The sequence below is a fragment of the Odontesthes bonariensis genome, chromosome 21, assembly GCF_027942865.1.
Source record: "Odontesthes bonariensis isolate fOdoBon6 chromosome 21, fOdoBon6.hap1, whole genome shotgun sequence".
Classification (NCBI taxonomy): domain Eukaryota; kingdom Metazoa; phylum Chordata; class Actinopteri; order Atheriniformes; family Atherinopsidae; genus Odontesthes; species Odontesthes bonariensis.
The window spans coordinates 19422642-19494730 of NC_134526.1; the positions used below are offsets into that span (position 1 = coordinate 19422642).

Sequence of the window (72089 nt, forward strand, 5' to 3'; positions counted from 1 at the left end):
AACGAATGAGCATTGTTTGTGGTCTACCTCAAGGTTCTATACTGGCCCCATTACTGTTCAACTTCTACATTAATGCCATATTTAAGGTCTCTAACGTACTAAAAATGGTATTATTTGCGGACGATACAAATTTATTTCACTGTGATGAGAATTACAGTAAGCTAATAGAAGAGGTAAATCATGAATTAACTAAAGTACAAACATGGCTGAATATGAATAAATTATCACTCAACTTAAACAAAACAAAAGTTATCACATTTGGAAATTATAGAGAAAAAGATAAATCAGCAATTAACATAAATGGTACTGAAATAGAGAAAGTAGCCGAAATCAAATTCTTAGGAATCACAATTGATAATAAACTGAGCTGGAAATCACATATCAGACATATACAGAAAATGGCAGCAAAAAATATTTCAATAGTGAACAAAGCTAAATATGTTCTAGATCCTAAGGCTTTGCATATATTGTACTCCTGCCTGGTATCGCCATACTTAACCTATGGAATTGAAGTCTGGGGAAATAACTATAAAAGTTCGCTTCAGTCACTAGTAACAATACAAAAGCGAGCAGTAAGAATCATTAATAAAGTGGGTTACCTTGAACACACAAATCCATTGTTTCTGCAGTCCAAAATATTAAAACTACAAGATTTAATTGATTTCTATACAGCACAGCTATTGTTCAAAGCAAGTAAGGAATCATTACCGACAAATATACAAAGAATATTTTTAAAAAGGGAAGGTAACTACAATTTGAGGGGCTGTGGCAAATTCAAAGTACCAGCAGTGAGGACCACGAGGAAAACCATGTGTGTATCTGTATGTGGCGTCCGTCTATGGAACGGTCTATGTGCCAATATTAAACAATGCCCATCCATTCACCTTTACCATCATTATCATTGCTGGTATTTTTTAAGGAAGAAGAAAGGGGGTAGAGAAATGTATGTATATATGTATGTATGCATATATATATATATATATATATATATATATATATATATATATATATATATATATATATGTACATGTGTATGTTTGTGTGTATGTATGTGTATGTATTTTTTTCCTTTTCTTTTTTGCAACTGTACTATGTACACACATTTGATGGAGAACAAATGATGTAAATGGCGGCAGCCTTATTATTTATTAAGAACTGAATGGGGGTGTGAATCTATAAGCTTGTCTTCATCCCACTCCTTTCCAAGCTTATTTGAATTTGCACAAATATTTAGCCGCTTGTTCTGTATATTATTTTTGCTTGGAATAAACTAAACGAAACAAAAACCTGTATAAATATGACAGGAGGAAAGAATCCGTTAGGTAAAATGTCCACAAATTGGTGTCAAACTATAATAACTATTAATGTTACATTTAAACCTCTAAATATCCCGTGGCGACATCTGGTGATTGTGTGGTGATAACAAGTTTTTTGACAGACTTCCAAATAATGTGAATGGTGTGTGTAAATGTTACCTTACTGTTACCTGTTTCGATTTATCCTATTTCAGCTGCAGACCTAGTTCTTAGGTTGAAAACTGTCTTACCTGAATTTTGGAGAGCTAAACAAGAAATGCTTGTTCCAGATACGACTTATATAGACGCTATAGGGGTTCCTAGAGGAGTCCCAGATGAATACAAACTGGTTGATCAGGTGGCAGCAGGATTTTGAGTCATCTCTGTTGGTGGTGTACGATAAATAAAAATGAAGACAGAATCAATTACATCCATTACAACGTGCAGAGGTTAGGTAATATGACACAACATGGGTTTCAAGCAATTGCTGAACAATTGGCTGCATCTTCCCTTATGGCTTTCAGAAGATCATATGGCTCTGGACATGTTGCTGGCTGAACAGGGAGGTTTGTGTGTGATATTTGACAAGCAATGTTGCACATTTATTCCCAATAATACGACAAAGGATGGCAGCATCACATTGGGGCCTACGGATTTTGAACTGAAAGAGCACTCTGGAGTCGACACTACAATGTGGGACTCATGGATAGATGCATTTGGGAAGTATAGAACATCAATTTTATCTGTGTTGATATCTATTGCTGTTTTTGCAGCAATTCTGACCTTGTGTGGATGTTGTTGTATTCCCTGTCTTAATAACCACTGTTATTTTACCCTCGGAGCAGCAGCTGACTCAAATGTGCCTTCTCCTTGATTACCAGACTGATGATGATGAAGAACGAGGAGTGAAAGCATTCCTTCTCCTTGATTTGTATTCTGATCCACATAACTATGAGCAATCACTTTTCTCTCTGTTTGTAAGCAGGTATGCGCTCATATACATGCTCCTGTAGCTGAAAATCTCGCAAGAAGAGGTTGCGTTGTTGAAATGACAATTTGAGTGTAATATGTGATAAAAAAGGAGGGAGATGTTGAGTTGTAAATGCATGTTGTGTTAGTTATCCCATATATACTCTGTCTTTTGTATTGAGTAAGAGTTGTAAGCAAAGTTGTGCTTTGCTCAGTCGTGTTAAAGGGGAACTCCGGGGCATTTGAAGCGCAATCCCATTGCTAGAGGTTGTCAAATACTGATAGTAGGACACAGACAGGTGCAAATCGGCGCTCCCTGTGTGGAGATCGCGCCGTTCGCGCAGCCTGTCATGCGAGGCTAATACGTGGTGGCTAGGGGCAAGCGCTAACCCTTCCACGTAAAACAACAACTTTCACACTGCAGAAACGTCACACCACTTTATAAACCATCCGACAATAAAGTCACAAGCCTTACCATCAAAACCATATGCATGGTTCTCATATTACACAATATTACTGGGCATGTATTGTTGTAATGTTTTAAATACTTGAACGCAGTTTTTCTAGAGAAGATAATTGTTTTGTATATGTGATTATCGTCCATTGACTCTTTTGGGCTTTCACATGCGCGAGCGTACAACTAACCGGTGAGTTACATGCTGTTTATAAAGTTGTTTTGTAACGTCCCCATGCCAGTAATGTGAGAACCATGCATATGGTTTTGATGGTAAGGCTTGTGACTTTATTGTCGGATGGTTTATAGAGTGGTGTGACGTTTCTGCAGTGTGCAAGTTGTTGTTTTACGTGGAAGGGTTAGCGCTTGCCCCTAGCCACCACGTATTAGCCTCGCATGACAGGCTGCGCGAACAGCGCGATCTCCACACAGGGAGCGCAGATTTGCACCCGTCTGTGTCCTACTATCAGTATTTGACAACCTCTAGCAATGGGATTGCGCTTCAAATGCCCCGGAGTTCCCCTTTAAGGTGGTAAATTCCATTGTTAGGAATGCGGCCTGAAACTGGAACCCCCTTTCCTCTCTTTTGAGAGCTGTTGTACACACCCACTTCTGAATAAAATAGAGGAGGCCTGAGGAGATGGTCAGAGTGATCAGGAAGAAGTTGTTAAAAGCTGTCTCCTCATCAGCTCTCCTCATGAGTTAAAAATCCTAAATGTCTCTCTCTCTCTTCTTTATAAATTTGTAGGTATTTCAACCTGACACTTATTTATAATTTTGTTGCACACCATCACCTGTGAGACCGTAGTCAGGTGGGTTTCTTTTTAATTAAATCCAGTGGATTCCATTTTGCCCAGGTGGACTCCAGTCAAGCTGCTGAAGCATCTGAAGCATCTTAAGCATCGCTGACCGGAGCTCAGATGCTGGTGTCCAAGCAAAGGGTTTGAACACGTGAAAGGGATGTTTCAGTCTTTGATTTTTGATAAATCAATAAAACACCCTGGAAAACCTGCTTTTCCGTAGCCCTTGTACAGAGCCTAAAGGAGAGCGATGATTTTTTATCGACACGGTTATAGTCTCCTTTGTCAGCATGGTAACCTCTTTGCTAATTATAAAAACAGTCAACTCAACTCCCACCTCCGCCTTTAAGTATTGATTGGCAAGCAACTCAAAGTGTGAGCTCTTGTGTGAATGAGCAAGAAAATCAAGTCACTCTGTGTCTAAGTATTGTCATTTTTCAGCAGAGCTGATGTTTATCGGATTTGATTTTTGACTGCCAAAGTTGCGCGTGACAACATTCGAATAAGTCATATATGGCTATAAGTTGAATTCTGAAAAAAAAAACATTGAAAACACTTAAGAGTAAATAGACAGAAGCAGACTAACAGACTTCGTTTGATGTAATTTGCCAATGATTGTCTCTGCTTAAGAAGCCAAACCAACCACACAAGGCACAAGCATAGTGGGAGGCCACCAGCCCAGGGTGGCATAAAACAGATTAATACAAAAATTCCAAGTTTAAAATGTTGTGTTTTTGCGATAACTTTCCTGAGACTCGTAAACTTATTTCATAAGGTGTCAGAAAACCTGTTTAGACGAGTTCAGGTTTTCAAACCAAGAAATCACGTTCATAGCTCGTAAGTCTGCTACGGCCACCATAAACCAAAGGCATCTAAAGTTTGCGACTCTATTATTCAGAGTTGGCCGTATTGTTATGCTTGTCAAGAAATACCAGAAACAACTCACAGACACGTTGAAATAAAACCAGTAAGTATGCACACAAAGGGAAACCGATACAGTGGAAACCATTCATAAGGTCCAACAATAGGACCGGTTGGATGGCATTTCAACATGTAGAGAGAGAGACACTAAGTTTTGGAGACGTGTTATTTTTTAATGCGGGGGGGGGGGGGGGGGTGGGGGGGTGTCACTGCAGTTATTCCAGTATGGCACCATTCTGCCTTTAAGCAACAAACCACCTATTTGGTTTTCACACCATCCTCTTAAATATTGATATTCATAAATGATACAAAGAGCTATGTATCAGGGTTTTGGTGAAGTTGACCTTTTGTCGAAGTATACAGCAGAGTTGACTGAATTAATGTTTTTACTTTTCTGCTTACTAACACTGAAGAAATTAACACAGGAAGTTTTCTATGAATGACAGGAAGTGGATCAGGCCGCTATAATCACTCCTTCTGACGGTAAAGACCTTACTTTTGACAGTTAAGAGGTCAGGGGTCAGTCACTACAGCAATGTGTGTGTGTGTTTGGCTTCCTGTCAGTGGCTATATTTGAAAAAAAAAACAATTAAAGCAAATATCTTAGCTCTCATTGTGAGGCCAATGACAAATTATGGTATTTAGTGAGTCCAGCGTCTAAAACATTAAGTGATTTTGAAGTTGATTCCATGCAAAGGGATCAACTTAATTAAATGGCCTTTTTTCCAATTCAGTGTGCGCTCTGGGAACGGACGGTAGGAATAAATCCTGAGCATCATAACTTCTTGGGCTTTTTTGAAAAATTGTAGGTCTGTAAAGAAGGAAGCAGCAGACCGAGATGTCTGAAGTCATGTGATGGGTTCTGCATCAGTGCTTTTTTTTTGTTAATAAAAAAAAATCAAATTGACTTGATGGTAGGCCATATAGACTCATAGACAACATTGGTAAACTTTTTATACTCTTGGTAATCAACTACTGTAGAGGGCGTGTTCTTGGTTTAGGAACAAAACAACTTTCTAGCTCCTGTTGTACTTGTTATAGCCACTAGATGGCACTGACACGATGAAATGTATCAATGAAATAAAATAGTGAAATGGGTTTCAGCAAGCTGTTTGTCTTTTTTTTTAATTATTATGTTTTTTATATTATTTATTATTTTTTTGACACTAAAGTATTAATTCAGAATACATGCTGCATAGCTTTTGTACATATTCCTATGAATTTGGTGCACTAGATAAAACTTTAGAATACTTAAAACTTGTCATTTAACTCTTTGTGTGTGAAACGTGAAATGAATAGAGACTTAATTCTGGTCAGGGTGATTACCTTAGCTCTTATAGGCAACCACACAGAGTGTCAGTGAAAGCTTTGAGGAGCACATGAAGAAAATCATGCAGAAAAGACAGAATAATAAGATACTGATTTATCAATGATGAAAGTGTCTGACTCTGTTCATTGGAAGCAGCAGAATGGCCTTCACTGCCTGTCTTTATAACTGTGAGACTGAGTTTTAAAGATGGCATAAATCTGTATCTCCCTATTTGAGCTGAGAGAGCATGAATGCTCCTTTCAGCGCTGTGCTGCTTCCCTTTCCGTTAAAACATTCCACGCTCGGACGGTACAACCACCCTGCTATTGTTTCTTTCAGGTACCGGGATGTTTTAGTTGCAGTTTGTCCCTGATCTGTATGTCCATACAGATGGGTCAAGCTAGGACCTAAAGGGAGGGTGCTTGGCATAAGAGGACACGAGGGTATGGGGGTGTCAGACAGAGGGGCACTCTCAGGCAGCCTGCTGGGCATGGTGCCCCGCTTCCCTTTGCCGGCCCCTTGGCACTTGGACTGGCAGCAGCATGCTGTGAGTCCATCCCAGCAACAGCATCACAGATTTGGGCCGGCTTCCACGGGGTCCCCAGCCAATCGGGGCACACACTCTGACAGATCACTCCAGAGGTAGCCAATAGTAAGCCTTGATGTGTTGAGTGTCATCCCTCCCAGATGTGAATTCCAATGAACCCACAAGGTACACAAAGGCAGACACATGCATACAGCTCTCACTCAAAGAGAAAGTGCACACAGGCGAACTGTACAGTGACTATGTGTGGATGTGTACGGAAAGGAGAAGAGTTACAAAAACATTCTTTGTGCTTTTGTGTGAATCCACCTCTGTCCGACACCTCTGCCATAGCTTGCAAAGTCCAGCTCAGATCTGTCAGCATCTTTTAACTACTGCATGGCTCCTGTTTCACAGTGGTGGCACTACTGCTGCATGTGAAGCTTTGTCTCCCTCTTGTGGATAATCTGTGCAACACATGTGTGTTGGTATCGTTACAGTGTATTGAAATGCATTTCTAAACATTGCTTTGTGTAAACGTGTGTCGTGATAAGTGTGCTTGTGGTTCATGATACATGTAATTGGGAACTTTTCTCTCGATATTCTTCCAAATGTAAGAATGAGTAAAACTGATATTAATGGATACATTCATTTATTAGGAGATTTTAGTCTTATTTATTCATATGCTTTATTCTTTTTTTTTTTTTTTTTTTTTTGCAAGACACATCAAATACATAGATGAAAAATAATTGAACTGAAAAGATTTGGACCGCTGGGATAGGCTCCAGTCCCCCCGCGACCCGACCGACGGATTCAGCGGTGTAGAAAATGGATGGATGGATGGATGAAAAGATTTGGATATAACGCAAACCAATTTACACAAAATTCAAGAATAGAAGAGCAAATACACACCCTAAAGACCAATATCACTTAATTACACTTCAAAATAAGTAATCAAAAATCCTAAAAAGTCCATATAAATTAGGAACGTCATCATTTGGTCTGAAAGGGAAAAGATAAGGGAGTGTGTCAGTATCTGGTGATTGTTGAGTAAAAAGCATTTGACTTTAGATAGATAGATAGATAGATAGATAGATAGATAGATAGATAGATAGATAGATAGATAGATAGATAGATAGATAGATAGATAGATAGATAGATAGATAGATAAGTACTTTATTCATCTCAATTTGGGAAATTATTGTGTTGCAACAGCGTACAGAATAAAAGATATGTAAACAATTAAAGGAAAAACAAGCGAATAGAATAGAATAAAAATATAGAATAAACATCAGCTATAAGCTATAGACCCTGAATGATCTATTATATTTCAGAATAAATGAATTACTGAAAAGTACGCAAATTACGGTCACACAATGCAACAGCTAAATGACAAATGCTGAGTCTTACCTTGATAACTGTGACGAGGACAGAAAAGACGGAAGAGATTAAGAAAAGAATGAGGAACATCAAGGCCATATACCAAGTTTGCACAACCGTGTCTTGGCTCACATCGTCGTGCATGATGCCATCGCAGAAATTATAGTGCTCCAGCGTGTCTGTGATAGAAGTAAAAATACATTAGTTGATTCTAGTGTTGACACACTGGGAGAGGCCCGGAATTTAAAAAAATAAACGTTATCAAAGTGAACCTGAGTGAGACATTTAGTCTTTAATGTGCAAGAAAAATGTTGATCGGCAGCACCTGGTTTAGATATATTCAGGGTCAGGATGGTGCGTTCATGTGTCACTTTGCAGGTGAGAACCACCCCGGGAATCGTGTCATCTTGGGACAAACGAAGGCTGCTATAAATGCTGAACTTTCCATCAGGGCCTCTGTGGGGCTCGCTAGTGTTGCAGTTCCACAGTTCCACTGTTTTATCACGAAACCAAGTGATGTTAATGGATACAGGACTGAAGCCAGAGACGAGGCACACAAGTTCATCAGAGCCCTGGAGCAAGGTGGCTGAAGGTTCACTATATGTCACAGAGGCTGGGGAAACAGTCGGAGAAGCATTAAGTTGTTTAGGGGGAGGCTACTGAGCAAAAGTTGTGAATATGAATTCTGAAACTGATTGTGATCTTACCAAACACATCAGTTATGCTGGCTTCAAATTGCATGTCGGATGATTCGTGTTTGGCAACACAAGCATAAGTCGACTTTTTGTCTTCAGTTTTGGAAACATTTAGTCTGCTTCTCATTGAATAAGAGCTTTTCCCTGGGTACTCCCATGTAGGACTATTAATGTAACATGAAGGTTGGAATTTCTGACCATTTTCTTCCCAATGCACAATGATGCCGGATGGGAAAAACCCAGACACTAAACAAGTAAGCACGAGGTTGTCAGACACAGACAGCTCCACAGCAGTTGGTTGCACTATCCTCATGGTTGGTGGATTCAGGACTTGAAAAGACACACAAACAGACAAACAGTAAATAGGACTTCCTATATCAGCATTTTCAATTTTTTCAAAACCATTGTGGAGAATATTATTTCTGTGTTACTGAATGTCTCAAAAACGTTCTGTTTTAAACTACTCTAGAGATATGTGAGGGGCTGGAAACAAATGCTTAGATTTCTAACAATACCTTTGCTTTTGCTGATTTCCTCCTTGTAACCCTGGTTGGCACATTGATGCTTTACCTCACAAGCAACTTTTTTATATGCGTGCCAATCCTCAGCTGACACATTAACGAAGCTGTGCAAAGTCTCTGTCCCATTGGGGTGACCCACAGGTTGCTCTGTACGTACATTGTGGGATGAATACTTATTGCCATCTACTTTCCAAGTGACGGAGAAATCCCTAAGACGAGGGGCAACCAGAAGACAGGTGATTGTCACCCGTCCCTTGTTCTGAAGCTCCTCCGGTGGTGGTCCCAGAACGTAGACACCAGCTATCCGAGATGAAGCTGGGGTAACTGAAAAAAAAAGAGCATGAAGTTAAACAAAAAGAAAAGGCAAAGAATACTTACATTTCTGATAAATGAAGGAATTATCTCACTGTGTTTATCATACATTACATTGAATGTGATAAATGGTTGTGTTTTAATTTTACCTGAGCACAGACTGATGCTCTTACGGAATTCTTTCTTCAGGGAGCTGTCGGACACTTCACAAGTATAGATTTTGCCTCTTTTCCACTCTAAGCTATGAACATGCAGTTGACTGGTTACTGCCACATGTCCATTTGTATCCATGCTGGTATGGTTAGTTGTTGAAGATAATTCCTTTGACTTAATAAACCATTTAATTTGAGGGTTGAAGCCCAATCCAGTGCACAAGAGTTTCTGTTGCCCTGACTCCTCACTTGGGGCCAAAAGAAGTTCCACTGAGGGGTCAACTAAATATAATGTTAAGAAAAACGTGTTAATGACAATCAGTGTAATTATTAGTCAATTTATCAATGAATCCATCTAATATGAAAAAAAAGGACGTTTTTAAGGTACAGGAGGACCATTCTCACCAAAAATATTGCTCATGGTATTAGACTCAAACGGCGTGCTGGAGAAGCCTTGGTACACTTTGCAGGTGAAACTCGTGTCGCTGGTAAAGTACTTTTCAGGCACAGAGAAGCTTCGACTGACTGAATGAGGGCCCGAGTCTTCAGGAAGATCAACGTACTGTTTTTCAGAAATATCCACTCCTTTAGCCTGAAGTGTGACATAAAGGTCCTGTGAGGAGAGCTGTGTGATGAGACACTCGAGCACAGAGCTGTGTCCCTTCAGCAGTTCTGGAAGAGATCTCCTGATCTCCACCTGTGGAGCTGTAGGTGGAGGTCCTGGATGATCAAAGTAGAAAAGAAAAAATAGCTGCATAATATAAGCTGCATTTTCCTTCATTTTGGCTATTTTTTACACACAAAATATCCTCTTACCTGAAACATCTATTGTCTTTTCATTAGAGAAGCAGCTATGTTCAGCTGCACATTTTAGAAGCTTCAGGTTTTTCCAGGAACTTGGCGAAACCAGCAGATTACTGAATATATTCGTTTTGTTTCTGACTTGGCTCACATCTGAACTTAATGGAGATTTCCCATCCATCTGCCAGGACAGCTTGACATCAAGCACACTGCGAATGGAGCATGTTGCCCTCACATTAGACGTCGCCATTGTTACTGTCTTTAAACTGGGAATCTCCACGTGAATGGAAGGAGTGTTCTTTCCATAGACTGCAGGACAAATGTGTTAGTTCACACATTTTAATCTCATCCAAAGGATTCAATTCATGATAAAATATTTTTTTCATTTCACCATGTGGTAGATATTGCTGGTGATTTATGTCATGTGAAACAGTGTTTGTAAATACTTACTTTGACAAATACTTATTTTTTTTTCAAATTTGCTGTCTTGGTGAATGGACTTGCATGTAAAATGTGAACCTTTTGTCCACTCTCTCATATCTGGCACTATCTCAGTGGTAAGACTGTAGGTTTTCTTTTCTCCCTCCACACTCTGCAGAAACCTTTCGATCGGCTTAATGTCTGTCAGACGCTGGCGGTTCTGTTGCCACTCCACAGTCAAAGTTTTTGGAAAGAAGCCGCTCAGAGTGCAGATGAGTCTGACTTGCGAGACTCCAAATTCATCTTCCCAGACAGGGTACAAGGTGATGTTTGGAGAGATAACCATTAGATCTGTGACAGAAAAGATATAACACATCTTTACATGCTCCATTCTAAGTAATAGAATAGATTATTTGAAAAACACAAGATTTTTACTTAATTCATACATACCTTCCGATTTAGCTATGTGAACATCTGCTAAGTCTCAATTCTAAGTGTAGCATATTTGTATTTGGGCTAGATGGCAGATTTGTACTTTTACATCATTTAGTGTTGTAGAGTCATGCAAAAAGGGGGTTGAAAGTCTGTTTGCACAGATGTTGAGCTTGACAGAGCAGCGCGATCAGGGCAAGCAGTGAGCGGAAGCTTTTCATAACACCCAAGTCCCCAAAAAGTACCAAAATACAGAAGTGAAACAGCCCAAAGAGCAACAGAGCATCACAGACGACAGGTGTGAGGTGCGGTTATGACAGTAAGAGAAACAGAGAACACATTTAAATATCAAATGTTCCTTTACATAAGTTAACACAGACTTCTTCTCATGACTTTGCCAAAGGTTTGAGTTTACAAGTCCAACAATAACAGAAAATAGACTGAAAGAGTTACCAACTGTGAAATGTCACAATTTACATACTGAGTGGAGCATGGGCTGTTGATTCCAGGTGCTGGTTTAATGATGAGCATAACATCATGAAACACAAGATAAAAAGTGTTAAATTAAATGAACAATATTTTTATCATGGAAAAGGTTAAACTACCAGCAACATGAATGGTTTATAAAAAAAAATGCAAGACAGAAAGAAGTTGGAGGGAGCACACCAATGAGTATCTTCATTCAAGCATTTATTTCAGAAAAAAGTATAAAAGTTTTGGTATGAAAGAAAAATAGATCTTGTGATTACTTACATGACACAATGATTGCATAAGAAAATTTGTGAAAACACTTTTGAATGTTTTTCCTTTTTTTTATTTACAGAAAGTTCTTTCCATATTCTTCTGGTTTCATTTGATCTGAAAAGAGATAGAAAATATAAATATTTATAAAAGGATCAGTTCATTTGCATGGAAAATGATCAAACTCCCACTTAACTATGCAGCTGTGTCGTTGTTGTGAATTTATGATCAGAGAACGCGTATTTCAGATAAATCATTATTCCATCTCAAATTAGGATTATTTTGATGAACATTACCTTCAATACATTCATCACCAGAGGCTGCAATGAAATTATTATTGCTGATTTGCATTGTAGTTCAACATATTTATATATCTTATAGAGTTATTTAGTTTAATGTGCTTTCAGAAACATGTGGACACACAGCAGAATTAAGTTTCAATCTACCTACAATGATGCACATTTTTGAAAATAAAATTGACTTTGTGTCAGGCCAGAGTTGATTCACCACAGATCTAATAAAACTTGTGGACATTTTAATTTAGGAACTTTTCCCTGTACAAGCTTCACTGATGGCTGACATTGTGCAGCTTGCATGGCTTTGTGCAATTATTAATACGTCACAAGACAAATATTGGGTTGATGACGATTATTGTGCGTTATTTTTGTTGTAACCTGACTGTGCTCTGTACATTTACTTAGGTCTGCACACTAATGAGATATTCATTATAAACTCGAGTACTTCCATTTCATCAATACATTTCAGACGGAAACGTACTCTTTGCTCGGCTACGATTGTTTACAAACTCTAGCTGCAAGTACCATTTTAGATGCAAAATTTAACAACGTGAAAAATAGATATAAAACGCCTTTAAATTACAAAATGTCTTAAAAGCTAGTTGCTGGCAACATTCTTTTCTTCTGATGCTATAAAAAAAAAGCAGTTAGTTGTCAGGGTCGAATGTCAGAAGTCTAGAGACTATCAACAGCTCAATCAACTACTGATTCTTCCCTCTAAACTTCTTGCATAGTCTCATTTCAGTGATATGTGTGTACAGCACTTTGGCCAACTGTGTTGTTTTCAAGCGCTATATAAATAAAGTTGGATTGGATTGATCCAATAATTTCAACAAAAATCTGATTAGAGAAAAGGTACAAAATTCCCTTTATGTGACACAATACATATTAGAATCAAACCAAATGCTATAATTATATGTATATATATATTTAAATATATATATAATTATTTTTTTCCTGTGGGCTTTTTCATGCAAGATGTTTGTTGGTAACTTTGAGAACACTGCTGCTGAGGTATAGCTGAATACTTTCTCCACAATTGGTTTTGCACGAATATACTGTCATTGCAGTCATCTTATAATTAGTTTCCTGCTGAACCCGAATGGTCAAGTCAAAACCAAAATCCGTGCACAACGCTTTCATTTAGGCATGTCATTACCTTGAAAGTGGTGCTTCCGATAGTGAACAGCAGAGTGATGATGAATAGAAGGATGAAGGTGAGAGCTGTCTTGGCCATGTTATCTTCCTCTGCATCCATGGCCTCGCTCCAGCGGAAGCTTGGGTCAACCAGGATGTCTGGACGTAGTGCAGAGTAATTGATCAGTAAAATCTTTGGACAGTCTACATTCAGCTTTGAGCAACGCTTTGTGACACATTGACCAACAACTGCACAAATTTCTCAAAGTAAGTCAATGTATTCTAAAACTTCACCGGTCAGAGTGGGTTTTATCTGTATCAACTGTGAGTGTCCCATAAGGTTTAATAGTTTAGCATGTTTTTACGCAATTACATTCTGATTACAGTCATCAATCTTGTAATGATCCTGACTTGCTTTTTTTAGAGACCCCATTATGTGCCTTGCATGACTTCGCTAGTGAGTCAGTATTTTAACTGTTTTTGAGACCACAGACCAATAGTTCAACTGTTATTTGTCTTATTGGGATTGCAAGACCCAGTAGAGCAAACATGCAGAGACAGGTTGCAGAAGCTTTGTTAGCACTGTTTTCTGTGTATCAATATTCTACAATTTTGTAAAACTTATTCATGCGGGTATCTGCAGCCACTAGATATCTAATACATGTAACGAAAGGAAAGCACTGACTCAACACTCCACACAAGATAAACATACAGTGAAACAGATGGATTAAATGAAGACATAAAGTGCAAGCGACACACACATCAACACAGTTGTCAAGTGTTTTTTTTTAGTTTTTTTTTTTTATTTTGAATCTGCATTAATAACACACAAACACAATGTCATATCACAAGCAGCAAACGTCAAACAACAGAAGACACAACAAAAACACAGAGTGACATCTACTAGGCCTTGCACGTTTCAGGGACGTTCAAGTTAAGGTTGACCAGGTTGGTACTTTCAGATGTTCTGTGTCCAATGGATCTGACAATGACTTTGTTTGAGTTTGTAATAGATTCGTGGGAAACAGCACAGCTATACACCACGTCACGCTTTTGCCACTGCTCGAGGCTGAGGGTTAACTGGCTGTAAACTGAGAAGAATCCATGATTATTTTCTATGGGGTTTGTGGTATTGATCAGGAATTCAGAGTCTGGTTCCATATCGTCAACAGACCAAGACACGAAAACGTCCTGCGGGTAGAAGTCTTTCACATAGCAAGTCAGGATCACCACATCTTTTCTAATATGTTCTAGTGGAGGCAGCATAAACACTGAAGGACGCTCAGGTGTTCCTGCAAGCACAAAAAAACAACAACAAGAGTCCAGAATTAAATCTATACTGCAAAAGATACTCTGACAAAAAACAATGAGTTTGTTGTCATAACACAAAGGATTAAACAAATGCAATTTGGGAAATGGGCAGCAGTATACTTACCAGACATGCGTTCATAAGATGTCTTCAGTGGCTCTAACATACTACTATGATGAACACTGCAGAAGCGCTTAATTCCACTGGTCCATTCACCATAGCTGATATCAAGTTCGGCTTTCAATATACTTGATGATTCAGACTTATTGACGTAAACAAGTTCTTTTCCTTTCTCATCCTCCCATACAATCTTGTCCAATTTACCACGTTTTACTTTGACTTCACATGTTAAGACTCCTTTTCCTTTCAAAAACATGTCCTCACTTTTTGGGTCTATGATCTTTACATCCACATCTGCTGTGGGACACCCTTCACCACCTGAATGAAGAATTGAACAGAACTTGTTTACAAGTCATATTGCAAATCAATGTGAAGTGAAATCAAACAAAAAAGTAATCGTTTTACTCACCAGAGGAACTTTCTTTGTTGGTCACATGTTCTTCTACTTTAGTTTCTGCGTTGTTTTCCCCTTTCCCCTTGAACTCGCATGTGAATTTTGCATTAGAAGGTATTTCAGCGGTCTTCACTGTGAGCAAACTTGCTGCACTGTACAATGTTGTTCCATTGGGGAATTTTCTGTCTCCAGACGGTGTAATGATCTCATCTATTATGTTGTTGATTTTGTTGCCATCTTTCAGCCATGTGAACTCAAATTTATTTGGTGAAAAATCTTTGGCAAAGCAGGAGAAGGATGTCTCCTCTTTTCCCTCAACAGAGGACGAACACACTTTAAGCTCTGGCAACTGATAATACACGTCTGAAAAACAAACACATACACAAATATATGTTTGCAGAAGCAAGAAATATACACACATATATATGCAGAAGCCCAGGTAAACAATGTGCCACTGTTATCATTTGATGAATATTTTCTTTTTCAGACAATGGTACAGTATAACAAAGTTTGTATATGTACTGTAACTTGAACACATAGGTGCACATAATTATGCAACTAATCTTGTTTCTAAAGTGGGCACAAGAAATCAAAGAAAAATATAAAATTTTCACTTTCACTTAAATGAACAGCAGAGCTCTGAGGCTCACTTCTGCATATACATTGACTGGCAAGCAAACACAGACTTAATCTGAATGTTAATTATGTTAATTATCAACAGATAGTGAAAATAGAGACAGGCAGGGGAGAGGGAGTACTGGGATTATGCAGATAGATGGAAAGAAGCACAACACACTACTATAGTCTCTGACAGCTGCAGGGGACGTTCAGTATACTAGTGAGGATGGAAATAGACAGTCAGATGCTTAATATTCCAGATACTCTAACATTTTCATTTCAGTTTATCCTGCCAGTTCTAAATGTAGAAAGTAAGCACATGCAATTGATGGCTGTATACATTTTTGTGTTAGAATTTACAAGTACTGTATTTAGCCCAGTATCACCTTTATATGCTGTAGACTATTGATTTATCAAATTAACACTGAATCCGTTGACAGAGCCGACCGATTCTCACAACGTATTATGCCCAAATTCACTGTCAATAATCCGTTACAAAACTGATCCAAAATTTCTTTTATAAATGATGCATTTTCTTTAAAAGCCTTCAACTTGTTTTTTCATTCTGAATTTTGAGAAACATGCAAACCACTTACAATCTAAATAAGACACTAAAAAGTAATGATTGGTTACATAGCATAAGTCTTACTTGGCTTTTGGATAGGAGCCTGTCCAGTCCCTGCAGCATGAGTCGCGACACATTCGAAACGCTGTTTTGCATCCCAGTCCTGTCTCTTGACTCGGATTTGACTGATTCCCATATATTCGCTGCCCTTTTGTATTGGAGGGTACTGAATGAAGTCAGTCAAAGCGGTGCTGCCTTGTTTCCATGAGAAAGTCAGCGAGGAGGGAGTAAAACCGGTGGCAAGGCACCCAAGGGTGACCGTCGCTCCACTGCCAGAACCACATTGCATCAGAGGAAATACACTAGGCTTTGTCGAAGCCGCTGGGGAAGCAAAAAAGAAATGTTTGAGCAAAACAAGCAAATAGAAATGAAATAACTACCAACAATTTTTTGTGAACATTGAAACATTCTCTTAATATTCTCATCTTAAAGGTTCTATTTAAAGAGAAGTCGGTTCAATGATATTCAATAATGATTCAATGATACCAAAATAATTTTTTTTTAAAAAGTGTTAATGCTGACATTTTAAAGCATTAAGTGTTGACTTTTTTCAGTTTTCCCATCTTTAGTCATTTTATTGTATTAAGATTAATATTACCCAATGCTAAAATTTGTTTGCTTTTTTTAAATAATAAAGAAAATTGGCAATTTATTTTCAACGCACAATTTCGACTAAGACTTGTTATTTTCACGGGTGAGGAAAGGTATTAAGTGATAAATATCTGTCAAACAGTTAATGGCACATTCTTACAAAAACCTTTTATTTTTCTCTGAAATTTAGTGGTTTTTCGTTAGTAGATTGTGCTTACCTGATGAGACGGTGACCATTGTACCTTTACCCCAGTAGTCAAAAGCAGCATAGTAACACAGTGCTCAATCTACTTCATTCTCAGTTTAAAAAGAAGCTAATCCATGAATGTTGAAAACCAAATTCTTCTAAACGTTTTATGCATTTAACTAATTTCAAAGTTTTATGAAAACCACTCAAACCGGCCAACATCCACACTCACCATTAAAATGAATTTTTGGAATACGGCATTTGCGAACAGTGTTACGGTGAGTCTTTACATAGTGATACTTAATAGTTCAAATCCTACCTGAAGACACTGTTACTACGGTCTTTTCCCCCCAGATGCTGAAAAACCCAGTTATCCACATATTTAACAAAAATTAATTAACATCACATTCCGTCATATCATTTCACAAAGTTTGACTTTAAAACTTTTTAGACTAAATATAAAATTAAAACCTGTTTGCAGAGTTACGTTACAACTAGATTTCACAACAAGGTTTAAAGAATTCCATATATATTTAATTCATATGGATACAATTTTTTTACTGTTATTAGAAACAATAAAATGTCATACCTGATGTTACAGTGACCATTGTGCCTTTTCCCCAGTAGTCAAAAGCTTCGTAGTAGCACAGTGCTGAATCTACTTAACTCTTAGTATAAAAAAACTAATCGATCAGCGCAAGACAATTTCATATTTAGTAATTCTCAAAAATGTTTTGATACCCACTCAAAACACGCAAAACAGGCTGACCATTAACATCACTTTTAACAATATCGCAGTTGAGGAATTTAGATTTTTTTTGCCTTTTTAAAAACTGTAAATCAGTTTACTTTTAGGCTTTACATATTAAGAATTATACTACGACAAAGACTTGGTATTTAAAAATCCAAAACACACCATACAGTAGATTTAAAATAGTCTTACCTGATGACACTGTTACCATCGTGCCTTTTCCCCAGTAGTCAAAAGCCAAGTAGTCACAGTAAAAAGACTCAACTGACACTCCCAATAATAACCCATAACCGTTACATCCTGTTATTTAATACTACATAGTTTGGTCAGGATAATATTAGCAAATCTATACAAAGTCAACACATCTTTGTAGTATTATCCTCCAGCTGTGTTTAACAGCCACAAAGTCACATTTTTGACAAATTATTGCGTCAGCCGTTTTGTTCAAGTAATCTCAAATATATTTCTCAAAATAAAAACGAGAATATTACATACCGGAGGTGACGGTGACCATTGTGCCTTTTCCCCAGTAGTCAAAAGCACCGTAGCACAGTGCCGAATGTACTTAACTCTTAGTATAAAAAACTAATCGACAAACGATCAGCGCAGGACAATTTCATATTTAGTAATTCTCAAAAATGTTTTGATACCCACTCAAAACACGCTGACCATTAACATCACTTTTAACAATATCGCGGTTTAGGAATTTCTTGTGTTTACCTTGAATTACATATTAAGAATTATATTACGACAAAGACTTGGCATTTAGAAATGTAAAACACACCATACAGTAGATTTAAAATAGTCTTACCTGATGACACTGTTACCATCGTGCCTTTTCCCCAGTAGTCAAAAGCCCAGTAGTCACAGTAAAAAGAGTCAACAGACACTTCCAACAATAACCCATAACCGTTACATCCTGTTATTTAATACTACATAGTTTGGTCAGGATAATATTCGCAAATCTATCCAAAGTTAATACATCTTTGTAAAGATATCCTCCAGCTGTGTATAACAGCAACAAAGTCACATTTTGACAAATTATTGTGTCAGCCGTTTTGTTCAAGTAATCACAAATGTATTTCTCAAATTAAAAACGAGGATATTACATACCGGAGGTGACGGTGACCATTGTGCCTTTTCCCCAGTAGTCAAAAGCGTAGTCACAGTACGACAAATGATCAACTACCCCATACTAAAACCTGCTAACTGATTAATATAATTTCTGTAACAGACTGTTTTATCACTATTTAACTTTGGCATATTTTCCTTGAACTGTACAATATTCAAACTGAGTCGGCAGATTTAGAAATGAATGGATAACACTGTGTCGCAACTGGATTTCTTAAAAAAAGTAAAAAAAATACTGTTTTCAAAACAAAATCTAAACATTCGACAGAAAAATTGAGATCGGCTTACCTGATGTCACAGTAACTGTGGTTCCTTTTCCCCAGTAGTCAAAAGCGTCGTCACAGTGTAATGTTTCAACATATCCAACATACAAAAACCATCACCTCAAAGACACTGGTGATGCCACTTAGGTGGGAATATGGCACACCAACCAGTGTAATAAGTACCTCTCTAAAATGAATAATACAAGAAAAAGTATCCTTCTGTTTTTTACCTGTTGTGACAGTGACCGTCGTTCCTTTCCCCCAGTAGTCAAAAGCATTGTCACAGTGTATAGTATGAGTACATTCAACATACAAAATTAGGCATCTTTGAGTCTGAGGTCTAAAAATGCCAAATTAAAGAGTCAAGTTATTACAATTACAGTGCGATGACAAAAAGCTTTGTTTTTTACCTGATGTGACAGTCACCATCGTTCCTTTTCCCCAGTAGTCAAAGTAGTTGTCACAGTGACAAATTTCAATAGAACTCGAGTGCAAAAATAGCTCACATACTTGTGTCATTTAATAAGTTATTGTACACTATCAGCAGAGTACTAGAACATACCCGTCACTGACCCAGAGCTTCAATTTTTAACAAGGATTATACTGTAGCTTACGTGGAGAACAAAATCAAGAAAAACTCAGTGATAATCAGAAAACAATATTGGATTTTGTTGACTTAATATACTTTGGATCATTCTTACCTGATGTTACAGTGACTTGTGTTCCTTTCCCCCAGTAGTCAAAGTAGGCATCACAGTGAGATACTACAGTCTACTGCTAATACAAATACATATTTAGTTTGAATCAAGAATAAGATACAGGTTTGCTTCCAAAGCAATTCACACTGTACTATTTCTGAGCATTCTCCCTTGAGATTTTCATTTCCTCTTTGAGTTACATAAAGTTATATCTGCTTGCAGCAGTAACAGTGGTTGCACACTTCCTCTCCTGTCCATTTCCAACAGCATGGACCTCACACAGACACTGAACACAGCCAATAAATGTTATTGTCATTAATTGGATTTTTTGTCCCTCGGTCTTCCTTTTAATAAGTATTCTATGTTCATGTTGACCTTATCTAGCCATGTCACTCAACCACACAGCAATTCTGCAAGTGTTTAGTCTACTAAGTTTCCATTTGAAATGTTTAATAATTCATTAAAAAGCAGAGGCTCTTTTTTTTTTTTTAGATCTGTTCTAAACCTTCACTAAGTCTAATTGGTTTCTAAACCTTACCAAACAGCTAGTGAGAACAAAGCTAATAAACAATGGTTTGTTAAGTAGCCACATTCTCTGTGACAAAGGTCAGCAACACATTCTGCTGTCACATATATGTCACATATTTTCCGGCTAGTGTACCTCAGAAGTGAGAAGCTGTACCACAAAATCATGAAATTTTCTACCATGAGATCAATATAACATAACAGTTCTGATTTAGTTCTCATAGGTAAGCTGCCCTCTTGGGAAAGCTTATACTGGTTATCAGACAGGAAATAAGATTTCTTGTGGCTTCTTATAGTTTTTTGTTTCCCTTGTTGGAGATAAAATCTCAAATGTGTCAGTTGTGACAGCATTATGATTTACTGATTGTCACACAACATTTATGTTCCAAAGGAAAAACTAAACACATCCACAAGACTCTTTGGCAGAGTGCTCTGCAAATTTGATGTGAGTCAACTTTTTTTTTGATGAACGAGTGTGACTGTGCACGAGTGTGATATCTTCACACCTGCCTTGACTGTGATTAACTGGTGTCTGCACACCCTCTGCCCAAAAGTTGCCTTCAAAAACATCGTCAACACAGCCAAAAAAGTCGAAACAAGGGAATTTATTGGCAGAGGGCTTTGTCTCTGGAGAGAAATAGTCAGCTTCTAACTTCTTTTGGGCCATTGTGTTTTTTAGTTTTTAGGATAAAGTATGTCTTTAATTGCTCCTGATAAATGTTAACAAGCTGTACCCAGTGATCAGCTCCTAGACAAGTGCCATAATCCCACAAAACTGCTGTCTTGACCATCGTCTCTTGCTCAATCTCTTGTAATGGTGGTACTTGTTTCTATTGACAGAAAAGAACATTTTCACCATTCAGATAAACTTAGCACACCAAGATTTATATCTATCTATTATATTTAAATGTTCTGTTCTCCAGGTAGCTTTGTAGTTGGAGGATTCACGTTGTATGCACACTTTGTAGTACATAATCAAAATCGCTCCCCACAAAAAGCTTCAAAACAGCTTTTTTTGGTTGCATCATGGCACAAATAAAGACGGTTTCTGATAACCTCAGGGAAAGAACTGATCCACATAAGACTGGAGAAGATTAAAAACCCTTTGCTAAATAGTTTTGACACCATCAGTGTATATTCTGACAAACAAATGCAAAAAAATCAAGACCAGGGGTGGCTTGCCTCTACAGTATAGAGACAAAGATAACATCATGCAAAGAGTCACATGACAAATGCATTCCCAGTCTAAAACAGCAGCAGACACTTAAACAATTCAGTCAGACAACTCACATATGAATGTTTATAAGTCTCTGTTAAAGAATATAAATGTAGCACCGCGTTAGTTCTGGCAGACCACGTTAGTCAACGCGCCCTTTGCCTGTTGGCTGACGCCGACCCAACCCTTATGGCTGTCCACAACCAGCTGCGCTCAATGGGTAATCAGCTGCTGCTCGCAATTGGATGCTGGCATTTGGGGCACTTCATTTAAACTTGGTTTGCTGTCACTGCTTTTTTTTGCTTTCTGCTTGCAGCCTTCCACAGCAGCTCCCCTGCGTAGGGGCAAAAAGTTTTGCTTTCTGCTTACAAGACGTAGCTCCGATTATCATACGCGCCGATGCTAGTATTATTATTGTGCTGCTTACCCTGTCGTCCGGCATGGATCCCCGCTGCCGGCGGAGTCGGTGAGTCTGCCGGAGAACTCGGAGATTCGGCTGAGATGGACGCGTGGAGGACACCGACCTTCCCAAATCCAGCCGAGCCAAGACGCGACACCGGGCGGGCTGTCACAGCGCGCCGCGGTCAGAGTCAAGGTAGGCCGTGGCGGGCTCCTGTACGTGGCAGGGCTTGCTGCGGTTAGACACGCGGCTTATTTTACACCGATTTCACATGATTTTGCGTGACTGTAGCTGTGGCGCGGGCTTATGCCAGCGCAGTTGGATTACAAGCCATACTCCTAATTGGTCCGTTGGATCCTCGCGGTGTTGCTTCTAAAGGCGCTAGCATGGTTGCCGCGTCTGTCACGGCGGTGTCGCACCGTGACGTCAAAATGACGTTTCAGGCATGGCGCTTCCCTTGAAAAGACGGCGCAGCGCGTTGTCGTGCACCAGTCGATTTTTGTAACTTGGCTGCGCCGAGAACAACGAACCGGATGGACCGATGTGAGACCAGGCTCAGTGAGGAGGTGCGTTTGTACAGGCAGCTGTACGAAACTGCAGTGAAACAGCACAGGGAGCACGTAAACTCCCAAAACTGGTGCACAGAGATTGGCAGAACTTTGGGGAAAGAGGGAGAGTTCTGTAAGAATGTGTGGAAGAAGCTACGGGACAGATACGTGAAGGCAAAGAAGAGGGCAGAGACTCTGTTGATGCCGGGGGCTTCAAACCTTCACCTATATTAACTGAATTAAAAAATTAAAATGATCCGAAAACTGCAGCAGTATCATTAATTACAGTATTCTTGCTCTTGACAGAGGCATTGTTTTCTTCTCCACTTTCGTGGTTGTAGAGTAGCGGTAACCTTAACGTAGCAGCGCCACCTCTGTGACGGAGAAAATTGCAACTACTGACGCATCGACTTGCGCTGCTTCCGCCACTATACATGGCGGGCACGAAATCGTGACGTCATCAACACCGCTCGCGCTAGCAGACGCGGCAACCATGCTAGAGCCTTAAGGTGGAGCGCGCGCCTCAAGCGCTACACGCTGCGATTGGTATTGTCTGCATTACAGTCTGATGGGTGCAGCGCCACCTGTCGTGTCGGGGTGTGGAGTGCTTGTGCCTGTGGATACAGTGGGAGTTGATGTGAGTCAGAGGATTAACAATTATTGCCTTTCCTCGGTCAATGTTGAAAACATTGTTTGGACTAGTTCCTCCTCTCAGTTGCTAGCTACAGCATTGCTCGTTTATCCACCAGCAGTCTATTTTTATTTTTTTATTTTTCCCACTGTATTGAATGCAAAGCTGCCAGGTAAAGTGAAGTGATTGCTTTTTATAATAAAACCAGAGATTCATTGACAAGTTTTCAGGGCTTCACTGTGAACTCAGTGGAGGGAGAATCAACAGGGCTCTCAAGTTTTCAAGTTTGCTTGGAGTGAGATTCGGGCGGGGCAGGGGCCGGGCCATGTGCGTGGGTGGGTTTCTTTCGGGTTTTTTTTGGGGGGGGGGTCCCTTGCAGTATCCCATCGCCATAAACTAGCTACTTAAAGAACAAAGAAATTGTTTTATTTATACCAAAATCACAAATCTTCACTTTTACACTAAATTCTGCTATATTTTAAAATAAATTGTTTTAGGTATGCAAAGTCTTAACAAACAAAAAAACAGACAAATTAAATTAAGAAAAACAAACATAACCCCAAATGGGCCCCTTGAGCAGTCCCTCTGTGTGTGTGTTTGTTTATCAGTGTTGTTGTAAGTGTTTGTGGCAGATTTTGATGCTTGATGACTGATATTGGGGGCTCCCATTTAAAGCACTGTGGCTCAATGTCAGCCATTTTCACAGTCATGATGGATGACAGAGTTCCATTCAGAGCCAACGTGTTCCTGGTCTTGGTTTTATTGAGCCCCACCATGGAAAAAACCCTCTCTGCATCAGCATTTCAGTGTGGCAGAACTAATAGCAGTTTGGCAATTGTAGATAGCCTTATTGGGAATCTGCTCATACCAGTCACCTTTGAAAAAAATTAACCACGGAAGCCTAATTACACTCCTACATATTTTTTATTTTTCATTAAGTTGCTCATGTCAAAGGGTGTGTGCTGAATATTTAGGTCTACTATTCCAACGAACACTTTAATCGGCAGGTATTGGTCTTTTACGAAGAGTAGGAAAACTATAGTAACTAATAAAAGATTAAAATAAATGAAGATATGACCCGCTGATGATCCTGACGGTTCTCTTCCACCTCCAGCTCGTCTACAACTTCTGCACGCATTCAGAGCATAATAGGCTATGTCCGCTGTGCATTCATGGGACGCGTGCTTGTAGCTTAAAGCTATTTCAGACCTCACCCGGCAACAAGAAATTCTGTTTTCTGATTGGCTGAGAAATTCTATTTTGTGATTTGCCGATGGGTTGCTAAATCAAGACAGCTGTACCAGAGCTATAGTTCTGAGCTGTACGAGCGCACAGTAACCTGCCATTGACTCGTTTATAGAATAGGCCATTAGAATTTCTGTGCGACGAAGTTGATCATTTCTCAGCGTGAGAAATGGCATGTGTGGCGTGTGAGCGTGTGAACTTGTTGAAATGCGTGTGTCTCACGCTCATTGCGTGAGACTTGAGAGCCCTGGAATCAATTCTGTGCATGGAGAATGCTAAAGTCAGAGCTGTTCTGCTGCTGAAATGACCACGGTGTCATGAACTGAAATCCCATGCTCAATGGATGAAGAATGGATGAAATACAAAAAGCATTTTGTGAATGAAGCCCAACCGTGGCTGTGGTCGATTTGATCTCATCATGTAGATCCACTGTGATTATTATTGCTCATGTATGTTCTGCTTGTATTAATTCGGCTCATCGTTGATAGGCCCTGAAAAGGTTTTGATCCTGAAGAGAAGAACGTCAGGATGCTACCCTGTTTGATATAGAATGCACTTCGTTGTATAACAACCTCCAGAGACCTACAGTGAAACTTCACTTACTTAGCTGCATTTTTTGCTTAACAAAGCAACAGTAAGAGGCTGATTAGCTTAGGCTATCGTTAAACAATGGAGCCTAAGTGTACTTGGCTGACTGAACTACCTTTGAATATTTATTCAACTGGTAAATGAGCTCTGGGAATTATAAATTTTAAACAGTGGATACATTTTTAGGTGGCTCGGGTTAAAAAAAAATATATATATATATTTTTCCCTCAGGTTTTTAAATCTAGGTCTCTACAGACGCTCATATGGAGCGATTTAAAGAGACTTGTCCAGAAATACACAGCTATTTGCCACTAACAGGAAATCCTTTATTTAACGCTCTATAACTGAGAGCTAGTTCTTTATGCTCTATAAAGCCAGTCCTCTAAGCTACAAATACACCATATCATAAGGATACATACTGCTCTCCTGAGCACTGCTGTGTGAGCTGCGATGCTCATATACTAAGAGAATCATACGTACTGGCCAACTTGGCTTTGTGCTTCCCGTCCAAACAATCCCTGCCATCCTCACTCGTTTCTTTGGGGCCATTTAGGGGACAATTTCAAGCACAATGCGTCCAACAGTTTTTGTGTTTAAAGGCTTGAGCATAAACACAAGCTGGAACTTGAAATCAGTGATGCACTCGATGATTTAAAGGATCTGACATCTGTAGCCAGTTCTACAGCATATGTCTGTGATGCTTTGTGGACAAGCGTCCGGCACTTCGTGTAACACCAGCCTGATCGTGATTGGCTCTTGCACAGCAAATGGCATGCTAATTTGCATGACATCAAAACATTTCAGCCATCGTCCCCACGGTTGATGTCACAACTAATCCCTTCAGGAGGAGCGTTGTCCTTTTTTCCTTCTGTTTGAGAAGCAGCCTGTAAAAGCTGATTTCAGCTGTGAGCTGATAAAAGAGCAAACTGTCCATTTAAGTACTGGTGCAGGATGAACTTCTGAGAAAACATATGTTGCAGGAAACACTGGAGGCTTTTCTTTCTTCCCTTAGTTTCTTGCCTGCAAATACTGAGTGTTGCTTTCTGGCTATTTGTATACGACTTATGCATGTGATGTGCTCGTGTTAGGAAGCACTTGCCTCTTCTCATTTTGGAGGCTGCTGGTCTTCTTGGAAGTTTGAAAATAAACAGCATCCTGTTTCTCTGCTTACTCAAGCCATTGTGATGCCCTGTTGATGCCAAGTTGCCATGCTTACGTGTCATCTTGCCACAGCTTGATTTTCAGTATTTACAGTATTATTTTTACTTAAACCTGCTATAAGCTGATGTTCTCAGCTAGCTGGAGTTTGTGCTGTTGGGAAGGTAGTTTTCAATGGGTCATTGAAAGATTTTTCCACTTAGAATAGCTGCCTACTGGAGTTAAAAAAAAATAAAATAAAATTTGTGCAGCTGTGCCTCTGTTTAAATAAAACAAGAGCCACTGTTAGGGCTTAACTTTGCATGAAAGATGCTGATTAAGATCGAAAATAAATTTGGGATGAAGTCAAATCATTAAAACCGCTCCCGGAATTGATGGCATGAACAGCAATGACAGAGGTCATTTGTGTTATGCTTTATGACTTTTTAATTGTGTGGATAGCAAAATATGCAAGCTCACGGTGACTTTAACTTCCTAGGTGGGTCAGGTGAAGTGTGTTAAAGGCTCTGCTTGCTTGGATGTTGCTTTGCTTTGCTTGGATGTTGCTCTGCTCGGCTTGGATGTTGCTCTGCTTTGCTTGGATCTCGTTTTGCTGTTCTTGGATCGGATCTTGCTCTGCTTTGCTTGGATGGTGCTCTGCTTTGCTTGGATGGTGCTCTGCTTTGCTTGGATGGTGCTCTGCTTTGCTTGGATGGTGCTCTGCTTGCTTGGATCTTGCTCTGCCTTGCTTGGATCGGATCTTGTTCTGCTTTGCTTGGATCTTGTTCTGCTTTGCTTGGATGTTGCTTTGCTTGGATGTTGCTCTGCTTTGCCCTGCCGCAAAGCGCTGTCGCTGCTGTGGAGACCGACTATATTTTTTATGGTGTACCTAAGTGGTTGAGTTCAATGCTTGCCCCAATTAAATACTCGCATCACATTTCAGTCTGTGGTAATGTAGGCCTACGGCAGTTCCACCTTTTAACATCAAGCTTAGTCGCGGTTTAATAATTATTTTTGTACTACTACTACTAATCATAATGGTGACACACATTGGTAGCTAATAAATCGTTGGGGGTTAGGATACCCTGGTTCCAACTAATCAATTGGCTGGTCTGCATTCCGGTATGGTCTGTTGGGGGGGGTTTGTTGCCTTTACAGCAAATGGAAGGCACTCCACTTGAGGATGCTGCTGTTCCCTGTCTTGGCTTCCATGGAGCTCATGGAAAAGTCGGGAACTTCCTCCAAACAGAGCCATACCGCCAAACACAATTGTATGCATTCAGAATAAGCTTCTGAAATTCATCTCTGTTTCTCATCTCGTTTTGACGAGAGTGGTTCTGACAGAACTGAAGTTTAGCGTCCGGGCTCCGATTCATCACTCCTTGTGCATATGAGTTTGATATTGCACCGATGACTGAGCCCACAGGTAGATGTTAGGTGGTGAAGGGCCTGAAAAACTGGCAGCGGGGACAGCAAGTAGAGGCAGAGAGCAAGGGTACTGACGGGAACTGTGCAGCTTAAATAGACTGTCCAGATTGGAGGGGTACATTTGACAAGTGGCATGTACAGTGTGAGGCAGGCAACATGGGCAGCAGCAGAGCAGCTCAAGTTGCCTGCCTGAGCAAACTTGCAGGTGTTGCTTCATTATCTTATGACAGAACATAAAGTCAGAGGCCATGATGAGGGTTGTCTTATCTTAGTTTACTCCGTGGAACACATGGCGGTCTTTCTTTTCTCATCCAAAGTCTCTCTCACTGTATGTCTTCCTCACAGTCAAGCAGTCTGTACTAGACACATTTTTTGCTCTACTCAAATGAGCTGTGTTACAAAAGTATATCAAAATAAGACATTGAAATAAAAATGTTAAATTCGAGTGAACATATTGAAGAAGTCGATATGAAAACATGGACTGCTTTGAGAGATGCATTGCCAGTGCTGGTTGAGCTTTTGGCTTGCAGTCCAAAGTTTCAGTTTGTCAAATGGATGCGGAAACACCTGTTGTGGTGAAGATTGTTTCCTTTGTGTTACACAAATGTTAACCAGCAAGCATGTTGATAACCGCAGGTCCAAGATGTACAGAGGCTGCACATACTTTTTTAAAGTGTAATCATACTAATGTGTGAAGACTTACTAACATTTCTTATGGAATTTAATAAACATTAAATTGACCATGTAGTGATAGAAAGATGTGTTTCTGTGTTGCAGCGCAAAACAGGACAAAGTTCACTCTACTGAGAAGTTAGTGGACAGTGAGACCTAAGTTAGATCTAAGCCGAGGAGACTGGCCCACAAGTGTTCACTGCTATGTAGTTATATCCCACTGTTGGCCTCTCAGTTATTCGTATCAACTTAAAAATCTGGGGTCAGTGTCTAGCTTAGACCAGCTTTTCAGCAGTGTAATGTCAATCTATTTTGGTTTCGTAAAAAAACAATAAACTGCATAAACACAACTGTATCACTTTTAAGCTCCTGGCGTCCAAAGGCTGTGACTTATTCTCAGTCTCCACAGATCTCTTCTTTTTTCAAAGGCAGTTTAGTTAGACACATGAAGGATGAAGAAACACATTCATTTTTCTGTATCATCATCATCATCATACAAACAGCATTTATTTCTACCAGTTTTTATATCTGTGTCTATCTATGTAAAAATATTTATTCATATATTCATGAACACACATGAAGATTTGATCCCCCCCCCTCCAGTATTCAGCTGATAATTAAAAGTTTGAGTCAAGCCAGGTTTTTGCATTGCCATTTATCACTGTGGCTCCACCCCACACAGTGACTCACAGCCACACAAAAACCTTTGCATCATAGAACACAATATTCAGTCACTCTTGTTCTTTATGTGATTGTTCTCACTAAACAGACACAATTCTTTGTTAATTCAATACACATACACACACAACTGAAAAAAAACACATAAATGAAAATAAGATCATTGAAGCTGCAATCATGGCACCATGCAATAACCCCATAGAACTGGTTTGCCACACAAAGTTTATACATGATATAATCCAATCATATCTATTACATCTCAGCTACTTGATTTCTGTAACAGAAACACCATCCAAGTGGATAGTTGTTTTTGTCAAAGGATGTATCACTGTGGCCACCATTCTACACTGTGGTATGGCTGTACACAAAAACTCCACCCTGCAAACTGACATGTATTCAGTCCAGTTTGCTCAATTCCTTATTAACCTTTAAAAAAAAAAAAGAATAATTGGGAGATCTAAATTGTTCCCATTAATCAACTCAAAGTAAGATTTTAAAAACTCAAGACAAAGTCATCCTGCATATTTCTGATATCCTTGATCAAAACGGTGTGTTAGAGACCGAGTAAGAGCTTCATAACATCAACTATTTCAACTCAGTTTTGGCCAACATAAATGAAGCAGCCTTGCTACCACTCTGCTACTTCTCAAAAGTGACATATTCCACAAATATGGAGAAATGGCTTCAGGTTGTGTTTTAATAACAGATAGAAATGGGTCAAGAAAAACAGGTCAAGAAAATGTTATGTGAAGAAAAAATCTTAGTCATTTTTTGAATGATTGTTTTTATTTATTAGACACAAAAACAGGTGTAATGATTAAATAGGTATAATAAAAATGGACAATTGAGAAACAACATCTGTTTCTAACTGTATGCACAGCACACAGTAGCTTTTGTTTACAGTCAGGTTTTTGTAATTGTGTGAATCACTGTGCCCCCGCGGTATACACGATGACACATTACAGTGCAAAAACCCAGTCTAACCACTTCCTTCTTTGCAATAAGCAACACAACAATAGTTTGTCTGAATAAGTCAGAATTAAATGACAAATTTTGTAGGATTGTGAAGACCAGTGTGACTGTCTATTTTTGAATTGATGAATTCAGTAGTGAGGTGGGAGTCTTCAGTAATTAGATCATGGATACCGCAATTGTGCGTCTCCTTTCACAGTATTACACTCTCTGTATGTCTGTATCTGTTGTGACAGTGAATATTTTGTGCTTCTTTTCTTTTTCTTACGAACACATAATGCTGTACTTTTTGTAAGGTTTTGTTACAAGAAAAACATCTTCTCCATCTTTTCCACCAGCCACTGCGATTTGCTCACATAGTCAGTTTTTGTATTGCCATTTCACACTGTGGTTGCCACTCCATACACAGTCATGCATACTAGTACAAAAACCCAGGCGTGAAGACATGGATCATTGGTATTTCTACTGTTTGTATTGAGTAGTTATGCATTTGTAATTTTATTTCTCTACATGTTTAGAGTATAACAACAAAATCCTGCTACTGTTCATTTCAGGTAATAGCTTCGGAAACCTCAACTTTTGTGAAGCTTAATTCATGTTTAACTTTTTAAATGAATATGCACCATTATTAACTCTAAATAATTACCAAAGGAACCGTATCACCTCCTTCCCCAGTAACCTTTAAATATCTTTACTTTTCTGTTTCACGTCCTCACCATGCACAGCATTTCTTTCTTAGCAGAAGGAAGTTTTTGTCATTGGATGTATTGCTGTGGTTGCCATAGTTTACACTGAGGCTCAGCCCCTTACAAAAACCTCACCTTATAAACTGCTTATCATTACACTTGACTCACTTGCTGTGGCTGTATAAATAAATGAAAACTTAGTGATACATGCATGTACAAAAAACCTGGCCTGAAGTGATGGATCATCAGTATTTGGTACTGTTTATATTGAGCCAACATACATTCATACTTGTATTTCTGTAAATGTTTGTAGTACAACAACAAAATCATGCCGCTGTTTATTTTAGGTAATACCTTTGTTAAACTTAATTCATGTTTAACTTTCTAAATGAATATGCACAATTAACTCTAAATAATTACCAAAGGAACCGTATCCCTTCCTTCCCCAGTAACCTTTAAATATCTTTGCTTTTCTTTTTCATTTTTCTAGGTCATCACCATGCACAGCATTTATTTCCTAGCAGAAGGAAGTTTTTGTCAGTGGATGCATTGCTGTGGTTGCCATTGTTTACACTGAGGCTCAGCCCCTTACAAAAACCTCACCTTATAAACTGCTTATCATTACACTTGACTTGCATGCTGTTGCTGTATAAATAAATGAAAACTAAATGAATAAATACCTCCCAATATTGTGTTAAATGCAACTTTCTTGAATTCATGAATGATCGTGTCTTTTTCTTAATGTGTGTTCAGTACAGGTTTTTGTATTACCATTTTACACTGTGGTGGTTACTCCATACACAGTGATACATACTTGTACGATAACCCCGGCCTACTGCGATGGACTATTGGTCTTGTTTGGATTGAACAGATGTATATTTATATTTCTGTTTCTGTTCCTTTTCAGGGTACAGATATGAAATCATGCTGCTGTTTATTCCAAACATTATCTTTCGAAACCTATTCTTTTGTTTAACTTTGGTTAATGTTTCAACTTGCACAATTATTACATCTTTCAGTATTTGCCAAGGAAACTGCATCACTTCCTCCTGTCTTACTTGATGGTTTAGTTTTCTTATCACCATCATAGTTTCTCTTTCTTCACGGAAGAAGGTTTTTGTCATAAGATGTATCACTGTGGCCGTAACCGCTATGTATACACTGTGGCACAGCCCCTGACAATAACTTCACCTTAGAAGCTGTTAATCGTGACATATGACTCACTTGCTGTTGACATAATATTAATAACAATAATGATTATGGTAATAATACATTAAATGAACCCCAATGTTCTGTTGACTGCAACGTTTCCTGATGTCAGTTTCTTCAATGATCTTTTTTTCTTGATGTACAGTGAATTTGGGTTTCCCTTTAGAATCATGATGCTGTTTATTGTGAATATTTCCTTTGGAAACCTGTTTTTGTTGAACTTTGGTTCATTTTTCTGTCTAAATATGTACACTTAAATACTATTTGAAAACTTGCTGAAGGTACTGCATCTCTTGCTTCATCAGTTACCTTTAGATATTTTTGCTTTTCTGTCTCACTGACTGATTTAATTTCCGTGTGTCATCATCACAGAGCATTTCTTTCTTCATGGAAGGCTTTTGTCACAGGACATATCACTGTGGCCGTAGTTGGTATACACTGTGGCTCAGCCCCTTACAATAACTTCACCTTGTAAAGTGTTTCTTATTCCACATGACACGCTTGCTGTTGCCATAAATATATATATCAAAAAAAGTTTAAATGCACTCCAATTTTCTGTTAAATGTAGCGTTTCTTGATGTAAATTTATTAAATTATCTTTTTTTTCTTAATGCATTGAGAATTCGGGTTTCCCTTTAGTTCAGGACAGGTTTTGGTATTGCTGATATACAGTGTGGTTGTTACTCCATACACAGTTATACATTGTTGTGATGGATCATCAGTATTTGTACAGTTTATATTTTGGGCAAACATACATTTATTTATATTAGTATTTCGGTACATTTTTGGAGTACAACTAGGGAATCCTGCTCCTGTTCATTTAGAATTTTTCCCTTTTTTATGCTGCAAACAAGTGGAACAAACTGCCAGTGGAGATTAAACTTTCACCAAATGTTTTAAATCCAGGTTAAAAACCTTTCTTTTCTCATGTGTCTATGCATGAAAACTGCATGGTATCTTTTAACTTTTCTGGACTGTTGCTTGTTTTTAAATTCATTTAAATTGTTTTATTTGTTTCTCTTTATATTCCTTTATGTATTTTAATGCTTCTTACACTCCCTGCTGCAATGCTTTTATTTTATGTAAAGCACTTTGAATTGTTTGTACATGAAATGTGCTATACAAATAAATTTGACTTTGACTTTTGAAACCTATGCTTTTGACCAACTTTGGTTGATTTTTCTTATTTAAATTTGTGTTATTGTTAACTCTTTAAATACTTGCTAAAGGTACTCTAGCACTTGCTTTGTCAGTAACCTTTAGATATATTTGCTTTTCTCTCTCACTTACTGATTTATTTTAGTGTGTCATCATCATAGACTGTTTTTCTTTCTTTGTAGGTTTTTGTCATCGGATGTATCACTGTGGCCGCTACCGTAGTATACACTGTGGCTCAGCCCCTTACAATAACTTCACTTTGTTATGTGTTTCTCATTACACTTGACCCGCTTGCTGTTGCAAAAAATTAAACACTGCAATATTCTGTTAAATGTAACTTTTCTTGATGTGAATTCAGTGAATGAACTTCTCTTTTTCTTTACAGTTATTAATTCTTCAAATAATTGCTGTGGTAATTGTATCAGATGCCTCATCAGTAATCTTTAGACATCTTTACACTTCTGTCTCACTTTCTGACTTAACTTTTTGTATCATCATAATACACAGTTTATCTTTCTTTTTGGACAGAGGTTTTTGTCATAGGATATTTCACTGTGGCCGTAGTATCCACTGCTATAGTAGTACACTGTGGCACAGCCCCTGACAATAACTTCACCTTAGAAGCTGTTAATCGTGACATATGACTTGCTTGCTGTTTCTCATAATATTGATAACAATAACAACAATAATGATTATGATAATAATACATTAGATAGACCCCAATGTTCTGTTGACTGCTGCATTTCCTGATGTCAGTTTCTTCAATGATCTTTTTTTCTTGATGTACAGTGAATTTGGGTTTCCCTTTAGTTCAGGACAGGTTTTGGTACTGCTGATATACAGTGTGGTTGCTACTCCATATACAGTTATACATTGTTGTACAAAAAAACTGGCCTGATGTGATGGATCATCTGTATTTGAACAGTGTATATTGGGCAAACATACATTTATTTATATTAGTATTTTGGTACATTTTTAGAGTACAAGTAGGGAATCCTATTGCTGTTCATTTAGAATTTTTCCTTTTGAAACCTATGCTTTTGTCCAACTTTGGTTGATTTTCTTATCTAAATATGTACAATTGTTAATTCTTTAAATACTTGCTAAAGGTACTGTAGCACTTGCTTCGTCAGTAACCTTTTGATATATTTGCTTTTCTCTCTCACTTACTGATTTATTTTAGTGTCTCATCATCATAGACTGTTTTTCTTTCTTTGTAGAAGGTTTTTGTCATAGGATGTATCACTGTGGCTGCTACTGTAGTATACACTGTGGCTCAGCCCCTTACAATAACTTCACTTTGTTAAGTGTTTCTCATTACACTTCACTCGCTTGCTGTTGCAAAAAAAAAAAAAAAATTTTAAAACACTGCAATATCCTGTTAAATGTAACATTTCTTGATGTGAATTCAGTAAATGATCTTCTCTTTTTCTTTACTATTTCCAGGTAGGGGTCCTTAGGCAAGGTCCTTACCCTGACTGCTTATAGTGTAAGTCGCTTCGGATAAAAGCGTCTGCCAAATGCATGAACAAACATAAACATTCTTTACAATTATTCATTTTTCAAATAATTGCTATGGTAACTGCATCAGATGCCTCATCAGTGATCTTTAGACATCTTTCCTCTTCTGTCTCCCTTATTTTTTGTATCATCATAATACACAGTTTATCTTTCTTATTGGACAGAGGTGTTTGTCACAGTATATTTCACTGTGGCCGCTATAGTATTCACTGTGGCACAGCCCCTTACAAAAACCTCACCCCGCACACACTCCTGAAAATAGTCTCACATTTATTAACAAGATAAAATAAAACAAATACATTATCTATTAACATTTTGCAACAAAGCAAATGGGCAAATGATTTCCACCCAATCTAGATGGGAAACAAAGAATACATAAACTTTAACAATGAAAACGGATTGGAACTCAGTGTTACATCCACGTTACATTGTATACTATTATGATCCTTAATTTTGCCCATTTGCTAAACTGTTAGATTATTTGAAAGAATTTATCTTCATAAGTGTGATAAATATTCATAAAATGTGAGCTTTGCTTATACGAGCAAAAAACATTTCCTTCTGATGCTTTGCGGTTTTCCTGGTTATTCGGGTTACACGTTTACAACGTTAAAATTCCACTAAATGTGGACTTTCTTCACAGGGTAGAAAACTGCTGAACAACCCAATCTTGTCTTTTTCTTGAGGTGCAGTGCTAATGTGATTAGATTCAATGCAGGACAGGTTTTTGTATGGCTATATATTACTGTGGTTCCAGCTATACACTACAGCAAACAATCCTACAAAAACCTGCAGTGCAGTGGAAAGTTTGTATTGGCTATTTTATGTACTTGACAGGCACCATCATGGAACCGCAGTATGAATTTCTCTGATCCATTTCTGTTGTTCACCTCTATATTCTTTTTTCTTTATTATTTTAGATGGTACAAAAAATACTTAGATATTTAAGTCTGATAGAAATGTATCATGTTAAATTCAATTGATGTAAAAGGTTTAATCTGAGAAGATTTATCATTAAGAAAAAAAAATGCATGTAATAAATATATGACTATATATATTATTTATATATTATTTAGTCAAATAAAAAACTAAAAAAACAATTGTTTGCTTGGTTTGAAAAGGAAACAGTTCAAGTCTAAATGGATACAAGCAAGATAGTGGCCCCCCCTCTGTGCAAAGACACACCTTTAGAAGTGTTTTTCCCCATGCATAACAAAAGATTTGTGCTTGCTTTGTTTCTCTAATAAAGGAGCTTTGACTTATGTTCTACATATAAATTGATGAGTAAAGCCTGTCATTGCAATAGAAATGTAAATGTGGTGGATTTCTCTCTCCATTTCTCTCCATCCACCACCATTCGCCGTGTTTGCATTTGCTTTTAATGAACCATTTCCACAGTTATATCTTATGGGTATTTTGCACATTCATTTTCTGTGGCAAGAGGCTTTTGTCAAAGGATGTATCACTGTGGTTGTTATAGTTTCACTGTGATGCAACCCAACACAAAAACTCCACCCTGCGATGCTGGCTACTATAATACAACGAATAGGACTTTGCTGTATGTTTAAAAATTGTGATGGGCAGTGCCAATATTAAATATACATGAATATATATATATATATATATATATATATATATATATATACACATTAGTATACAACCAGGAATGGCTAATTGATTTGATTGATTTTGCTACAGGTAGTTGCAGTAGTGAAACCACTCATTCATTAATTTATTTTCATCCAGGGAATTTTTACCAACTGAGACAGTGTTTCCAGGTGTTGTTCAGAGTGTTTAGATACATCTGCATTTACAACAAAAAGATATTTTCCGCCCTTGAAGGTTTTTACTGAACTCCTTGAACTCCACTGCCACTTCTCCCACACTCAGTGAAAAAACACAGCAGTCATTGTTCTCTGCTGTTCTCACACAATTGTAGTATATAACTCTTTTAATTTTCCAAGTTCAGTAAAACAGAATGATTATGTGGAAATATTTGTGCGCCTCTTTGCAACAATAAAAAGTGCTTAAAAAAAGAAAAGAAAAAATTTGACCTCATACTTAAGACCTTGCCTCTTTTGATAGGTTTTTGTAACAGTGTAAATTACTGTGGCCACCCCCCCAGTTATACACAGCAACACATGACAATACAAAAACCACATGCTGAAAGGTAGCAAGTATTCTTCATTCTATTGCATTTTACTGCACACACACACACATATATATATGACGATTTGATCCCCCCTCTAGTATTCAGCTAATAATAACATTTTGAGTTATTGTATTCTTAAGTTATCTTTAAGTTATTTTGTATTTTAATGACTATTTGATATACTTTTTTAATTATATTAACACACATTAACCAACATTAACTTTAGTCAGTCCTAAAATCATGACTGAAAGATCTGACTTATTTTCAATAGGTTTTATGCATTCATTTACATCAAAGTCAGAGGTACAATATTTAATGATGAAGTTACTCAGTCCTTATCAGCATCATGAATAGAACATATCAACAAAATATCCCACAATATTACATTTTTACTCAATTAGATCATATATGATATGATGTAGTATGTGAAGGGGGAGCACAAACAGAGTCAGTGATTTGAGTTACACCACATTTTTTTGTGCTTTCAACTCGAGCAGCTTTGCTTTTTTTTTTTGCAATTGACAGGAACTTTCACAACATGATGTGTAACGTGGTGTCGTAACTCCAGCCACCACTATATTCCACAGTGACACAAGCACTTACTAAAACCTTCCACAGTGAAACCCCAAACAGAATTCCCCAAAAGTTGAAAATAGCTCCCTCCGTTTTTATATTTCTCACGCTTTGATACAAATGGAAAATATGAACACAATGTCTGAATATCAAACAAAACCTCACCACAAAGTGTGTGCTGGATGTTGACACATAGGTCATTACTGCATTAAGTTTATCAAAAGAGGGAGGGAAATAAAGACAAAAGATGTATTTATGTAATGTACAGTGTGACTCAAATACGCGTTTGGCTGTGGGTAGAGTGAAGTGGGGTAAAATGTGCCATTTCGTTTTCAAGATAAAAGAAAAAAGAGGAAGAAATAAAATGAAAGCCTTTTAACAAATTTTAGGATGTGCCTTATTAATCTAAATAGTCAGAATTATTCTACGAGAAGGAGTTCTAAAAATATGGCTTCTTATAAAAAAGAAAATTTTCCTCATTCGTTCATCCATCTTGGTGTAATTTAGCTCATTAGACCATCTAATCAGATGGTAATGTCATCCATCTTGTCGAATCTAAATATTAAAGATAACTGGCTCTTTTAAAAACTAATTTGATAGTCCATTTTTGTTTCACAAATGATATATATTTTTGTTAAAGATAATATGAAACCTAAGAAAAGTATCACAACGTTGTAATCTTCCCTAAAACTAGATGAATAGTGGAGTAGTGTGACTAGATAAATCAAAAACTGCAGCCCAAATGAACATGAATGACATAGCCTACGTTGTACACAAAAATGGTATTTTTTCTTTTCACTTTTACAAACAAACAACAGCCACATCCAGTGTAAATGACATTCCTTGCAGATTTTTTCTTCTTCCTCTTCTTTTTTCTTTTCTTTTTTAGTAATATCCTTTGATTTGGAATATTATTTCAGCACCAATATTCTTCTGGGCTTGGTGGTATTAGACATAGGCAGCCCACCATAATAACTCCTGACTGCTTTGAAATAAAGGCTGAAAATAAATTCTCTTGTATTTGGGCCCAAACATTGCTGTGAGTCAGATCACACGGCCTCACAACACTGTGCTGTGAGGTGCAGGCAGTGACCTATAGATGGCAGCACAAGCAACATGTTTAGCTTGTGCTCATTGTCATTGCTTAAAAAAAAAAAGACAAAAAATCATTGTTTAGCTCTTGGTGCAATCAACTGTTATCAGCAGCCTCATTTATCTGACATTTAGCAGACTAAAAATGCAAATAGTTTTCTATAACTACTTATTGTATTGGATAGAAAGACTCTCTCAGAAAACTCAAAAATAATTTTTGTCCCTATACTGTATGTATCAGCCACTCACAGAGCCTCTTTTCCTTACAAAACTTGCCCACTAGATGGTAGCATTTACTCACATTTCTTTTTAACCTCTATTACATGGCTGATATGACACAGTTTTGTAACACATGTATATATATATACAAATAACCTATGAAGTAGAAAGGCTGATTGCAAATGCTGGCTCCATATACATTCAAATGTAATGCCTGATGTTTCAGCCTTTGAGGCTTCCTCAAGATCAGTACTTGTAAGATAAAGACATGTGTTTGTTATATTGGCTCCAGCAAGTTTTTACAATCTGTTCCTACCAAAATAAAACGAGGATATCCTTCAAAAACACATCAACAAAACCAAAAAAAATATTAATAAGTATTTTCTAATAGATAAACAGACACAAGACCTCAATGTACATCATAAGAAACTTAATCTGAATTCTCTAATAAAGAGGTATATTTAAAAAACAAACATCTCAAATCAAAATTTATCTTCAGACCATGAAGTGAGAGAGATTACAGACAATGAATCCAATATTGTTCCCTCCTGCAGAGTAAAACACTCAGGTTACCTCTTCTTGGAGGGACATCTAGCTTCTCAATTCCAGTGTATCTCAGAAAGCAAGAAGGATTATTAATTCATTACATTTTTTTCATCTAAAGATACTTCTATGTTCAGCTGTTCAAGTCTTCAGAGCTCAACTTGTCTTTCCCAAATAGGATTTACCACAAGGACAAGTGATGATAAAACATATAAACAATCTAACATGTGACTAAAATGACAAATTTACACATATATTATTAAAATGATCTCGCCCATTGACTGCTGGGATAGGCTCCAGCCCCCCCGCGACCAGACCGACGGATTCAGCGGTATAGAAAATGGATGGATGGATGGATGGATTATTAAATTATGAGAAAGGAAACCGGTTATCTGTTAGATCGTTGTACTACAGACTGCAAAGTTGATCTCACAAGTAAACTTGTACTGTAAAGCCACAAATGAATACTTAAACATACATATTTAAACTTCAGATTTGCTATGGTTAAATGTATTTGATGAGTTATTTTAGATGGTGACAGGATTTTTTTTACATGAATACATGTAAGTCAATATATGCTTGATTTCATTCAGGCATGCAAATATGCATCATCCTGACAGATGTGTTTTTTATTTCAAGGAAATGTATTTGCAGATCTGATGGTTTCTACAGTTTCACTGCGGCAGGTGTGGTCTCAGAGCTGCACCCAGAGTGGGAAGCAGCTCTAAAAATGACATGTTTAGAAACAACTAGAAATGGAAAACCTGCGGACCTTAACTGATAAAACAATTTTACTGTTCCTTGACTCCATGTGGTCTTATTTTAGTAAATCAAATCAAATAAAATCAAATAAAATGTATTTATATAGTACATTTCATGTACAAAACAATTCAAAGTGCTTTACATAAAATCAAAGCATTGAAGCAAGGAGTGGAAGAAGCATTAAAAACACATAAAATAATATAAAGAGAAACAATTAATTAAAATAATTTAAATTAATTTAAAAACAAGCAATTGTAGCCAAAACAATTAAAGGAAATTGTCAAAATCACAAATATTTTCATCACTTATATTCATAGGCCCTTTCATTTTAAGTCTGATTTCAACTCAGGATTACGGGGGCACATGGAGCCTATCCCCCTACTGCCATAGGCCAAGAGGCTGGCTACAGCCTTCATCACAGGGCCAGACAGATACAAACGAGACAAACAACCCTGCACTCACTCTCATTCTTATATGGTCAATGTAGAATAATCAATAAACCTAACATGCATGTATTGGGGCTGTGGGAGGAAGTTGGAGAACCCAGAGAGAATGGAAACTCTACATAGAAAGGCCCCAGCCGGAATTTGAACAAGGAAGCTTCTCAACTTCTGTAATCCATCCATTTTATATATACACACATTTGCTATACCAAAGTCTATTACAAGTTCAGACCAAAAGTCGGTTGAAATGTTCAAATCTCAAGGGGAAGTCTTCATACAGGAAACTGCAAACCTGATCTGCTGACAGACAGCGACAGATGTGCCTGCTGTTTCGAGGAAGTTTAGTTCTGACAGTTTCAACTTTCAGTCTCGGTCCCTGAGGTACAGAAATAGAAGGTAATGAAAGAAAGATGCTTCGAAGCACTTTAAAGCACATGAACAAAAAGTATTTTGGGTGAACCGAGTCCATGATCACTCATAGCCCTGCTCTGTTTTATTTTGCATGATAAAATGTATTTTGTGAAATTGTATCATATTTACTTAATAATAACCGCTCTAACAACAAAGTAAAATGAGTGTATTTGAAAAAGAACAATCAACAGAAAATATTTATTCTTAAAAACACAAAATATAATTTTCAACAGTAAAAAAGTAAGAATAAAATATTGAATTTAGAAAAGAAAAAAGCTATCAGCTTTTTTGTATTAAAGTAACACAATTACTATTAGCCATGCTCCATTTAATTTGAATGCCATACTGTCATTGATAAATTGTATCACGTTTATTGTCTTATACTATATCTGGCAAAAGTTTTAAATAAATAATGTTGTCAAAAATGACTAAATGTGAATTGACAGAAAAAGGTTTAATTCAAGACCATAGAAATACTTCACAGTACAGATAAATGACTTCAGAAATGTACTTTCTAAATATACAGTAGATTGTTTATTGTATTTCAACTATTTAGAATATGTTAAAACTACAGAAAAGACACCATGTGTGATCTGCAGCCGCTCATGTCCAATGTGCATCCACCCGATTCTTTATTGCCGCTTCATCTGAAAAACAATTTTGAAAATGTGTTAATTGATGATTAGAAAACAACAGCACAAACAAACAAACAACACTTTTATGAATGTCATTATTCATTCACAAATTGAATATTCTGAGAACTTTAAAAAAAACTGATGCTATAGATGCTCATCCCATCAAATATTTGTATAATTAATTATATAAATTATTTATTTATTTATTTATTTATTTATATAAAAATATTTATATAATTAATTTATATTAACAGGATCCATAATCAGTTTACTGCAATATCTTGGAGTGGTAAGCATTTTCAAACATGCTTCTGCAGATAATATATTGTATTTCCGTTTTTTTATATATATATATATATATATATATATATATATATATATATATATATATATATATATATATATATATATATATATATATATATATATATATATTTCTGCCTTTATCAAATGTCTTTATTGGATTAATCCAGGCATACATTTTAGAGATTTCATGGCACTGTAGTCACAACAATCCAACAAGCATTCAAAAAGAATTACACATCTAACTTTGAATAATCTTCCTTTGCTTGAATGCATAAAAAGCCTGCATGTTTACCTGGACCAAGCTGAATATCATGTTATAGAACAGAGAGAATATGAAGAGCAATATGAAGGTGGAGGCTGTGGACCACAAACTGCTGAAGTCATCCTCTTCATATGTGCAATTCGACTCAAATATACAGTTTGATTCTGAAGGGAAATCTGAGAAGAGGAAGGTACAGCATGGGTGATTAGATTAGTTGTGTGTGTTTCTAAATGCTAATGATTTTTCATTCAGATAATGGAATAAAATGAGTGATTTAACAATGCAGCACACTTGTGTGACTGAAAAGCAACTAGCAACTAGTCATGCAAAGTTAGCATTTGAGCGTAATTTTCATTTTGTTTTGATATATTTTCATTCATGCACACATTTAACACAAGTGTCTCCATGCAACATTTATTTTGAAAAATTCAATACACTTAACAAGGTTTTAGTATGGCAAGGACAGAAGGCAACACAACATGATGACAAATACACAATAACAATCACAATGACTGATGACAACACAAAGTGTACATAATTTCACAACATAACATTTACACACAAACAAAATAACACAGAGGCACAAAGGATCCAGCCAAGTCTGTTATGTTTAACATTCAAGTGCGTTACCAGAGGCCTTTGACACTCCATGAGGTTCCATAGCTTCGTCACTACCAGCAGGCCAGACGTTGCAGTTGAACATTTTTTTTGCATCCCACTCTTTCTTGGTGGTGGTGTAAACACTTGTGACCAAGTAACCATTTTTGGTCTTCTGGCGGGTGAAGGTAGTATCCTCATAGCTTCCGCTGTTTCCATTCTTATCTACTGACCAGGCGATGTAGTAATCCTGCTCCACATAACTGAAGACCAGACACGCCAGCCTGACTTCAGCTGAGTCTCCTTGGTTACTGGCCTCCGCTGTCGGAATGAGAACTGTCACGGTTGGATTTGCCCCCTCTGAAAGAGACACTGAGTTAGCCTCCTTTATAATGAAGTGTTGAGTTTAAATTAGAATTCCCAAGAATTACAGATCACCAAGCTGGGAGTAATTCATTTTTTAATAAAAATGTCCTTTTCATAAGTGAATTGGCTACAAAATAATATTGTCTCATACTATATTGATCATTTCAATTTGGTAACTTACTTCTGTTGACAGTCAGTTCTTGAGTATCCAGGGTCACACCATTTCTGACAGCAGAACAGTGCACGTTCTTGACTGATTTCCAGTCGTTGAGATTACGAGTCAGTATGCTGGTTTTGGATTTTGTACTTGTTTCCAGCGTACCGTTCTCTGTGACACGCTTTCCATCAATCCGCCAGATAACGTTGGTCTCCGATAGGATGGTGTCCGGTCCAGTAATGCTACACTTCAACTCTGCCCGTCGGTTGATGAATATTTCTTTGTTAGTTGGAGGGTTTAAATTCATTGTCAAAGGAACTACATGGAAAAGCCATAAAAAAATAAATGATTAACGGAACTTTATTCTCTGGAGAAAAAAAGAAATTGTTAAAAAAAAACACTTTAATGTATACGTTTCATTTAAACATGCCCCTTCATTTTACTTTTAGTTTCAACTACATGAAAATCAGAATTACCTGTGCCTGGAGTAGAAATTCCTCCTGAAAATGTCAAGGCAGAAGACAGACACATAAATCAATTTGAGAACATTTTCTATTGCCTAAAAGGTGAATGTCAGATAGAAATGAAAGACAGATGTTCTGAAATAAATTATAACATACTTTTTACTTGCACTTGGTTGGTGCCTCCAGGGTGAGTGACAGAACACGTATAAGACAAAGAATTAGATTTTGTTACACTGATCACGCTGACTCCTGTGAATTTATTGTTGCTGTTACTCAGAGCTGAAATGTACTGTTCAGAAGGCACGTTGGTCCCACTGACATCGCTCCACTGGAATGTAGCACTCTTTGGAAAAAAGTCATGTGCCAGACAACCAAGAGTGATTTTATCTCCAGAGCCAGAGTCACATGAAATCAGCGGGAACAGAGTTGGTGATGAAATTGTTGTGTCTGTGGAAGTTTGAAGATTAAAGGCACAGAAAAAGTTCAACATATTCACACTAGATTCTCAAATACACAGTGATGAGATTTAGAATAGGAAAAAAAAAGTAGGGTAGTAAAAAAAACTTTTTACATCTCTACATTTCTTACTCACTGGTTACTTTAAAATGATTTTTGTTTGTACTCAAAATGTATGAGAACTGATAAAAATATGAACTTTTAATATAAAATCAAAGTGCCTAATTTTCATACAAGTACAGTTGAGTAAATCTCTAGTTCTTTTCGTTCGATTGGCAGAAATTTGTCAATGATTTTGATCGTCTGTTCGAGAACTTGTTTCAGCATTTCTTCATTTCTATTTTAATTTTACAAACCAAATAATACATTCATTTGGTGAATAAATAATTAGCATATTAAATCATAATGAACAATGATTAGTTTCAATGGAATGTTAAACATATGAAAATACCTCACAAAATACCTCACAATAACAAACATTTTTTTTAGGTAGACTATGGTACATAGATTAAATTTGTCTATATGTAGCACCACAGTAATGTGATACAAATGTACTTTCTGTTGCACTGCTTTATTAACTTAAGCTGCTCCTTAATATCAATAATCAAATGATAATACAAACTATTACACGTTTTACAAGTATTTCTTTTTAATTATGTATGGAGAATAAAAGTTATTAATACAAAATGTTATAATTTTTTTGATAACACGAAGTAACATGTTCAATGCTTGACTTCTACCAATACAAAGAGTCGTTTTAAAATATTTTAATAGAGCTTTAAATGAAGTGGACAATACTTCAACACTTCCTCCACCACTGCAGAGATTTTCTAAATGCTCAAATAATTAAAATAAAGAATAGTCAAAGCGGTTCCACTTCTCAACCTCAAAATTCAACTTCCAAAAAGCTATTTTCAATCAAATATTTACCTATTGGTTATTTCTAAGAAGAAAGCTGGTTTGCTTAGTACGAGTTAAACATAACATTTCAAATAGCAGTATTTAGTCAGTATCATCTTATGTCTTAAAATATAGGGAATCATTTTGTTTGACAGTACACCTATACTTAGAATAAAGAATAAAACAAACCTAAAAAGCTTGTTGGTAAGAACTATTATTATTAGATAATATACAAAAAAAATAATGAGGTGACCTTCACACCAACTCACTTTAAAAATACTCATCTCTGTTACATTTGTTGAAAAATATAGATGAAAAATGTTGTGTCAAGCTTCAATTAGACAGAACATGTGCTATTCCATTAATAAAATTTATAACCACTATAAATTTTAAACTGAGTTATTTATAATTAATCAATAGAGTAACAACAGGTGAAATAACCAGTCATTTAGAGCACACAAACACGTAGATGCGCATTTCTTGCTCAATGACATTACAATTAAGATCAAATCATCAAAAAATCCTACATCATAGTCATATTATTATTTAAAAGGACATTGGAAATGTTTTTGAAACAGCAGCATCGGCATCTGCAGTTAAGTCTACAAACATTTTAATAAGATATATTTATCAAAACCTTTCTACCATCGAAAAACACAATTAGAAATAAATAAATAAAATTGTCACTGTGAATATTTTGTGTAAATGTGACTTACCTGAAGAAACTGTGACTTCGGTCCCTTGACCCCAGTAGTCAAAGGAATCACAGTGCTGCATCTCCACTCACTGGTTGAACAAAAACCTGGAGTGACAGGAAAACCCTGTGAAAGCTCAGGAAATGCATGATGAATGTAGAAATAGCAGTAAGACACCCTTGTGTCGTGTCTGTCTTACGTTCTCAGTCAGAACACAAAAAGTTGAGATTTGTGGGAACATGTCACATGTACACTTACTATGACTGTAATCAACTAATTCACTTAGAAATAAATATCTATTAGGTTATGGATTGAGAGTATTTTCATTATTAATCCATCAGAAATGTTTTATCATTTATTTCCACTTGTCAATAAAGATATTTTTCAAAATCCAGGTGTGAGGTAAGATTTCTGGCATACAGGAAGAAGAAATAAGTATGTAAGGGGATAAATATATATATTTTTTTTTGGAAATATGTTTAACATATATAACATTCAGTATGCACTATACACTACTTTCTATATGCTGTTCTTCAAAGGAAAAAAAAGTGATATCTTTTTGATGCAACATCAAAACACTACGGTTGCCATAGAGGAGGAACAGCTTCATCGTCTAACCCACGTTTATTCTGTTCGATTATAACCGTGATGATAACTGAAATCTCTCATCTTTTACTGACAAAGTTTCATAGTCACACAACAATTTGATAACAGCTTGATAAAAAAAAAAATATTTGCCAAAAAAATGTACAGTTTATTCAGCTGTCTTTATGTAAATCCTTCACATGTGGAAGCGAACATGTAATCTCTCTGATGATAAAATATTTTCATTGAGGGAATTTGTCAGTCTGACAGTTTCTACAAACTTTCACAGCTGCAGGTGTCGTCCCAGATGTACAGAGCGGGGAAGGGGCTTTCTAAAAACAACATGCTTGGAGACACCAGGAAACTGATGTGCTATGTTGAAGTCTGTGTTACATTAGATGTTCTTAGATATCCCTGTGTTGTGTTGTGAAAAAAGAAAATTTTTTATTTTTTTTTTGTTCACTTGTACTCTGTTTTGCAGGGGAGCTGAAGACACCTCTGACTGAACAGTATGTTATGTAGAGGGTCGGCAGTATTGTCATAGTGTTTAACAACTTGTACTTAATTTTTAGATTCACAATCAGCTCCGGTACCTCCAAAGCAGTCACCAGAACAAAGCCAAATTTCTTTATCAGAAACTCTTTTTTATCTCTTAGAATCACTGGCTCTGGTGCTGCTGCCCTAACAGATAGTTGCAAAGCAGATTGCACTCTTCACTGCCAACTTATAGAAGATATGCAACATCTTGGTGCAGGTATTGAAGAACCAACACTCGAACTACCATGGCAGTCATTTTGACTGCTTTCAAAATTTGCAACGTCATAACTTGGTTTAAAAAAAAAAAAAATATGTACAGGACCCTGACTTTTCCTAAATATGTGTATATTTTATTCTAACATTGTTTTATCATTTAAATTTCAAAACAGAAAAGAGATCTGAGTATTACTACCTCGAATGACCATAGCAGTCAAATTGACTGCATGCTTTTCACACGGGGTGTCATATTTTACTATTTGCTACATTTTCCCGCTCTTTCCCCTGCTCTATTGTCTGTTTGTTTTTTATGCTCCATGAAGCTAAAACCTAGTTATAGCTTCACTCTAAACCCTAGAGAGACAAAAAATGACGAAGTAGAAAGAAAATTTCAGTGATGGAGAATCTTCCCAACAAAAGCAAGGTGCAGCTTCATCCAGTATACAGCTGGCAAACCTGATAAATTTGGTATCAAGTTCTGGTTTGCAGCTGATGTTGATACCAAATATATGCTGAATGCTGCGCCATATCTGGACAAAGATGAGACACGGAGGCCAGGACAGCGACTGGGAGACAGCGTGGTGTTGAAATTGGCTTAGTCGTTCCTGGGGAAGGGGAGAAACATCTTCTGATAACTTCTTTACTTCCCTTGAACTTGCCAAGGCACTAAAGGCCCAGAAAACCAGCCTGGTTGGTACAGTAAATCAGATCAGACGAGACCTTCCTCCATCTGTAAAGGAGCAAAGGGCCCTGCATACCACAGAGGTGCTGAAATGTGACAGTACAAGCCTAACAGTCTATCAATACAAACCAAGGAAAAATGTCTCCATTCTGAGCACTGTCCACCCAGCTGTCAACATCACAAGTGGCCACAAGGCTAAAAAGGAGACTGTGACACACTGCAACAGAACCAAGGTTGGAGTAGATGTGCTTGATCAAATGGCGAGGAAATACTCAGTGAAAGCACCTACACGAAGATGGCCAGTGGCGGTGTACTTATTATAATATTCTTGACCTGGCTGCCATAAATGCTTCGATCGTGTTCAAGAAATGCACCAATGAGATGATGTCACGGAGGAACTTCATAATGCGACTCACAAATGAACTTCGGTCCGGACACATGACAGCAAAAGCGAGACAAATGATGGTGCGAGAGCCCTGGTTGGAACATCAGAAGATGGAGAGGAGAAGGCAGTCCAAGTGCGAAGAAAGTGCAATAAAAATAAAGCAAAGGATACTTGTGTCAAATGTCACAAGGTAGTGTGTGGGAGCTGCACATGGAAGGTACAGGTTACCTGTGTTGACTGTGGGTGATTGTGAGCCATAAGCAAAACAAGCATCATAACAGAGTGTCTTCAGCTGGCTGGCAGCCATCACAGCATTTAGGAATGTTCATAATAGTTAATCATTTTAATTGTTAAGGTCTAATGATGACACCAACCTATTTTGAAAGCAGGACATTTGTTTTTCACAGAGAAAATGGTTGCAGGTTTGCATGTGTAATTGCAGAGAAGTTATCTTGTGTCAATTAAATAAATAAAACACTCAATAATTATAGTTTTAATTTAGTGTCCTGATTTTACCTATTCCACCAATTTATTCTTAGATCTAATGATAATCCAAATTATATACAAATGACATTTATAGTTGTTGCAGAATTATGGTAGACCGAGTGTTAACAAGAGTTTGGCAAGTAAAAGAAAAGGCTTTATGACTATTTAGTAATTCATTTTTTTTTTATCATATTTTTATTTATAAGTGACATGATGTGCATGTTTTATCACACTATCTTTGAGAGTGCACTGTTCCATGCTGTTGTCTGCTGGGGGAGTTGCACTACAGACAAAAACTGTAGGTGCATGGACAAACTGGTGAAAAAGGCCAGTTCTGTAGTAGGCAGAAGGCTGGACATCCTCTCAACAGCATCCTGGCAGGACAGACTCATCTCACTGCGCTGCAGGACTGAAAGGTTCAGGAGGTCCTTTGTCCCCATAGCCATAAGATGTTTTTCTCTAATTAATTAATTCTGTCATGACTTAGCTAGAGATTTAGCCCACTCGCAGAACACACTCAGGAGATGTAAGCAGTGTTTGAAAGGTTTATTTTACGAACTGGGGAGGACACGTGGAACTGGAACCGGGAACTCTGGGGAAGGGTATCCACTGGATCAAAGATAAGAGGAATGTCAGGAGGTGAAAGAACTTTGGATGAATGATAGGAAGAAAACGGCTTACAGGTTGGCAGTTGTCTTCCGCCAGGGAGAAATGAGCGAGGCCTGGGAGCTGGGTCTTTATGGGTTCGAGAAAACTGGCTTAACTGTTCGGCAGGTGGTGTCGTGGTGAAAATCCTGTGCGCGTGGAGGGTGAGCAGGGTTCGGTCTGAGAGAGCTGCCTGAGTTGCTGCCAGCGTGGAGCCTCTGGAAATGGGTCAGTACTTAGTCTTTCTTGGAGAATCTGTGGCTTTGGTTTCTGGAAACTAAGTTCCACTTGGCGAGAAGGTAGTGATGTTACCTCCAACACCGAAGCTCCGAAGCACGCTTCAAACTCGACAGGGTAGTTATAGTGAAGCAGTGGGCCGGAGCTTGCTTCATGTGACGTCACTGATGACGTTTGAACCACTTCACTGCTTCATTCAAACCGAGTCAGCTGACTGCTTCGAGTTGATGTGCGGAGCTTTGAACATTTGCCGCGATTCAGTGTATTCAAGATGGCTGAAGCCCCGGTTCATCTCCCCGTTCGAACGTATTATACGTTACGAACAGCTCTCGTTTTTTGATATTCGGAGTTTTGGATTTTTCTCTCATGGAGAATAATCGAGGAAGCGTTCTAAAGTGTGGGAATATTTCGACCCAAACAGTTCCTTCAGTACACCAGCCTCCTCTGTTCCCTGTGACAGAGTATTTTCCAAAGCTGGAGAAATTGACTAAAAAAAAAAAAAAGAAACCGTCTGAGCCCTTCTACTGTGCAAAAACTACTTTTCTTGAATTAAAACACCTGAAGTAACACAAGCACCCTCTTTATTACACCAAGCACACTCCCAAAGAAAATATGAATGACAAACCAAAAATTTCACATTGTTTTTAAATTATTATTCCATCCATCCATCCATCATCTTCCACTTCTCCGGGGGTCGGGTCGCGGGGGCAGCAGCCTGAGCAGAGAAACCCAGACGTCCCTGTCCCCGGCCACTTCCTCCAGCTCTTCTGGGGGGGACCCCGAGGCGTTCCCCTGCCAGAGATCCAACGTGTCCGGGGTCTTCCCCGGGGTCTCCTCCCAGTGGAACGTGTCTCACCAGGCGTCCAGGAGGCATCCTAACCAGATGCCCGAGCCACCTGATCTGACTCCTCTTGATGCGGAGGAGCAGCGGTTCTACTCCGAACACCTCCCGGATGACCGAGCTTCTCACCCTATCCACCTACTGTCCTGGCGGTGAATCGCCATGCAGCACACGCAACCGCCGACAAAGCAAAATGAAGTATAAACGTCTCGAGCCATTAACATACGCGCAAGACGCAAGCGCAAGGGCAGTTAAAAGAGGTATAACTCAACCTTAAGGGAGAGCCCAGACACCCTACGGAGGAAACTCATTTCGGCCGCTTGTATTGGCGATCTCGTTCTTTCGGTCACTACCCACAGCTCGTGACCATAGGGTAGGAACGTAGATTGACCGGTAAATGGAGAGCTTCTCCTTCTGGCTCAGCTGATGGCGCACCGATCCGCCTGTCAACCTCCTGCTCCATTCGTCCCTCACTCTGAACAAGACCCCGAGATACTTAAACTCCTCCACTTGGGGAATGGTCTCATTCCCGACCCGGAGAGGGCAAATTATTATTTCATGGGTAAATTAATCAATCTTTAATGAGGTACTACAAACCCATATGTACAATACACATACATACGTGTTATTATAGTGTTATTATAAGCATCACATTCGCAGGGCTTCTTATGGTGCAACAATCGCTACGCCAGTAGATGTCACCCAAGGGAATTGAATGAAGCTTCGAGTAGTGAACCACTTTATGGCACAATGGTTTAAAATGATTCAATGCTTCAAAAAGCCTCGTTTTGCCATCACTACGAGAAGGTAGTCCTGAAACGAGACAACAAAGCATGAACAAGGTTTCTCTTTAGAAATAAGCTTAGGCCAGGAGGTAACACTCATACCATACAGGTGTACATTCTGACAGCGAAGTGCTGGCAGCAGACTCTCTTTATGCTCCCCCTTAACGAGCTCCTAATGCCGAACACCTGCTAGTGGCGCCACCAGGAGAACAGACACCACCTATTGAGAGAACAGAGAAGCAGCAGGCAAAACACAAACTCCCAGAACCCCGACAAATTCATTAATTTATGTATTAATTTATTATTCTTATTGTTGTTGTTATTGTTATTGTTCTAATATACAATAACTGTATATTTAATATTTATATATACTATTTAAAATATATATATTTTGAGCTACTTGACTAATTTTGAATAAAGTATTTTTCTATTTCTAATTCTAATTGGGCTGCTTAGTGGTGTGGTTAGCACTGTGGCCACATAGCAAGAGGGCTCCTGCATTGAATGCCGACTGGAGCCTTTCTGTGTGGAGTTTGCATGTTCTCCCTGTGTTTTTGTGGGTTCTCTCTGGGTACTCCGGTTTCCTCAAACCGTCCAAAAATTTCCGGTTAATTGGTGACTCTAAATTGACTCTAGGAGTGAGTGTGTATGATTGTTTGTCTTGTTTGTCTCTGTGTTGCCCTGTGATAGGCTCCAGCCCATCTACAACCCTGAATTGGATTAAGCAGGTACAGAAAATGGATGCATGGATATTTAGTTATTCAAACAAATAAAATAAAATAGAAAAACAAAAACATCTGTGAGGTTGGATTAATGAATGAAAGAGATATGCTGGATAATGGAGGACAAATTTAACATAGCTATCTTTGGGATCCCGAATCTTGATGATTACAATTGTTGTCTACTGAGAAAGAACTGAAAAAGAGCCAATTCAGATAAAAGTGAGCAAACCCATAGGACTTCCAGGTAAGCTATTCAATTTTGTATCTGTTAATAGATTTTAGGTATTGGTTTTACTTCATCATAAACAAACTTATTTTAAATATTACCTTTATAAACCAATAGTTTTGTTATACCTATTTTTTTTAATCAATTTGTACATTTATATTTTTATAAAAATTACTGAAAAAACAGCATCACTTCCTTCACAAATGACCCTTAAACATCTTTTCTTTTCTGTCTCTTTCACTGGATTGTGTTTCTGTATCATGATCATACTGATTTTTTTGTCATAGTGGAAGGAGGTTTTTGTCATAGGTCGTATCACTGTGGCCGCCGTAGTATGCACTGTGACTCAGACTCTCACAAAAACTTCCCCTGATAAGCTGTTTATCGTTACACATGATTCACTTTTTGTTACCATATAAAAATAGAAAAAAAAAAAACTTTCATTGATCCAAATTCATTAAATATTCTCAGTGCTTTTCTCAGTGTATAATAAATTAGTATTTAGTCATTTTGTCACGGTTAGGCATTTTTTAAGCAATTTGTTTCCACCACAAAGTCCTCTTAAGTAGGAAGGAGGGGAAGGATGCATTTATGCGCAGGTTTTTGAACCAGGGGACACGTTCAGTCATGGGTCTTGAGTTTAACCACTGTTTTTTCACTTGTGGGTTACAATCAGTTGATACAACACAAAACACTAACACTAAGAAACGTTTAGTGCTTCCAGGTTCAGTTTAGGCAATAACATCAATTGTTGAGAGTTAGAAATCCAACTCCTTGTGAAAGTTTACAAAACGTAGTGGTTAGGATTTAAAAAAAAAAAATAATGTTCACACTATGACTACTATGTCACCGAACACTTACTTTACAATTCACATGTAGTTATTCTGAGGATAACTAGAGGTCACATATTCAATGAATGTCATTAAAATGCTATTGAGGCCAACGTGAAGAAATTTAATCGTGTGGTGTTATTCTTTGGAATAAATTGGAGGATGACAGCGTCAACATAGTGTATTTCTTTTGAAAGAAATTTCTGGTCTGATGGTTTCTACAAAGTTTCACTGCTGCAGGTGTGGTCTCGGAGGTGCAGAGAGAGTGGGAAGTGGTTCTTCATAGATGACATTTTTAGACACATCAGGGTATAATTTGTCCAGCTGCAGCAAAACCTAATTCCTAATGGTGTATTTCAGTTGAACTCGAAAGACAGAAATTCCATGCTAACTTTGGAGTTAAAATGTTTCAAGACAATTTTTGCTGTTGGACACTGATATGACAGGACAGCAGCAATGTTTTTTCTTTTTTTTTCCCCAAGATTCGCTACTGGGATGAAGACACTCGACTCTGCCATTGCCTGTAGCAAGCTTGTGTCAATCACACAGGTTCCGAACACAACTAATACCGTTGAATGACTTCATTCCGCTTTCCTCTGTCATTTGTCGGCTTTGTTCAATGAACATAACAATTTTTCCGTGACCCTTTTTGATTTAGTTACATGAACATAACCTGATTTGCAGATCTGAAAGAATAGTCTGGTGTGTCACTTAAGTTTTCAAATGTTTTAAATGTATCTGATTTTACTTCTTTGTTCTGTTAGTTGTTAGTCAGTGTGATGAGGACAGACTAAAACACAACAACATGACAAAAAAACAAACAGCGATTAGTGTCATTGTGTTTTGTGGAGAACAAGACAATAAACTGAAAAGACTTAATGTCTGCATAGTGTTGAAAGATACCCAATACACTGTCGGTATACTCTGTATAAGTCTACACTGTTTAACATTTATGAGACATAAATGAACATGAACATATATGAGAGCAATCAATCATGAAAAACACTTTCATGACAGGGGAATTTGTAAATTTTAGCAAACCAACTATAGTGACACCGTACCTTTTGAGGCCTTTTTTACCACATCAATTCCAAAAAATGTTGCAAAATGTAAATAAAGACAGAGTAAAATGATTTGAAAGTCTACTAAAAATGATATTCGATTGAATTATTCATTCAGCACAACAGAGGACTGTCAGGCGTCTGTTCTTAGGTTTTTGTATGGGTGTATATCATTGTGCCGCCCCATAGAACACAATGATAAATGCTAAAGCAAAAACCAAGCACTGCTGCATTGGAGGAAAGTGAAACTATGTCACCATCAGTGGAGAGGAATGGAACTAAACTTTGAATACTAATCTACAAATATAATGGGGTGAATTTCTAATGTTTATTTGATCAACTCATTCAAAGTTTCAGATTACTGTTTGTATGATGTATGATTTTCCAATGTCTTTCTTTTGCAAGTTAGTGCTATTTTGAAATCAATTATTCTGATCTAAGATAAGCTGCACTGAGATCATGAAAAAAACATTTAGAAAACTTTTCTAAAATTGCATTTCTTATATATTAAACACCTATTGATACAATCTATGAAGACCGTGTAAGGATTTGTAAATTTATTTTTCATTACACTTGTTCAAATAAATCCATGTGAAAAATCAAGCGTTTTAGAGAGCAAGCTTGTAAACTGTCAGTTTAAGATCATTAAATCAAACTAATAACAATAATGAATGCATGGAATTAAATGGTTTAAATGAATTGTATTAATGAACTGTAGACTCCAGGGGTTGAAACAGTCACAGTTGTGGAACAGAACTAGTTGAACAAAACCATGTACACATACTAGAAAATACTTTAATACCTGTGTGCATTTGTTCAGTGCTCAAAGTTTATCACGGCTCTTGGTACCATCACATGAGCAGTTGCTCCAGGTTGGTTATGAGTCATTTGGTTGACATGGAGATGAAATTTATATTTGCACAGTAACTGATACTCTGATACGCTGCAAATTTTTTACCTTTTAGATGTCAGTCTGTTGATTTAAACTGATATACAGAGTAGTTTCCTCATTATGTAATGAGAAATGTTGTATCTTTTTTCCCACAACGTTATAATAGATGAGTGTCAGATTTGTGGTTCTTAGGTTTTTGTATGGGCGTATATCTTTGTGTCCCCCAGCCCATCACTATAACAAACACTGACACAAAAACCTGTGATGCAGCAAACAGTGAGTGGACCTATTCCACCAACAGAAGGTAAGTAACAAAACTACAATAGATAATTACTCAACAATGAATTAGCTTCTTTGTTTGTTTGTTTTTCCATTTATTGGGATTCTATTTAAGTCTATTTATTTTCTTTAACATTTGATTTTCAGTAACTTCTTAAAAGGGCTCTATATTTCTCATGTTTAGAATTTATCAAAATCTCTTCATTTTAAATGGTTTATTTAAATTTAAAAGAGGGATTATTAAAAGTGTAAACTGAAGTGCAAATTAAATCACCTAACTATCAAAAGTTTGTATTCAGTATCTAGTATTTCAGTTTAAACTACTGTATACTGGAGGCTGAAATTGATATAAATCCTGCACAGAGTTATGTCTTTCTTCAGAATTAATTTACTTAACTGAAACACATCTGACTCTATGTTAACAGATATGAATTGAGTCGAGTACAGTAACTTCTCAATAAAGATGCTGGAACACAAATGTCCACAGCAATTAAATAATCCTAACTAAATAAGAATCAATGAAATAATTCACAATAACATGCAATTATTCATCAGATACACAGTACAGGTCGAATTTAAGTATGACTCACTGGAAAATAGGTAACTAAATAAATAAAATCATGGAGGCAAATCTATTAATTACTAAAAGAAGTGAGTTGAATAAAAGATGGTTGAAAGTGAAATTTGCATTGACCCCTCTCACTGTTTAAGTAAATTCTAAGATAGAAATATTAAAATAATTTTTTTATCAATTGAAGGGATTTTGCTGTCTTACTTACTTATGAAGAGAAAAATGTTCACCACAAGAAAATCATCATTAAATGGATGTTGTGCCTACATTTATTTTCATTGAAATCCATGTTTTATATTAGAGGAAAAAATGCTAAACACAAAATAATACTTATGAACTCTTCAGATTTAGTATTTGGTGTCAGGTTCCAAATCAATGTAGGAAACAATATTACTCAATGACCACATGAAATTGTATTGTTCCAATTGTTCGTGGCTACAGGCTGCAGCCGTTTAGTGCTTTCTGTCAGCATTGAAACACACAGAAAATACATTTAATTATTTGAATGAATGATAATAATGGGTGCCAGTGAATTCCTCATAAGTATTTCCTGATGTCCTGTGAAAGGCCATTTCTGTGAGAAGAATTAAAAACACAGCACATCCTTGTCTGCCCTCTAGAGTTTTAAAGCAGAGACTGCAACTTTTTCAACTTCAACAAGCTGTTTAGAGATGGTTACATGTGAACATCTGCAATATATTAATTTCCACGCTTTAAAGAAGCAGGTTCTGTTTTGATATCACTGCTTAGACCAATGTTCATTTGTTAGCAGACGTGTTGTACATCTCTCTGATAGTTTGGCTAAAGTGAAGTGAATAAAATAAAGATGGATGAGGCGAACATTTGCATTGACTCCTCACACTATTTGGATAGACTATTACCCAAAAATGTTTTATTTTTTTATGAACTCACTCATCGTCACGATGAGAGAAAATTGTCATCATGAGAGAATAATTATGAAAGGGATGCTGTGCTTAATATTCTCTTTTTTAAACATACCAATTATTTTAAAATTAAGGTCAAATATAAGTAACACAGAAACTCTTTGATCCCGCATTTGGTGTCTGATTCCAAATTGATTTAGGAACAATAATTTTATTAAAATTACAAAATTGGAAAGTTATTTTCACCCAGTTGAACAGGACTCGTCCAAATTGTTAGTTTTTGTTAGTTGTTGAAAATAAAGTGCAGCAGTACGTTTTTCCCTTTAATTATTTTCTAATTCGTCCTGTGCCGGGACCTTTCTGCATAAAGAATTAAGAAACACCATCTATCCTTGTCTGCCCACTGCAGTTATGAAGGAGGGACTGCAGCTTTTTACAGTTTGAATAAACTGTGGCTTCAAATGAGGAGAGACGGGTGCATGTGAAGCTCTGAAATATCATCAGTGATCAGGGATACATTTGAGCACTGATGGGACAACAAATAAGAAAATCTTTGAAAAAGTATAGCTCAGTGAAGAGGATTTATGGACGATTTTGAGTATGCCATCATGGTTTTGAGACACAATTAGTTGTGATGTGACATTTTTTTATAAGAGCAGGTGTTTCTTCAAAGTGGTTCTGCTTTTGTGTTTTCCTTTTATTTTCTTGCTGTTTATTGACCATGATTTACAAAGAAAACTTGCCATATGTGTATTCTTCCGAGGCTCTACCGTAACAATGACAATTTAACAATTTATTACTTGATTACCTTTATGTAAGTTGTCTCACTGTGTCCATGTCTGGTGTATTGCTCAAAATGAAACATAATGATAATGTAAATTCTTCACATTATCACAGTGAAAAACCTCTGAAGAAAATGGATCATGATCATTCTTTTAAAAGAGGAGATATCAATAAGTGACAAAGGAAAAATGTGCCATATGGATAAGATATTTACATGCAATCGGGCCTCTTTAAACACTCTTGGCATGGTCTGCAGGTAATGTCACATGACTACTACCAATAATGACGACAGTAAGAGGGAAAAGAAATTCAGTGTAGTTCAATTAGATAAACAATGAGCAGTGTTTCACTGGTGTTCATATTTATCGTGTGGCTCAGTTAGATTATTTTGTAAGTGGTTGTTACACAATTGCTGTCTTAATTTATGTTCACCTTTATATGTGGCTGTATCTTGATGGTTCCTCAGTATTTGTGCAGGTCTGTAATGTTTTGTATCACTGTGGCTCAATAACGTGCACAGTAATAAACAGCTGTGTCCTCAGGCTGCAGATTCTGTCCTGTTATTGTCACTGTTGCTGCAGAAGTGTCTCTGCATGAAATTTTCCACTTGACAGAAAATTTTACATATCATTGTGCGTTTTGTCATCAAGTCAGTAAAGTGCAGGGTTCAGAGAGAAAGTGAGTTAAAACCAGATTGTGACCCTTGCAGTTAACTTTTCTCTCAATGTTTCTTATTTTAAGAGATAATCACCAAGTTTAAAATGTATGCATGTCTGAGAAAGAATATTTAGGAGCTAAAAAACACTGACAAATAGCTAGAGACGTTTCTATAACTTGAACTTTATTCACTATCTGATTATGTTGTTCAAAAAATAGAACTAGTACTACAAGAGATCTAATCTTTCTCCATTTAGAACATAATACAAAATAAACAGCAGTTTCTTCAGGATTCTGGTGATTGTCTTGAATATAAGATTGTGAACAAAGAAATTTAACATGAAGTTGCAGTGTTTGCAAATGTAGCTGTGAAACAGTTGTTACAAGTAGAAAGCTGACACACTGACTTCGAGTGTTTCACTAATGGTAACTGGAACATTAGTTTACACATACTTGTTTTCTCTAATGTGCAATGAATTCAGAAACCATTAGAAATGTTGAACACGCTGACAAACACCCTGACAAAGTGCTTTGTAAAGTACAACCAAAATCACAGAGCTCTTCTTTTATCCTTTGCAGTGTCTTTGTTTGTTGCTTCAAAGAGTAGTTGCTTCATTGAATGTGTGTCATAAAAACTGGCACAGATCAAATGATGAAGTGTTTTCTCTTCACAATTTATCAAGAGCACAGAAATAAGTTCTGCAGGATTTTGTACAGCTGTTGAAATGAGTTCAGTCACAGTAATAAACAGCAGAACCTCTAGTCTGCAGACAGCTCATCTGCAGATCTGCTGTTTGCTGTTGTTTCTGGAGATGGTAAACCGGCCTTGAACTGACTGAGAGTAGTCTTTGTTGCTACCACCATAATCAATAGCAGCAACCCATTTCAGTCCTTTTCCAGGAGCCTGTCTGATTCAGTGCAGGTAGTGGTTACTGAATGTAAATCCAGAGGTTGAACAGGTCAGTGTGAGGGACTCTGCGGGACTTTTAAGCAGTCATATGACTTTCCTGTGCTCGTCTGTTTGTCGGTTGTATACCTGTGGACATAAAAGTATGATCCAGATGTATATTCTTCTTCAAAGTTTTACAAATACATTTAGAAAGTTAACAAATGTTTTACTTCAGCAAAGTCACCATTATTATATAAAGTCACCAACATAAACGTTCATATTCACATACACGTGTGTTACTGTGTACTTCTGAGTATTTGTGCAGGCCTGTGAGTGGTTTGTATCACTGTGGGTCAATAACGTGCACAGTAGTAAACAGCTGTGTCCTCCGGCTGCATATTATTTCCTGTTAATTTCACTGAGCTGTCAACTGTCAGGGTGTTGTAAAGGAACTTATCCTTTAGAGCATTGCTTTGATAAAAGTCACCTCCACCCCACCGATGCAAAATCCACTCCAGTGCTTTTCCTTCACGCTGTCTGATCCAACCTGTTGCATAGCTGTTATCAGTCAAAGAATAACCAGAGACCCGACAAATGATTGTCAAAGTCTGTCCAGGCTGCACAACCTTTGATTCTGGCTGGATGAGATCAATACTGTGGACACCTGTGGAAACACAAATCAACATTACCTCCATCATTCATCTGAATATTCAGTGTTTCTGATGTGATTATTAGTGTGAATCCACTGAAAGCTCCTCACAGGATCCAGCTGCCAGCAGCAGTATCAGAGTTAAAGAGAACATGGTCGATGCTGAAGCTGAACTGATGTGAACTCTGCTGTCCTCTCACTGACACACAGAGACACGCTTCCTTTTAAGCAGTCTTTATTTGCATATTGTTGAATGTGTTCTTTCAAAATTTGCATTTATTTCATCATGGTTATACATAAAAATAAGTTTGATTTTTCATTGAAAAGCTCAGACATAAAGGGAAAATCTTGATTGTTATTTGAATAAACCGGTAACACGGCTATTATTAGATTTACTTTGGAAATTTTCATTGGATCTCAAAAAGTTGCTGCTGATGAATAACAAATAAATACTGTATGAGATAATAAGTATTAAAAAAAGTATTTGTAAAAATTATCATTGTCATAATAAGCCACGACAAAATCTTAAGAAAACAGACAAATAGTTTGAATTCATGTATTTGATTGGTTCTCTGAAAAATACTTAGTAGTCACTTCGCTACCTTTGTTTTAGTTGCATTAAATGCAGGTTAACTGGAGAAAATGTCTTCACTTTGCAGTACAGAGGGATTTACTTTCCTCCACAGCTGACCACGGGATCAGAAGAGATGGGCCACAGACTGTTGACAGCGAATCAGTAAACCTGAAAAGCTCCATTTCTATTTCTCTGTCAGCATTGGATTCATTCCTCTGATATAAGAGCCTGAGGAGGAGGAGAGTTTATCCTGAAACTGTCACTATAAAGACTGATGTAAAGGATATAACCTGGACATGATTGGTGGGAATTCTACACAGGAATGTGAATTTCCATTTGAGAAAGAGGAGGGCAGAACTTTGTGAGAATGAGTGATTTCACACCAGGCTCTACCCATAAAAATTTGTGTATTTGCTAAGAGGAGGAAAATTCACCACAAAGATCCAAAGACATGAGAATAAAAAGCAGCTTCTTCATATTGATTATGAATTGTCAGGTAAATTCTGACATGATGCTTTTGCAGTCATTTCTAATGATCTAATGAGCATAAACCATGGACACTGATTGTCCTCCAGTGTTCGTAACAGCAACTTTAGTCATCACCCCAAATCCTTAATCATGTGTAATAGTTTAATAACTTGGATGAAGTCTTTAGCTTTCATTGCAGTGGAAAAAACTGATGCCCGTCCAAATTGATCAATTAAATTAGTTTCTGTTTATACATTTATTCATTTTGTATAATGATCTGTCTCGGAAATCTGGCCACTTTCTGCAATTTCCTTAAAACCAGCAATGGCATATAATGAATTCTTATTCTATCCTTAGCCTTCAAAGCACTGTGGGTTTTGTACAGCTGTTCAAATGACTTCAGTTCACTATGAACAGAATAATAAACAGCAGAATCTTCACTGTTCATCAGCAGATGCTGCTGCTGTTTGCTGTTGTCTCTCCAGATGGTAAACTGAGAGTAGAACTTAAATTTAAAAACAAGCTTTACAGTCAAAACTTTCAGCTTGTTTATTATGATATTCAGCCATTATTTCTTGTTCACATTTAACCTTTACACATTTCTTTGCAAGTTTTATTATTTCACTATCATTCTCATTTATCGCCATTTTGAAATGTAATGTTAAGTTGAAATATAATATGTGGAAATCTTCGTTAACACGCACTACTGGTGAGAAAAGCCAGATAAGATCATATTGCTTCTTGCTATCCTTCGAGGTTTTTGTTCAGCTCCTCCTCTGTCTTCAGTCACTGTGCTTTCTCGAGCACAGAAGTAAACAGCAGAATCTTCTGCTGTCAGGCTCCTGATCTCCAGGTACTGAGTGCTGCTGGGCTCATTTTCAGTCATGTGGAAACGGCTTTGAAAGGAACTGGCATAGCTAGCAGAATTTCTACCAGTGTTCATCCACCCGATCCACTCCAGAGCTCTCCCTGGTCTCTGTCGTATCCAGCCGATATTGTAGCTGGTCATGCTGTAACCAGAAATTACACATGACATCTTCACTGTGTCTCCAGGTCTTTTGACCTCAGATGGAGACTGGTCCAGTTTGATCTGACTCCAGACTCCTGGAAGAAAAAAAAACCTGACCATCATTCATCAAAAATCACTTGATGAATATTTAAAAAAGAATTAAAAAGCGACACATTTTCTCACCATGTACAGAAAGTAGAAATAATAAACTCCACATAATTCTATTGTCCATCCTGTTAGTCTGCTGTTAAGTTCTGTCAAACTGATGTGAAAAGCATGAAGAAAACTTTTCTCAGTGTTCTGCCATGAATTGTGTAGGTGTTGACTGTGGTTTCTTTATAAAGAGGGAGATTTGCATAGACCTCCCTCTGCGAAGTCAAAGAGACGATGTGACTGTGGAGGAAACACTGAAATGTTTTTAAGCCAATTTCACAAAAGACACACAAGGAAAGTAACAAAGTTTCATGTTCAACAACAATATCCTCAAGATAGTTTTCCAGCGAGTTTTCATTCATTTATTCATGTATTTTGTATTAGTTTATTTGAGCCTATATCTCTCCTTGATTTCCACTTTTGTGTTGAAATTGCTGACTCTTTAGTCACTTCTCCTTCGGTCACCAGTTATTTTTGCAGGTCTTTCTGTTGGTTCTGTTGCTTTGGAAGAATGAGAATAACCAGAGACTGGACTGATGTTGATACACTGTCCAGAACATGTTCTTCTAGGTTTTTGTTCTCTTCTTTATTTCATATGAAAACTCAAATGAAAACAATTTAATTGTATCCACAAAGCAAACAATACTATCTGAAGCTGTAGTTTTATGAGCTCATTAATTAGTTTTTATGAGGAAATGAAGGTTGAAATAGGTTGTAAATATCAAGTCTGTTTAAGATAATTAAAACTAAAAAGGTTTCAGACTCAGGTTTTTTAAAAACACTGAATGCCTCAAATGAAAAAAACAAAAACATGGAGAATGCTGAATTAATTATGCAAATTTAAGTTTTATATAGTTTTATATTTAGTTGAAATTTGTATTAATTCTCATATTTTATTGTGGTTTCGTTCATTCATTCTCTTTTGGGAGAAGTTTTCTGTTTTCATTAAATTTCATGAAGAATTTTAAGGTTTGATTTTGAGTATTTGAAAACAACTTGCATGGAGTGGTTTGTCAGAATATTTGACTGTATATAGGGGAGTGTCACAGTGACAACTGCAGTGTTTTGTGTACAGCTCTGTAGCTTCCTGTATCAATGTGGCCTTCGAGCACAATAATAAACTGCGTCTTCGGTCATCAAGCTGTTCATCTGCAGATACACTTGATCCTTGTTGTTGTCTCTTGAAATGGTGAAACGATTCTTGACAGAAGTGGAATAAGCTATAGTGCTTCCACTGGGAGCAGAAATGTGGGCAACCCACTCCAGTCCTTTTCCTTCAGCTTGTCTGATCCAGCTGATAGCAGCGTCACTATCAGATATTCCTGCATATGTACAGGTCAGTTTGTGGGATTCTCCAGGCATTTTAACCACTGGTTCAGACTCAGTCAGAGTCTGACTGCAAACACCTGAGAGAAAAGCAGCGTGATCAGTGCAGAACCCAACAGAAAACTAGTAAACAGAGCAGTGCAGAAGTGTGATATTCACCAGAAACTGTTGAGAGCAGGAGAAACGTTACACATCCAGTTAAAGTCATCGTGGAAATGTGTTGTACGTCCGTCTGGTAGTTTGGCTGAAGTGAGTTGAATAAAAGACGCTTGGGAGTGAAATTTGCATTGACTCCTCCTCTCACTGTTTAAGGAAATTCTGAGAAAAAAAATGAAAATAGTTTTTATCAATTGAAGGGATTTTGCCGTCTTACTTACTTATGAAGAGAGAAAAATGTTCAAAATGAGAAAATCATCATTAAATGGATGTTGTGTCTAATATTTTCTTATTGAAATCCGTGTTTTATATTAGAGGAAATAATGCCAAACACAAAATAATACTTATGAAGTCTTCAGATTCAGTATTTGGTGTCAGGTTCCAAATCAATGTAGAAAACAACATTACTCACTGATCACATGAAATTGTATTGTTCCAATTGTTCGTGGCTACAGGCTGCAGCCGTTTAGTGCTTTCTGTCAGCATGCAGAAAATACATTTAATTGTTAGAATGAATGAAAAATAATGGGTGCCAGTGAATTCCTCATAAGTATTTCCTGATGTCCTGTGAAAGGCCATTTCTGTGAGAAGAATTAAAAACACAGCACATCCTTTTCTGTGTTTTGTGATGAGGTGTGCAGCAAGACTTTTTCTTTTACCTTGTTGTTTCTGTTTTAATGATTTTTGTTGTGAAAAGTAATCCTATTTCTCATGTGCTTTTTTCATATTCTGTATGACCGTTAATGTAACAGGATTTTGTACAGCTGTTCATTCAGCTTCAGTCACTGTGTCTCTCGAGCACAATAATAAACAGCAGAATCTTCAGTCTTCAGACTGCTCATCTGCAGATACAGCTGCTCTCTGCTGTTGTCTCTGGAGATGGTAAACCGGCCTTGAACTGACTGAGAGTAGAAGATTCTATCACTATCATCTTCAATAGTTGCGACCCACTCCAGTCCTTTTCCAGGAGCTTGTCTGATCCAGGCCATCCAGGAGCTGCTGAATGAGACTCCAGAGGCTGTACAGGTCAGTCTGTGTGAGCTTCCAGGGTTTTTAACCGCTGGTTCAGACTCAGTCAGAGTCTGACCATCAACACCTGTCAATACAAAGAAAAATAAGAAAACACAATACATCACCATGATAACTTTGCATCTTCCCTTAAGCTGGTAACTTAAGGTAAAAGTCTTTACCTGCCCAACAGAGGATTATAAACAGCATTCCTACTCTACAGTCCATCCTGTTCAACTACAGAATGTGTCCACTGTTCTCTATCATTCTGTGTTTAGTTGGTTAAATAAAAGTGGAAGTTTTGCATAAACTCCTCCTCACAGGGAGGAGAAAGCTGGACTCGAATAACTGATATAATCACTTGATGGACATCTGCAAAAGGATTAAAAAGTGACAGATTTTCTCATCATGTATTGAAAGTACAAAAAATCACATTTTAATTGTTCAATTCTGTGTGAATCTAAAAACACACAAAAAAACGTTTTGATTGTTCAGCACGGAAAGTGTATAGACCTCCCTCCTGCACTCTTCAAAGTGGCACCACTGAGTCTGATCAGATGATATCAAAACTCTATGTTTCAAACTGAAATCACTGTTTACGCCATCAGTCTTGTGACTATTCACTGTTTCTAATGTGTTTATTTGTGAAAATCTTCTGAGAGCTCATCAAATGAATCCGCCACTAGCAGCAAGATCAGAGGAACAGGGAATAAAGTCGATGCTTAAGCTGAGTCAAGTTCTTCTTCTTTTGCTGTTGAACTCTTCAACTTCTTTGTTTGCATACAAGTAAAATTAATCGAATAAACCTTCATCTATTTTCTCTGACAAATAAGAACAATGAAAAAAACTTGTTTAATATAAAACTCAAGTCAGAAAAAATGTAAGAAAAGTACACTGATAATGATTTCTGTCTTTGATTCATCCAGTTAAAGTCATCGTGGAAATGTGTTGTACGTCTGTCTGGTAGTTTGGCTGAAGTGAGTTGAATAAAAGATGGTTGGGAGTGAAATTTGCATTGACTCCTCCTCTCACTGTTTAAGGAAATTCTGAGAAAAAAAATGTAAATAGTTTTTATCAATTGAAGGGATTTTGCCGTCTGTCTTACTTATGAAGAGAGAAAAATTTTCATCATGAGAAAATCATCATTAAATGGATGTTGTGTCTAATATTTTCTTCTTGAAATCCATGTTTTAGAATCGAGGAAAATATGCCAAACACAAAATAATACTTATGAAGTCTTCAGATTCAGTATTTGGTGTCAGGTTCCAAATCAATGTAGGAAACAACATTACTCACTGATCACATGAAATTGTATTGTTCCAATTGTTCATGGCTACAGGCTGCAGCCGTTTAGTGCTTTCTGTCAGCATGCAGAAAATACATTTAAATGTTAGAATGAATTAAAATAATGGGTGCCAGTGAATTCCTCATAAGTATTTCCTGATGTCCTGTGAAAGGCCATTTCTGTGAGAAGAATTAAAAACACAGCACATCCTTTTCTGCCCTCTAGAGTTTTAAAGCAGGGACTGCAACTTTTTCAACTTCAACCAGCTGTTTAGAGATGGTTACATGTGAACATCTGTAATATATTAATTCCCCTGCTTTTCAGAAGCAGGTTCTGTTTGGTATCACTGCTTAGACCACTATTCATTTGTTAGCAGACATCAGAGCAGAGGTCGCTTCAGGAGAAGGTGAATCTCTACACTGACTTGTTGCAGAAAAGCAACCATCTGCCTCTCTGAATATAATAAATAATTATATAAATTACTGTTTTCATTATTATAATGATAAGAATAAGATAAATTCACATATACTCTGACTCAACCTGAGGCACAGCTGCAGTCAGTCTGTGAGGAAAAAACACACAGAAACCTCACATGTGTAGCTTAAAGATTGTCAAAGTGGCACCACTGAGTCTGATCAGATGATATCAAAACTCTATGTTTCAAACTGAAATCACTGTTTACGCCATCAGTCTTGTGACTATTCACTGTTTCTAATGTGTTTATTTGTGTAAATCTTCTGAGAGCTCTTCAAATGAATCCGCCACTAGCAGCAAGGTCAGAGGAACAGGGAATAAAGTCGATGCTTAACCTGAGTCAAGTTCTTCTTCTTTTGCTGTTGAACTCTGCAGCTTTTTTTTGCAAGCATGTAAAATTAATTGGATAAACCTTCATCTATTTTCTCTGACAAATAAGAACAATGAAAAGAAGTTGTTTAATACAGAATTCAAGTCAGAAAAAATGTAAGAAAAGTACACTAATAATGATTTTTGTCTTTGATTCAATATTAAAAATCAGAAGCTCTGCAGCTCAGTGATGAAAAACACTGATGAAATGTAAAATTAGATTCACTCTTCAGTCATCCTCATGTTGTTAAACTCATATACACATAATTTATGGTAAACCTCCAAGCTTTAGACTTCAAAATCACCTTTTACAAATGAATAGAATAATCAAAGTCATAGTTTAATCTGTAGTTAGTTTTCAGCTCTCAGGATTTCATGATCATTCATTAAATATGAATCAACTGATCTGCTGTAATTATGTGATTAAACAGAGGAGAGGTAGGCTGTAAGTCAGAAAGTGAACCTATGATACATTTCTTTATACAGTGTTAAACCATCTTATAGTGACCTACAATAACATGCAGCGTTAAGCTAAATCAACAAAGAAGACTATTGTAAATGTTATACTTGCTCTACAATCCACAAATACATTTGAAATAATCTGCATGATGTGAGTTAGATAATCTTTTATCACTGAGCACAAATAGTGTTACTAAGGTCTGTAGATGTTTTGTATCACCGTGGCTCTGTCCCACAGTAATGAACAGCTGTGTCCTCAGGCTGTAGAATGGGTCCTGTTATTCTCACTGTTCTGAACTTGTTCTTGAGAGCATAATTTTGGGTTTAGCCTCCTCTTCCTCACTGATTAAAGATCCACTCCACTGGTTTTTCATCCTGCTGTCTGATCCAACTTGTTGCACAGCTCTCATCAGTCACAGAATAAATATTAAAAAAATTACTGAAATCATTGTTAGTTTTACATTATTTACCATAAAACATGCTTTCATCTTCCTTTTTGTAGTAATATTGCAACTGCAAAGACAAATTTGAAGGTCATAACCATGGAGCAGGATGTGTGGGGATTGTGGACATAAATGGGAATTTTCATTTGAAGAAAATGAGTGCAGCTCTGTGAGAGAGTGAACAGAAAGCAGATTAGAAATTATAGATAATCAGGTAATGGATATTTTTTACATGTATCAACATGCTTTTGCAAGAGTTGACAAAGTACAGATGCCACTGAGAACACATTGCCACTTGTTGTGTTTGAAGGTTTTTGTTAAGCTCCTCCTCTGTCTTCAGTCACTGTGTCTCTCGGGCACAGAAGTAAACAGCAGAATCTTCTGCTGTCAGGCTCCTGATCTCCAGGTACTGAGTGCTGCTGGGCTCATTTTCAGTCATGTGGAAACGGCTTTGAAAGGAACTGGCATAGCTAGCAGAATTTGAACCAGTGTTCATCCATCCGATCCACTCCAGAGCTCTCCCTGGTCTCTGTCGTATCCAGTGGATGTTGTTGCTTGTCATGCTGTAACCAGAAATTACACATGACATCTTCACTGTGTCTCCAGGTCTTTTGACCTCAGATGGAGACTGGTCCAGTTTGATCTGACTCCAGACTCCTGGAAGAAAAAAAAAACCTGACCATCATTCATCAAAAATCACTTGATTGACATTTCAAAAAGAATTAAAAAGTGACAGATTTTCTCACCATGTACAGAAAGTAGAATTAATAAACTCCACATAATTCTATTGTCCATTCTGTTAGTCTGCTGTGAAGTTCTGTCAAACTGATGTGAAAAGCATGAAGAAAACTTTTCTCAGTGTTCTGCCATGAATTGTGTAGGTGTTGACTGTGGTTTCTTTATAAAGAGGGAGATTTGCATAGACCTCCCTCTGCGAAGTCTAAGAGACGATGTGACACAATAATCAGCAGCGCCAAACTGTGGAGGAAACACTGAAATGTTTTTAAGCCAATTTCACAAAAGACACACAAGGAAAGTAACAAAGTTTCATGTTCAACAACAATATCCTCAAGATAGTTTTCCAGTGAGTTTTTATTCATTTCTTTGTGTATTTTTCGTTTATTTAAGCCTATATCTCTCCTTGATTTCCACTTTTGTGTTGAAATTCCTGACTCTTTAGACACTTCTCGTTCAGTCACTTCAGTTATTTTTTCAGGTCTTTCTGTTGGTTCTGTTGCTTTGGAAGAATGAGAATAACCAGAGACTGGACTGATGTTGGTACACTGTCCAGAACATGTTCTTCTAGGTTTTTGTTCTCTTCTTTAGTTCATATGAAAACTCAAATTCAAACTATTTAATTGTATCCACAAAGCAAACAATACTATCTGAAGTTGTAGTTTTATATAATTAAAACTAAAAAGGTTTCAGACTCAGGTTTTTTTGCAAGTTTTATATTTAATACATTTTTTCATTAATTCTAATTTTTCATTGGGGTTTCATTCATTCTCTTTTGGGAGAAGTTTTCTTTTTTCATTAAATTTCATGAAGAATTTTAAAGTTTGACTTTCATTATGTGTTTAGATTGTTCTGTTTGATTATGGGGCCAAAGAAATGGATATTTATCCATTATTATTATTTAGTGTCACAAAAAGAGGCAAGAAACTCTGGAGAAAATGGCACACAATGATTTCAAACGGAATGTTGAAGTATTTGCAAACAGCTTGCATGGAGTGGTTTGTCGGAATATTTGACTGTATATAGGGGAGTGTCACAGTGACAGCTGCAGTGTTTTGTGTACAGCTCTGTAGCTTCCTGTATCAATGTATCAACCCACTCCAGTCCTTTTCCTTCAGCTTGTCTGATCCAGCTGATATAAGCGTCACTATCAGATATTCCTGCATATGTACAGGTCAGTTTTTGGGATTCTCCAGGCATTTTAACCACTGGTTCAGACTCAGTCAGAGTCTGACTGCAAACACCTGAGAGAAAAGCAGTGTGATCAGTGCAGAACCAAACAGAAAACTAGTAAACAGAGCAGTGCAGAAGTGTGATATTCACCAGAAACTGTTGAGAGCAGGAGAAACGTTACACATCCAGTTAAAGTCATCGTGGAAATGTGTTGTACGTCTGTCTGGTAGTTTGGCTGAAGTGAGTTGAATAAAAGATGGTTGAGAGTGAAATTTGCATTGACTCCTTCTCTCACTGTTTAAGGAAATTCTGAGAAAAAAAATGTAAATAGTTTTTATTAATTGAAGGGATTTTACCGTCTTACTTACTTATGAAGAGAGAAAAATGTTCAAAATGAGAAAATCATCATTAAATGGATGTTGTGTATAATATTTTCTTATTGAAATCCGTGTTTTATATTAGAGAAAAATATGCCAAACACAAAATAATACTCATGAAGTCTTCAGATTCAGTATTTGGTGTCAGGTTCCAAATCAATGCAGAAAACAACATTACTCACTGATCACATGAAATTGTATTGTCCCAATTGTTCGTGGCTACAGGCTGCAGCCGTTTAGTGCTTTCTGTCAGCATGCAGAAAATACATTTAATTGTTAGAATGAATGAAAAATAATGGGTGCCAGTGAATTCCTCATAAGTATTTCCTGATGTCTTGTGAAAGGCCATTTCTGTGGGAAGAATTAAAAACACAGCACATCCTTTTCTGCGTTTTGTGATGAGGTGTACAGCGAGACTTTTTCTTTTACCTTGTTGTTTCTGTTTTAATGATTTTTGTTGTGAAAAGTAATCCTATTTCTCACGTAGCTTTTTCCATATTCTGTATGACCTTTAATGTAACAGGATTTTGTACAGCTGCTCATTCAGCTTCAGTCACTGTGGGTGTCGAGCACAATAATAAACAGCAGAATCTTCAGTCTTCAGACTGCTCATCTGCAGATACAGCTGCTCTCTGCTGTTGTCTCTGGAGATGGTAAACCGGCCTTGAACTGACTGAGAGTAGAAGATTCTGGCACTATCATATTCAATAGTTGCGACCCACTCCAGTCCTTTTCCAGGAGCCTGTCTCACCCAGCCCATCCAGTAGCTGCTGAATGTGAATCCAGAGGCTGTACAGGTCAGTCTGTGTGAGCTTCCAGGGTTTTTAACCACTGATTCAGACTCAGTCAGAGTCTGACCATCAACACCTGTCAGGACAAAGAAAAAGATACTCTTTGTATGCTGCTGTTGTTCTAAGATTGTTCAACTAAAATAAAGAAAATATTCTCTTGCTTTAAGCTGGTGGACATTTTCAGTCAAACTCTTTACCTGCCCAGCAGATGGTTATAACCAGAATCACTGTTCCATATTCCATCTTGTTAAACTACAGGATGTGTCCACTGTTCTCTGTCCTGCTGTTTTTAGGCGGTTAAATATAAGTGGAAGTTTTGCATGAACTCCACCTCTCAGGGAGGAGGAACTTGAAAACCAGACAACTGGTAAACCTGAAGATTTAATGTAGTCAGTGCTCTGAGTTATATAAGTTTAGAACATATTTCTGCTTCTGTTCAGCACAGTGTTATTGTGAAGTAGGTTTTGAGTAACCTTTATTTGCATATAAATGATTACCTGTCATAAAGAAAAATAAAAGCAACTGTCCTGTACTACAGTCCATCATTTAAAGGATGTGTTTGTCATCCTGCCTCAGGTGGTATAAGCATTGGAAGGTACTGAAGATTTGCATTGACTCCTCTCATAAAGAGAATATAAAAAAAGGTATCATGGGTTAAAACTGGAGGACAGGTAGTACAGGAATATCCGACAAGTTAGTAAATTTAAAGATCACGCTTTAATGTGTGAAAAAGTATTTCGCAAAGGACAGTGTCTAAATTCTTATAATTTGATTTATACATGCTCATCTTAGTGAGAAATGCCTTTTCCTTACCATATATTGTCAAACTATTCTCCAAATAAAAATGTTAGGTGAAAGATGACACGTGCATATGTGTGTTTTGCCTGAGTCCATCTGACAAATCAGGATTTATCTGATCTCAGTTTTTTACACTAATTGTAGTCTCCTCCACTCATTTTTGATGACCGGTCATTTTTGACCAGGAACACCAAGAGTGTACAAAAGCTGAATAAAACACTCACAAAACTATGCATATCAGTACAATTTATTTGTGTGTTTGAAATCTCTTTGTGGCCAAAGTCATGGAATCTTACGATCAAATTAACGACATTTTTCAGAGATAAAACTTTTAAGTCGGTCAAATTTGACCAGAGCACAACATGAGGGTGAAGGAGAGGACTCTACAGTGACTTCATTGAAGTTAGCTTTATTTTAAGTCAGCTTTGTGAATCATAATTTTCTATCTGGTCACCTGGAAACATGAAAAATATGTCATCGCTGAGTAAAAATGTCTCATAACTCAAAGCTCTTGATGTAGTCTGATGGTAAAATGGTAATAATAAGAATTTAAGTAATAACATCAACAAAAATAATAATAATAATAATTGTAATGACAACAGTAATGATTTAGTGTATTTCAACTGAATATATTTGGCACTGTCTTTGTTAACATTGATTAAATATGTGTTTAAGTTTCATTATATGTGCAAGTGTGTTCGTGGTTGTTTTATAATAATACACATAATGTTTTATTCATATCCACATGTTTACATTTGACTATCTTGCTGGCTCATCAGTATTTGTGCAGGTCTGTAATGTTTTGTATCACTGTGGCTCGATAACGTGCACAGTAATAAACAGCTGTGTCCTCAGGCTGCAGATTCTGTCCTGTTATTGTCACTGATGCTGCAGAAGTGTCTCTGCTGCCACTGAACTTGTTCTTCAGAGCGTTATTTTGGGCTAAGCTTCCTGATGCCCACATAGTAAAAATCCACTCCAGTGCTTTTCCTTCACGCTGTCTGATCCATCCTGTTCCGTAGCTGCCATCAGTCAAAGAATAACCAGAGACCCGACAGGTGATGGTCAAAGACTGTCCAGGCTGCACAACCTTTGATTCTGGCTGGATGAGATCAATACTGTGGACACCTGTGGAAACACAAATCAACATTACCTCC

General features: G+C 37.2%; 1 protein-coding gene and 1 gene segment (V, D, J or C); both read right to left on the reverse strand.

Annotated features, from left to right (window-relative positions):
- Positions 1–6906: 6906 nt before the first annotated feature.
- On the reverse strand, positions 6907–59488 carry LOC142371933 (immunoglobulin mu heavy chain-like). Its single transcript, XM_075454653.1, has 13 exons — positions 59446–59488; positions 59047–59349; positions 19849–19911; positions 16249–16545; positions 10583–10903; positions 10148–10441; positions 9737–10051; positions 9329–9613; positions 8862–9191; positions 8359–8676; positions 7977–8264; positions 7682–7830; positions 6907–7273 (listed from the first exon to the last, which is right to left on the reverse strand). Exons 1-13 carry the CDS (start codon positions 59486–59488, stop codon positions 7265–7267), a joined length of 3015 nt encoding a protein of 1004 aa, XP_075310768.1. The 3' UTR covers positions 6907–7264.
- LOC142371910 (immunoglobulin heavy constant gamma 2-like) lies at positions 41166–45593 on the reverse strand. The segment is given in 7 exon segments: positions 41166–41301; positions 41888–42033; positions 42488–42814; positions 43002–43295; positions 43454–43477; positions 43598–43888; positions 45514–45593. Coding segments are annotated over 7 exon segments (1158 nt in total).
- Positions 59489–72089: the final 12601 nt, after the last annotated feature.

What these genes read in the sequence shown, in the direction of transcription:
- LOC142371933 (XM_075454653.1), bottom strand. Translation starts at nt 59,488, where the DNA reads ATGTTCTCTTTAACTCTGATACTGCTGCTGGCAGCTGGATCCT. An exon ending in AGCTGTTTACTACTGTGCAC is followed by an intron (nt 19,912 to 59,046) that starts GTTATTGACCCA and finishes AGTAGACTGTAG; the next exon opens with TATCTCACTGTGATGCCTAC. An exon ending in CAGCATAACTGATGTGTTTG is followed by an intron (nt 8,265 to 8,358) that starts GTAAGATCACAA and finishes CTGTTTCCCCAG; the next exon opens with CCTCTGTGACATATAGTGAA.